Source organism: Electrona antarctica (genome assembly GCF_951216825.1).
Source record: "Electrona antarctica genome assembly, chromosome: 20".
NCBI lineage: Eukaryota > Metazoa > Chordata > Actinopteri > Myctophiformes > Myctophidae > Electrona > Electrona antarctica.
In genome coordinates, this window is record NC_136801.1 from 19,451,763 (window position 1) to 19,523,851 (window position 72,089).

The 72,089-nt window shown below is 44.7% G+C and overlaps 1 protein-coding gene across 1 annotated transcript; it reads right to left on the minus strand.

Moving 5' to 3' along the window:
* Positions 1 to 1,720: 1,720 nt before the first annotated feature.
* On the minus strand, positions 1,721 to 35,341 carry LOC306912891 (cadherin-6-like; the record flags this gene model as incomplete). The annotated part of the gene is made up of 11 exons (XM_079489345.1): positions 1,721 to 2,268; positions 3,080 to 3,331; positions 4,144 to 4,261; positions 4,428 to 4,549; positions 6,782 to 6,918; positions 9,265 to 9,518; positions 11,755 to 11,942; positions 17,241 to 17,408; positions 22,923 to 23,042; positions 27,333 to 27,627; positions 35,033 to 35,341. The coding sequence occupies 11 exons, from the start codon at positions 35,339 to 35,341 to the stop codon at positions 1,721 to 1,723; spliced, it is 2,511 nt and encodes an 836-aa protein (XP_079345471.1).
* Between the last annotated feature and the right edge of the window lie 36,748 nt (positions 35,342 to 72,089).

Genomic DNA, 72,089 nt, shown 5'->3' on the forward strand with positions numbered 1-72,089 from the left:
ATCTACTCTAACAGAGGGAATGAGGAATGATGAGATTGGTTTCGCAAAATAATTAAAATGTGGTTCTGATAACATCCTTTCTTTCAGAAACAACATGGTGGTGTTAGGTTACCCCACATGGTAAACACAAGAAGCCATCTGGAGTCAAAAATAAATGAATAAATAACAGAAAATGCATGTGTTTTAACATCAAACCCCATAGCAATTTAGTATATGCGGTCACTCCCTTGCCTAACAGCTTGCTCGAGGATACCTCACAGGGCTCAAGTCCGCTTCTTAGTGCCTTGTTTTAATAGTTTTTTTTATTTTTTTTGTTTGTTTATCAGTCGGGGGTGAGAACATTACCTCTCACGTTCCAGCGTGGGCGGGACAGCTGGACCGAGTATGACTTGAGAGTGAGAATGTTGGTTTTACTGCATGGTTGGTAGCTGAAGTAATTCTGGCTCTATCCCCAAGAAGCATTGTTTGGAAGTGTAGTCCTCTTTCAAGCTGTCACGCTTATTAACAAAACTACTCTCTGGCAGTTTGTCAATTTGGAGCCACTAAAACAAAATTAGATTAAACTGTAAATCTGTTGTAAAATAATTGTGCCATATTAACGTAGAATGTATGGTGATGGGCATCTGCAACGGATGGTTCTGTATTCATGGCAACTGTTAAATGCATACATACACACACATCACCGTCTATTGTGACTCCCCGTTGTTCCCCAAAAGCCTGAAAAACGTAATGGCAGTAAAAGCATGGGCCTGGTACCGGCATTAGAGGTAAGCAACTCATCCTGGTGTTCACAGGTTTGAACTTTGAGCCCAGTAGTGGATGCGACTCACAAATGAGACAGCAAAGAGAGCTTGTTTGGACAGATAGAAATTCCTCTAGAAAAACACATTAAACGTATTGCCATACATACACAAGCTAAGATTGAACTCACAATATGCAGCATGTTACGGCTGTACAGTGTGTCGTATCATAGTGCCATACATACACAAGCTAAGATTGAACTCACAATATGCAGCATGTTTGTTTGTTTTCTTTTTGTTTAGTTTTAGTCCCAGAAACACTGACAAGTATACATAACCATATCTGTTGGTTTATAAAACTGTGCAATGGACAAGTTCATCACAGGTAGCGTACAAAGAAAAACATATATAATAATGCAGGTTGGCATAGATATAGTTTGGCCTAACACACACCAAATTGCACACAAGGTAGAGACACAAAGTATTTGTACAGTATTTAGTTGTGTGTGTGTGTGTGTGTGTGTGTGTGTGTGTGTGTGTGTGTGTGTGTGTGTGTGTGTGTGTGTGTGTGTGTGTGTGTGTGTGTGTGTGTGTGTGTGTGTGTGTGTGTGTGTGTGTGTGTGTGTGTGTGTGTGTGTGTGTGTGTGTGTGTGTGTGTGTGTGTGTGTGTGTTAGTTTTTCAATGTATAGTCCACTGTGTTATCGAAGCAGCACCGGACCCATGAAGCCAAACCTCTGTCCCACTAGAGGAACATGACATTACTGCACTGGTGGTAAAAAGAGCACTTGGACAAACCAACACATGGCGTTCTTTGCATCGGACAGCAAAAGCATGTACCAGAAACGTCTGCATAACCTGTTGGCTTGTGCAGTGTGTGTGTGTATGTGTTGGTGATGAATCGCTTCACCAAAGCCACACACCGCAAATAAAAACATTCTCTCTCCGCACTGTTCTGCGTTTTTCGCCCCCCGGCCTCTCGTTAAGAATCGCCCTCGTTGCCGTACATGTCTGCCAGTTTCCTGAAGCGAGGTCCCCACTCACTCAGGTAGTTGTAGTCCTGGTCGCCTTCGGTAGTGGCCGACTCCAGCGAGCTGAGCGACTCGGCCACGGAGCCGGTGCCCTCGTACGCGTACGTGGCCAGCGAGTCGTAGGGGGGCGCCGTGGGGTCGGCGTCGTTGTCCTGCAGTCTCTGTTTGATGAAACACCTCATGTCCCCGTTAGTGTTGCCGCCGCTGCCGCTGCTGCCACCGTCTGTATGGGGTTGCAGGGGCAGGATCGGCGGGTAGAAGGAAGCCTCGGGGACGATGTCCCGCCTCTGCTTGCTCTCCTCGATGTCCCACCTCTGCTTGCTCTCCTCGATGGCCTCCGGGTTGCGCAGCGTGCTGATGTCGAACGCCTGCGTGTCCTTCTCGCCGCCGCCCTCGTCGTTGTAGTTGACCACGTTGTCCCGCACGTCCTCCTTGAGGAAGAGTTTCAGCGGGTCTTCCTTCCTCTGCCTCCGTAGGGCGGTGAACAGCACCACGATCACTGTGGGGGGAGGGGAGAGGAGAGAGGAAAGAACCTTTATTCACTGTGCATGAGTTATACTTGTTAAAGTTTGCATTTTTCAATTGAGTGCTATAGCGCCACCCTTTGGCGTCGTTTTTCATGACCCTATAGGCCTATACCATACTGCCAAATTTCGTTAAAAAAAAGCAACTGCACGGTTTGGCCAGAACTGCAAAAAAAGGAAGAAGAAGAAGATTAAAACCATCATAATACACTGCACTACATGCTTGGCCCCCTAATAATAATGATGATGATCTATGTTGTTGTGCCTTTGATCTGGGTAATACATTGCTGAAACTATTATAGCATAAGCTACATTTTAAGAGCTTCAGGGCATTTGGGACCCTTCAGTTAATTGAGACAAAGTGGCAAAGTATTCCAAAAATGGCTCTGAGAACTTTTTTTCTTTTTTAAACACCTTTCTTCCTATTAACTCTTTGCTGCTATCAGTACTTCTAGGATTTAGTGTCAATTTGAACTAGATTAGGAACATCCACTATTAAACCCCCTGGAGGTCCCATGGACTAAATCCTACAAAACAGAGCAGGTGTCCTGTTGACAAATATATGTAGACTAGGTTTTGTTTCGTATCCGTGTCACATCCTAGCACATTTGTGCTTTACCCAGTTGTATACTTCTTTATACAACAAAGATCGCTATTTTCAGCATCCAACCAAATGTAAAATCAGGCATTACGACGCAATCAAGGCCCGCCAAAATACTTTTCCCTGACACCCTCAGAAGGCTATAGTGGTGAACCAGCGATGACCGGCTATCTATCTTGACTCACTGAGTAGAATGATGGCACAGAGCAAGATGGCCACCAGGGCTCCCGTACTGAGGCCCGCCCGGCCTGCGAGCGCCTCGGCGTTGCACAGCTTCATGTTGCCCTCGTGGTCGCACGTGCACACGCGCACGGTCAGCGTGTTGGTGCTGCTCTGCATGGGATACTCCCCGTCGGAGATCACCACCGGCACCAGGAAGACGCTCTTCTGCAGGGTGTGGTAGCTGTTCCTCCGCGTCAGGATCCCTGCCGTGTTGTCTGGTGTTACAGAGAGATAAACCATGTAGCTTATAGCTATGCATATGATCCCTTAAGGCTTTAATGCTGAGTTCACACAGGCAGATGCAAAGATACAGTCTACCATTCATTTTCAATGGAAACCAGCGACATGAAGATACAAAGATGCATCTGACGTTTGTAGCTGCTGCTGAAGCTACAAAAAAGTTGTGCTGGTTTCAACTTCAGATATACAAAGCTACAAATACGCTGTGTAGCATTGCATATTTTGCATCTGCCCATGTGAGCGCAGCATTAAGCTACCTTTTCCCCCATGACTGAAAATAATGACAGTAATTAAATAAATAGTTAAATGCATTAAATAAATAGAAAATAAAGAAGATGTGGTTGCGGAGAGTGACTTTAGTTTTGAAGACGAGATGGAGACAAGGGAGAGACATGCATACTTTGCAGAAGTGGGGGGGTGGGGGTATCCAGAAGGTACAGGCAGAATTAGGCCTCACTCACACCTAAGACACACGCAAGACACACCTGTGTCCTGTGTCTTCTGTGTGTCATGGCCGCCTCAATGCATTTCCAATGGGAGTCACATGGTTTGAAGACACAACCTTGTTGCATGGGGGGGAGGGCAGAAGACAGCCATGCAACAGGGTTGTGTCATTAAACCATGTGACTCCCTTTGGAAATGCATTGAGGCGGCCATGACACACAGAAGACACAGGACACAAGTGTGTCGTAGGTGTGAGTGAGGCCTTAGCGTGGTAAAGCTTGTGGGGTAAAACATGTAAACAGGACTTCTGGGAATATAATAATAATAAATAAAATGAGTGGACCTTTGTTATCGCGCACAGAGAAGTTAGCCTTCCCAGAGGCCTCCTGTGCTAGGCTGAAGGAAAAGCTGTGCCCCTCTACGGGCTCATCAGGATCTGAGGCACTCACTGTCTGTATTATCTGAAAGGAAGAACACACAATGTTATGCAAATGGGAGATGGAAGTGGCCATTTGGACAATCAAGAGAACAATCCGTTCATTTTTCCATCAATAGTATCACTGGTAACCATGATGGCTACTGCTGCCTCATGCCTCCTCTCCTCTCCTCTCGTGGCATCACACCAACCTGGTTAGCCTTGGCGTTCTCACAGACGAACGTCTCGTAATTGGTGGCAAATGTTGGAGCGTTGTCGTTGACATCCAGCACTCTGATGTACACTGGCACTCTGCTCGTCAGCCGTGGGTTGTCTGGTGGAGACACGGAGATAAGATATTTGTACACCGAGGCGTGTACTCATTTACAGTAATTACCATCACTGAAAAAGATGCACTTCATGTGGGAGTGAGAATCAAAGCAAACTAGCTGTGCCTGCCTAAAAATTAAGACTTGGACATGGATGTCCCTGTACTCACTAAACACAGAGCAATGATGCAAAGATTGCCAAATATTGGTAATGTATCCAATCAAATCTTCTCTTTGTGTTCAACTCTGCTAATGTTGCCACTCTTTTTTATGCATTAAGGAAAATGGGACATCACAGAGTGAAACAAGTCTTGTGAATTAGGTCAGGGATTCCCAACCACCAGCATGCAGATCGGTGCCGGTTCGCGGGACATGTACCAGAAGGCGGTCGGGAATTCAGTTTCCCAGACGTGAATATATAACCTTGCAGAGTTTCCAAACGGCGAGAAAAGTTGATTCCGTCGCATGAAGATACCAATACCAAGGATTCGTCAGAGATGTCATGTCACTGTGGTTTATAAACAGCTTCGAGTCCATGCTACTTCTGTGTTGCATAACAGTGACATCACTGTCAAATCTTATTATCTTATCGTTGCCTTAGTTTCAGCGTTTGTTCACTGTTCATGATCAGATGTGTGACAACTACTGTAGCTGTTTTGTTTTGTCACGGTCATGCTAATGCAGTGGTTTTCAACCAGTGGTCCAGGGATCACCAGTGGGCCATGCTGGGGTTCCAGGTGGTCCCCGTGCAGCTAAATGATGGAGTTGGTAACCAAATGGACCCTTATAGATCTTTAACATTTTACGATCTCATGAGTTAAATTATTGTTAAAAATCTGCATTACTTAATTTACAAGAAGTCTACACATTTAGGGCTCCATTTTCGTCACCGCTAAACCCCTTATGCCTAAACTTCTTTGCCTTTTTTTAAATGGAATAGTTAAAATGGCCAGTCTACAAGCTCACAACGTGTCAATGTAGATTGGCTAGTTGAACTATTCAAAAATGTTTTTCAATATAGTAAAAAAAGGCAATGGAAAATTGAGCCCTTAGAGAGAATGTAGAAGAATTGTTATTTTGATCAACGTTTGCCTGTTATCTAGTTTATGGTATCAACATCAATACAGCATGGAATTGTGGACAAAATCTTATTCAACGATAACAAAATATTCTTTAGTTTTGGGTCTGAGTCCGAGAGGCTAAATATCATCAAATGGTGGTCCGTGGCTCAAATGCTGAATAAATAATGGGCCTTGATATGTAAAGGGTTGAAAACCACTGCGCTAATGGAACACTACATGGGATTATTATTTCATGTCAACATTCAAGTACAACTATCAGAAGATGTAACGCAGGTTAAGTAATGCATCACTTTGCAAGTTTAACGAAAGTTTTCGCCCTTTCCAAAGTCATGCATTTCTGATACAGATATAACCTTTTTTAGCAACCAGTCATTGACTGCCTGTCAACATCTGCGTTTTGGTATGATTCAAAATACCCCCCTTTTCCTCCTTACGCCTTTGAAACTGTTAAAACACGCTAATGTCCCATGGTTAGACTTAAACAGGTCACACATTTGATTTACTCAATATGGAGTCTCTCTGCAATGCCATCTGGCATGTGAGTGACGTGAAAGTGACATCCAGCTGTACATTTGCATGTATACTGATTAAGTAGAGTGTACACGCATTGTGAATCGGCGCCGGCAGTGTATCTTACTATCATTGTAGCAGGAAAATACTGTGCCGGGACCTAAATCAGATTTCTTTTGTTGGTCAATGGCACAAATGCTTTCTGCTGTCTCAAGATAGCAATGCACCAACAATGCACCTGTCCACGCCTCATTTTAAGACAAACTGAATGTGGGGACACAAATGAGCACAAGTACATTTGCTACCAACACAACATGGACACTACGCATGACAACTGGTCAGAAATGGGCAATGACACTTGCGGTGCGCTTTGCGCAGGGTGTACGATAGGACCCTGAGAGTGTAAAAATAGATCTAAATGGACCCGTAACCAGGTTGGTGTGATGCCATGAGAGAGGAGGAGGACTGAGGCAACAGTTAGCCAACTTGGATTCATTGAGAACACAAGAATTTGCTTCCCTTTCTTTGTTTCAGAATGCTGTTACCAGACATGGGATCTGGCCCCTGTAATGGTCCAACTGAGTCCATTTCTTACACTCTCAGAGTTAAATTAACACTGAGGATTGACGGTATGTATTTTGTTACTGATTTCGGTGGCAATGATGGAGATGTTGTGCCAGGCATTCTCCTCCCTGTCCAGGTCCTTGAGGAGGAACACTGACCCATTTCCTGAATGGACGTTGAACAGCCGGTCCATGTCTGTGTTCCGATCAATGGAGTACCTGCAGAACACACACGCACGCACGCATGAGCAAACACACACACACACACACACACAGACGCGCGGGTTGCACTGTGCCATTTTGACGAGACAAAGACACAAGCAGACTGGATACAACAGGTGCAACAGGGCTGTTGACATATATCACGTGCCGTCACATGTTCATTCATTCACACACACACACACACACACACACACACACACACACACACACACACACACACACACACACACACACACTACACAAGCCAACAGCTTATCCAGCGGTGTTGTTTTGCCCTGCTAGCCGGACTAGCGCGATACATCACTGTGATAAATGGAGTATACAGATATGAGGAGGGGCAGCATGAGAGGAAGTAGACCCCCGAGGGGGAACGCGTGAACCAGGGCTCTCTGTCTGGAAGGCACCGCGCACCACCGCACTCCTCGTCTCCTCTTTTTGTCTCCTTCCTCATCTTCCCCACATCTCCTCTCCTAATTCTCTCCCTATCGCTTTGGCTGTGCAATACCTTTTAGTCCTTTAGTACTGTTATCTAAACCAGTGGTTTTCAACTTTTTCATATCAAGTCCCATTATGTATTCAACATTTGAGCCACAGACCACCATTTCACGAGGTTTAGCCTCTCAGACCCAAAATGTAGAATATCTTGTTGTCGTTGGATACGATTTTGTCCACAATTCCATGCTGCACTGATGTCGGTAGAAAGAAATAGAGTCCGAAACACTGCTAAGGGAAAGCTCTTCTTCAGGAATGAAGAAGATCCCAGTGATCGAAACGTTGAATTAATAAACCAGTGGAGCTGAGTTTTCCCATAACAGTGTTGTGGACTCTATTTCTTTCTCCCGTACTGCCATTTGTCCAGCACCTGGGCTAGAGTGGATGTGCATGCATGCCCTATTACCTTTGCATTGATGTCGGTACCATAGGACAGATAACAGGCAGACGATCAAAATACCAAATGGATCCATAAAGGGTCCATTTGGTTTCATGTTACACTCTCAATAGTTAAAGCTCTATAACCCTAAGGGTCCATTTGGTTACCAACTCGATCATTTAGCTGGGGACCACCTGGAACCCCCTCAAGGACCACTGGTGGTCCCCGGACCACTGGTTGAAAACCACGGATCTAAACACACAACATGCCTGGTCCTGCGCCTCACCTCACCCTGACACCTCGCCATGCTTCCTCTCTGGCGGTGATTTCAAACTCATTACAATTAACAGTCGCCACAGTGCTCCCTAATTGCTTTCCTAATAATATAATAGTAATTTAGCCAGCTGGACTAACACCTCTCATCTCCCCACCCCGTCCTCTCCTCTCCTGTTCCCATGCCTCGTCTCATCACCTCTCGATTAGTGGCAGCATGATGCACAAGGCAGGGGGGGGGGGGGGGGGGGGGGGCAAGTTAGCACCACACTGCTGCTCTCAGCAGGGAGGCTTGTTGTGAGGACACCGGTAGGAGGTCCTTTCAGGGGGTTTAGGGGCAAAAGGTCGGTAATCAATGGGTGGTACCGCAGGCGCTATACCTAACCGGCAGGGACATATTGTCCTAGAGAGGGTGTGTGTGTGTGTGTGTGTGTGTGTGTGCACGTGTGTTGTGCGTGCGTGCGTGTGTGCATGCATGTGTGCGCGTGCGTGCGTGTTTGCCTGGATGAAAGGATGCAGGACTGCAGAGTCAGACCCCATTGCCTGAAAACCCACTATCCCTACTGTCTGTGTAACTGTCTGGCTCTGTACTCCCACAACTTTGACTCTGTAGAATCTGCGCACGCACATGCACACAACCAGAGCCACACAACCAGAGCCTCTGTCATGACATATTGTCTTATCTACTCTTGTTTAGATCTCGCTGTGGTGACAACTACTAGTGACTGTGGCAAACATTGAAGGGAAACCAGGGGCCTTTCTCATTTCTCACTTTGTACATCCTCAATAGGCTCTGGTCTCCTGGAGGTGGCATACCCGTTTGTGGTTCAGTTTCCCATGGTTTCGCTTGATTGGTGCAGCCAAGCGAAACTATGGGAAAGTGAACCGGGAACCTGACTGAATGCTTCTCTGTGCCTCTCTCTCTCTCTCTCTCTCTCTCTCTCTCTCTCTCTCTCTCTCTCTGTCTCTCTCTCACTCTCTTTCTCTCTCTCACTCTTCTTTTTTTTGAGGGGCACTAGCCCCTCCCACTTCTGGGTTTCAGAAATTACGTCATGTGGCAGCCAAGTCTATGGAAAAAACAGAAGCCCCCCGAAAAACAAAGACATTTGCAGCTATGTGCTGTGTGGGTTTTGCAGAGTGCTTGAATTAGATGCTGGATGAACACTTTTCCCTACATTGGGGTTGTTTCCCACGCCTACCTGACGGGGCTGCGGTTGCTGTCCGGGTCGGAGGCGCCGACCGACCCGATGGGTGTGTTGGGCGCGGCGTCCTCCTTGACCTCCATGACGTAGCTGCTGCGCTGGAAGGCGGGCGGTTCGTCCACGTCCTCCACCAGCACCTTGACGCTGGCCTCGTCCCTGAAGAGACCCACGGAGAAGAAGCGAGGGTCCAGGTGAAGGTTCTCCACCTGGACACGCACCATGTACTGCTTCTTCTTCTCAAAGTCCAGAGGCTGCAGGAGCACACGCGCACAGTGTTGATTTTGTCGACTAAACACTATGACGAAAACAGTTCGACTAACTTTTTTCACTGATGAAAAACTAGACTAAAATGTTAGGGAGGGACTGGTGGAGAAGAGATCCAGTAGAACTAAAAGACAATTGATTAATTTTATGCTTGGTTGCACTTTAAAAATAGCTGATCTACAAGCTCATATTGTGAGTACAGCGTAAAATCTGGCATTAGGACATACATTTGAAAACTTGTGAATCGGGGCATTCTGCATGCGTACTTTTGTACTTTTACTCAAGTACATTTTGAATTCCAGATTTTTATACTTTACACTTTTATACTTTTTTTTAATATTTTTTTATACCCTGTTATATACTTATAACAGGGACTTTCTACATCGTGGAATTGATACTTTTACTTAAGAAGTAAAAACAAATGTGGGTATACTTTTTGCACCACTGCACATACCACAGTAGATACTAGATGCGGATGAGGATGTGTGTGTAAATGTTTGCACAGTGAGCAGTACAGAACCAGACCTCCAACCCCGTAGGGTCGTAGGGTTCTAGTACCACAAGTGAATTTCTAACAAGGACCATCGGGTGATGTTGTGTAGCTAACCTCACGCTTTGGGTAGCAGAAACAGAATTAGGCTGCAGACCAGTGTTGGGCAAGTTACTCAGGAGGAGTAATATCTTATTACAGATACTGCAGTTACTTATTTATTATTCATTTGAAAAGTAATAATATTGGAAGTTTATTGAAGGTCAGGGCGTCTTACTGGTATTATATAACTCCTATCTTTTTAACATTTCTTCTCAGTTGATCACAGTAAGCATTTTTCACTGGAGGCACACAGTGGGAGAGACAGATGCAGGGTTGACCACTGACAGGATGCCATCAATAACAACTTACTATGAACCATCGATTTGTTTGCCTGTCTTGTGTTAATGCCGACAGACTGCATGATGTCTAAAGTGGAATAATGTTGCTTAGAAAGTGTCAGGATGGGGTCTGTGCGTGACAAGCCCATTTATGTAGAAAGTCCAAAACAGAGGCATGCTCACTACCCCCACACTCTTCTCAGCCCCGCTCCCTCCACTCGCCACAGAACCTACCGCAGCTACAAGAGGCAATTACTTCTACTCAGTGAAGGCTTGATGGGTGGCGATCGATTGAGAGCTGTGGCGTGAGCGCTTGATGAAGCAACTGTCAGATACTGTTGAATACATCAAAAGCGCGCCACAGTGCACACTGCTGGGTGGATGCTGAAATCCATACCGGCCATCAGTACCTCTGTGGGTCTATGTGGGCGTGAGGAAGAATGAGGGAAGAACTGCCTGCGGCTTTACAACTGTCAACGTTGGCCTGCATTTGAATGTTTTCCCAGAGGGTCAAAACTAAAGTTACATTCAGGTGATGTGTGTCATTCATTTCACAGTCCAATGCAGTTCGGTGCTTAGCATTCACTCTTTCCACTGGATTGCTGCCTATATGGAAGGCTTACATGCAGTGGTGGTTGGTCAGTATATTTACTGTATACACCGTAGTTCTTGTACAATCTCACAACAATCTATTACTTAATAATATTATTGACAAATAATGACATGCCCAAAATCAGGATTCCTGGTTGAAAGTGGTTAAAAGCAAGTTTTGATGTTGTTGGAATAGGCCTACTGTACCTCCAAAGTAAATAGACAAGACATGTTGTGCCTCACCAAGGCAACTTCCACATTTTATTACCCCAGACTGTATCACCAGTGCTGGAAAGTAACTAAGTGCATTTACGTTAGTACTGTACTTGAGTACAATTTGGTGGGATTTGTACTTTACTTGAGTATTTCCAATGCTCTTACTTCTACTCCACTACATCTCAGACCCAAATATTGCACTTTTACTCCATTATGTTGATTTGAAAATGTTAGTTACTTTGTAGATTTTGATTAATATTACAAAACATACATTAACCAATTCAGCCCATACATTTCAGCCATTTGAAAAATAGCAGATCTACTGGCTATTTTCAAGAGTTTTATACATTTGAAATGTTGAAATGGGACATTCTGCATAATACTATGCAGAATGTACTTTTGGTACTTAAAGTGCATTTTGATGCCAATACTTTTGTACTTTTACTATAATGCAGTATTGATACTACTTTTTCCACCACTGTGTATCACCCCAGGTTGGTTGCTTATGGTGGCCCCAGCCTTCCCCAACCCAGCTAGCGCTCTGACCTTCCTCAGCCTGATGACACCCTCCTGGGTGCTCTTATTGGTGTGAATGTCCAACACTGCGGGGCCCTCGCTGCCCAGGATCTTGTACTCCATCTCTGCATTCTCGCCAATGTCCGCATCCACGGCTCGGATCACTCCCACCACGGAGCCCACCTCTGCTGACTCCGGGATTCTGAACTCATGCATGCCTGGAATATGAGAGAGAGAGTCAGAGAGAGAGAGAGTAGCAAAAGCGTAAAACCTCAATATATTTGACCTCTGATAGCAGAGCCAGGAAAAACGATGAGAACAGCAAATGGTATGCGATAATTCCTTACATTTTTTTTCATTTGGTTTGATAGGTTTCATTAATTTGAACAATGCCCGTCTCCAGGCTGTCAGAAGGTGTGTACTTCACAGAAAGGGTGACAACGGTCCGTTTGGCGGAAACGTAGAGAAAATGAACAGGCATAGATGGTATGTGTATAGATCTAATTTCATATTTAGAAAATGTTTCAGATGAAAAACAAAACAGAGATGATACAAAAATATGTGGCATGAATTCTCAGGCAATTTCTTCTTCTTCTTCTTCTTCTTCTTCTTCGATTTAATATTTTTTATACTAGATGATTTCCAGTTTTTTCCCGCAGTGAGATAAATGGATGGCTGCCTGTCTGGGCTGGAGCGTCCTCTCCTGTATCTTGCATGCTTACATAAATAGCCTCTTGGTGTGGAGGAGCGGCGATGATACACACACAGCCCGTGGAGACAAACACTGACACGCTAACAAAACACGCTGACAGTGTTTTGGCAAAGCTTGAGTCGGCAGTTCTTGGTAACAGGTGCACGCACACGCGCAGAGACTGCATAACATAGATACACAAAGCACTCTTGTGTGCGCGAGTGAGTGTGCACATAATACTAACACACCATAGCTTTCCTCAATCCAGAAAGTATTGGCTGGAGAGAGGAGACGGGAGGCATCACTCCGGCAGACAATGATATCTCTCTCTGACACCCCGCCTCCTCTGGGTGTGCCCTTAAAATACCCGTGCACTCTCTCTCTCACTTCCCCCTTGTCTCCTATCTACACCCTTCTGTCACCCCCCACCCCGTATCTTTATAAATACCCACTCACTCTCCCTCTGTCCCCTGTCTTCAAGCTACACCCCTCTGTCACACATCCCCTATCCCATTTATTTCGCTCTCCATCTCCGTCACAGGCAGCCTTCTGCCACACGCTTGCCTCCTGTATCTATCTTTTCTTCCCATGCATGAACCAGTCACTCCCCCCCCTCCCACCGTCACTGCCTCTCCCCCCGTCCATCCACCATGTCACTGTTGTATACCTTTCTTCTCCCCCTTTATCTGCATTCTCTCTCTCTCTCTCTCTCTGTCCTTGTCCATGGGTGGTGGAAGGCTGGAATAACAGTGTTTGTGTCCCTGCTGTGGGGAGAGATTAATGGGGAACAGTGTTTGGTCGTGTGTTCTTTTTTTGCAACAGATTTTTTGTTTTGTTTTGTTTTGTTGTCCATTTCCCTACACACTACCACACATGCACGCAAACACATATTATATACATGTTTACATAGTACAGCACACATGTGCATATGCATGCAGTGAGTTGCACATGCGAGTGGCCGGCCTAGTGGTTAACTAGTAATTTAAAAATGTTCAAATAATTGTAGTGGAGGAAAAGTACAATATTTGCCTCTAAGATGTGGTGTGTAAGTAAGTGAAAGTAAAAGTATTGGAAATTGGAAATACTCAATTCAAGTATTAATACTTCAAAATTGTACTTAAGTACATAGTACTTGAGTAAATGCAGCCTACTTACTCCACCACTGATTAGACGTGCTATGGAACATGGCGGCACGACCGACATTGGCGACGGCCTCCACTGACACCAGCGATCGTTTTTCACTGCTACAATTAGATTCAGTGCCAGTTTCGTCCTCACTTTGCAAAGCAGATGGGCGAAGGTTTGTTCACTTTGACTTTCTGATAGAGATCGGTGAACGCTGCGGGGACAGAGAGGAATGGGACTGCTACGCCAGGAGTTGCGCGATGGCTATCCCGGGATCAGTTGGAGGCTTGGAGCCCCGGTGGGGAGGTACCACAGGACAGTGACAGGACACGAAAGCGTGGGAAGAGAGCGGTTGTTATGGTGAGACTGAGAGCTAATCCCAGCAAACGGGCAATTCCCACGGCCCTGTTAGCAAACGTGGGAATGCCATCCATCTTTGGAGATCGCTGCAGCGTGGAGTAAGGGACTGTTAACGGATCAAATATTGGACTCTGGGGTCGGGCTAACACTAGACATTGACATTGACAGTCATCATCGGGTAGACTCAACGGATGAAAGGAGACTTGGCTGTTTATACAAAAAAATCATTATGTGTGGACGGATGATTTCCAAATCCTGTTGAATCACCCTGAAGGGGAGGAATCCTTTGGTTAGACATAGCATTGGTTAGAGATAGCATTGGTCCGACCGGATTAAGGTTGGTGAGGGGTGCGTTAAAACGACCGGATTAAGGTTGGTGAGGGGTGCGTTAAAACGACCGGATTAAGGTTGGTGAGGGGTGCGTTAAAACGACCGGATTACGGTTGGTGAGGAGTGCGTTAAAACGACCGGATTAAGGTTGGTGAGGAGTGCGTTAAGGCGACCGGATTAAGGTTGGTGAGGGGTGCGTTAACCGACCGGATTAAGGTTGGTGAGGGGTGCGTTAACCGACCGGATTAAGGTTGGTGAGGGGTGCGTTAAGACGACCGGATTGAGTTTGGTGAGGGGTGTGTTAAGGGTTGGGAGAGGTTTAAGGTTAGGTTTAGGTGTGCTGCCCCGTGGGAGGTTAGGGTTAGGGTGAGGGTTTAAGATATCGGACCAATGGTATGTCTAACCAAAAGCATGCACCCGTAGAAGTAGTAGGTTGTCCAATGCGACCTTTCTACTTTCCACATTACTGCGGTGTATGCTCCCCCAGAGGCAGATATTAAACTGGCAATGTGATACATCTACAACAGACAGCCCACCCTGATGCTTTTTATTATTGCTCTGGACTACCATCAGCATGTTAAATGTCCTACAAGAGGGGAAAATACACTGAACTGTCTTTATACAGGCACCAACAAATGCTTACACTGCAGCTCCCCTATACCCCCTTTTGGCAGCTCTGACCACTTAGCTATCTTGTTGAAGCCTGCATAGTACTGAAGGATACAGAGTGTCCTTCAGTACTGTAGCAGCCTACATTATACGATGACCATTGTAATTAGTTTGTAGGCCTTTATCGGCGCTGCGCCACACACACACACACACGTGCAGTCTGGTCCTGTGTGCTCCGATGATGTACTGCTGGGCTCGCTCTGGCTCTTGCGGCCGCGTCTGTGCTGCCGATGTCCCGCCTCACTCCCGTGCAGCTCCGGGTTATGGTCGGTCACCCAAACGGCAACTTGCAGACTGTCTGCCGTATGATCCACTCCACACCAATAGCACCCCAAACACACACGCCCTGTATGTGCGTGTCCACTGTCTTCCCGACCCCCGCTGGTTCGACTTGCTTTCCAACAGTCGTTGAACCGAGGACATTTTTAGACCTGTACTGTAGCCTTTAAACAGATTTGAGGTCCGTGAGCGAATAGACATTCTGTTGATGGCTGTGCGTCTGCCAGGATCCCACTGTGCGATGGACTTTGATGAAAGCTTCGAGCTACTGGTAGCTCGCGAACCCCTGGTTGGTTACCCCAGTTGTACTGTAGATGCTCCACTCAGTGCATTCAAAGCAGCCTTGTAGAGCAGTCGCCTCCTGTATCCACTCTGTATCCTTCAGTAATATGCAGGCTTCAACAAGGTAGCTAAGTGGTCAGAGCTGCCAAATCCATCTACCGTGAAATATTACAAATAATGTAATCATGAGCATTTTGCCTGAGCTACAATTTACAATGTAGGCATTTAGCAGACACTCTTAATCCAGAGCGATTTACATTAAGCAAGAACAAAAACAAGAATTCATACATTATGAATTGATAACCAGCTGCTATGAAATGTAAATATCTGTGGATGTGTCCAGGTGACTCTAGTGTAGCCTACTACAAATGGAACCAAAGGACCCTTTTATAACAATAAACTCTGAGACTGTACAAATGGACTGTTATGGGTCCATTTGGTTGTACCCTCGCCGAACTCCACGGGGACCCCCCTTATCCGCGGACCCCCACACAGAATACAGCGGATCGATAGTGGGGGTCCACGGATAAGAGGGGTCCGCGGTGGTCGGCGCGGGGGTCTGCGGTAGTCTGCGATGCGTGTCGTCATGCAGTTGACGTTGATGCGTGTGGTTGCATGTTTGCATGACAGAATTCCGTGGTGGCCTATAGCAAAGCAATGTAACCAGAGTGGGCACTTGTTGTCTCATACAACAACAAAAAAAAGACAAGACAAGAAAACAACTCAATTCTATCCCAAAGACCCCCGCAGAGGTCGGTGCGGGGGTCCCCGCGGAGGACCGCGGAGCTCGGCGCGGGGGTCCGCAATAGTCTGCGTGGGGGTCTGCGGATAAGGGGGGTCCCCGCGGAAGTCGGCGCGGGGGTCCACTGTAGTATGCGATGCGTGTTGTCATGCCATTCACTTTGATGCGTGTGGTTTATTTTCCACATGCCTGGTTGCTGGCGTCAATTTCCACATGGCTAGTATTATGTTGTGACTCTTCTTCATGGCGTGCAGACTATGGGATGTTATACTGTAGGTTGATGCTGGACACAAGGCAGCCAATCAGCAATCAAAAGTACTCGTCAGTATGTTTGCCAGTGTTGGCAACTGTCGTGACAGAAATAAGCTAACCAACCTCCAAAAACCAGCCAAGCAACTGTGAGGAGAAAAACAATTCAAGTTTGGCAACCCACTACTACCCACAGACTACTGGTGTCGGTCTGGTCGTGCAAGTTTCATAGCCATCAGCTTTGCAGCTGGTAAAAAGCATGGCAATACATCATATACATACAAAGATAGTTCATCTTACGTATGATTCATCATGAATCATACGTAAGCTAAAAACGTAACAGTGGAATATCTAAACTATGCATATACAGTACTATATAGTGCTATGTTTACATAACATGCTATAAGTCTACATTAACTGCTATCTAAATCTACATAAAATGCTATCTAAGATACATAAATTGAGCCTTTGCATACGCCTGTGGGAGGTCGAGGCTAGGGCAAGTACTATGGCAAGTGCTATGGGCAATGGAGTCTGAAGAGGTGTATTTTCAGACTGCGGCGGAAGATTGGGAGTGAATCTGTAGTTCTGATTGCAATAGTTTTGGAGTATACAGTATGTACGTATATGTGATACTGGGTGTGAAACGGACTATAACTCACACTGAGACAAGTGAAACAAGGTGATTGTGTTCTGTATTCTTTCTTTTTGCACTCTATTCAATCAGCGTGTGTACGACCTGTGCACAGCCAGTGTTCGTGATAAGATTTTCCAAGAAGCTATACTCACTCTTGGCGAAGCGTGGCGGGCTGTCGTTGACGTCTGACAGAGTGATGCTGACCGTGGTGGTCCCTGAGAGCCCCCCCATCTGTCCAGCCATGTCTTTAGCCTGGATCACAACCTGGTAGTTCTCCTTCACCTCCCTGTCCATGCCGGGCAGGGCCGTCTTGATCAAACCTGTGGAGAGCAGCACACCATTTCAGAACAGATTTACATTCAACACTGTAAGCATTTAGCTCAGGCTCTCATCGTGGAGTGATACGTACACCTAGAGCTGAAGAATAAGCTTCAGTACTTTTACTTTACTTTTAAAACTTATAGGTACTAGTTACTTGATTATTATTACGAAACATACATTAAGTCAGCCCTATTTACATTTTGGCCATTTGAAAATAGCTTTTCTACTTTTACTCAAGTGCATTTTGAACTTCAGACTTTTGCTTGTAACAAAGTATTTCTACATTGCGTTTGCAGTATTGATACTTTTACTTAAGTAAGACATGAGTGTACTTTTTCCACCACTGAATAGATGCAGTAAATAGTAGGAAATTAAAGGTCAGTACGATAATGCTCAGGCAAGGTTCCTCTCATGCTAGAGGTTTGTATAAAGACACAACTCTTGTTCTATGTCTGTCTCTTGACTGTGACCTTGCAGAGTGTGAAGTCATGTGTGAGTTTGACCAAATTCAAACACACATGACTTCAAAAACCAGTGAAAACTTTAAATAAAAGCCAGTAACGGCAAAAAATATGTCTGTGTTTATGTATGGTACCGTGCCGATTAACGGGTGAATGTATTGACACGTTATGATTCTTTAAACCACTCTGCACCTTATTTCATTAAAAGCATCACAGCAAAGCAAAAAATATCCTTGTGCCTTTTGAGACATGTTTTCCAGGAGCGTTGATAATCTCTGGATGCATTTTAACATTCAGTGTGCTCTTTTAAGAGCCGAGGCTCAGGCAGGTGGAAGGAGAACTGTTCTGGCATGCTGGATCTCCGGAGACGGGACAGAAGAATGAGTGAAGTGATAATTGGCTGCATATTCAAAAGGTATGCATCACCTGTCATTGTCTGCCTCCTGTTGAACCATTCACGGATTTGAGTGTTGAAGTATATAAAAGGGAGGCCGGGGGAAAAAAAGCTGCTAGAAAATCACCTACTAATAAATTGACAACACCACTTGATGTGGGGGGTGAATATAAAAAAGAAAAAAAAAGACCTGCTCTTTTTTCACCAATACTGCAGTGAGGCAGGTAGAAGATATGGGTAGATTTCACTGTTTTTCTTTCTCTTAATGTGCAATTTCAGTGAAGGAAGACAAACCCTTAAGAGAGCAAAATGGTTGTTGTTACACTGTCACTGAGAGACACTAAGCCACAGCATCCATCTCTCCTCTCTCACTTTCTCTGCCTGTGCTCTATCTGCGGGTACAGGCTTTAGTTCTGACATACTATTGGTCCAACTGTCATTAGACCAACAACCTACCTCAAACTCTAACATAACCATAACCGCAAGCACGGGAGCAGCGCATGTTCGACCGCATGTCCGACCGTTGTTCCTCATGTCGGACCTTTGGTGTGTCGGATCTGCGTGTGCGTCTCCTATCTGCCTGTGTATGTGCTTTTCCATCAACCCTCTATCTACCCATTTTACTCTCACTCTACATGTTTGTTATTGTTGCTTATTTGTGCATGCACGCACGCACGCGCATGCGCGCACGCACGCACGCACCTACGCACACACAGACACACACAGAGTCACACACAGTCACATACACACAGTCTCACACACGCGCAGACGCGCGCGCGCGCACACACACACACACACACACACACACACACACACACACACACATCCCTTTGTGTGAGATGGATTTCAACTTATAAACTGCATCAGGGATGTTTTTATTTTTACTGGCTTTTACTTACGCAAGTTGAATAGTTTGCCACTGAAGCGGAGCTGGATGTAAACACCTCTTTCACAGTCTGTGAAAGCATCCAGCAGCATTGTGGAGAACACGATGGAGAAGAGTTTAGAGCCAGAACGCATCATTGCTTCAGTTCATTCCTGACTGCATGGGAACGGCTCGGATGCATCACCATTCTCTTGGACCCTGGCTTGCATTCCGTCATGAATGGAAGCGATGAGAGAGATCAATTTCTCTAAACAGCCAAACTTCCCATAGAAGTGATTTTTTCCCCCCCTTTCAGAGCAGGTGTTTTCAACTGACGGTCCATGGACCAATGGCGGACCGTGGAGATTTTGCATGTGGTCCCTGACAATGCATACAGTAATGTAAACTTAAGGTCCACCTTCCCCTCATTTTATTTTATTTTGAGGACCTACAGTATTGGTACAGTATCTGTTTGATATAAGGACAGTGGAGTTAAACCCATTATAATTATAATTTTCAGAGGACATTTGAGGAGGCTTGTGCTTCAGTTCCAAAAGTAGACCCTAGAGCGCACAGGACCTCCACTCACTGACCTCCACTCACAGCCTTCCCAGACTCAGGTCTCCTGTTCTGAGTGGCCATACGCCTTCATGTGTCACGACTTCCGCAACAACGACCTCTACTGCCTCATGAGGAATGGACAGGTCATCTTGATGGCCTGTCAGCCAATAACAACATCTATAAACAGCCAGAAACAAGGACTGACAGATGAACCAGGATCCTACAACCATAAACTACTGTATTTACCAAGACTTTAACTCAAAGAGAAGTAAATAATGACACAGAGCGGAAACCTCACACCTGCAGTGTGATAAGAGTTTCAGTGTTAATAGTAGTCTGGAAACACACCAGTGTATCCATACTGGAGAAAAAACCTTTCCACTGTAAACTGTGCAACAAGAATTTCAGTCAGAAAGGTAATCTGACGAGACACCAGCGTCTCCACACTGGGGAAAAACCTTTCCGCTGTAATCACTGTGACAAGAGTTTCAATCAGTCTGGTGGTCTGCAGACCCACCAGCGTCGCCACACTGGTGAAAAACCATTCCATTGTACGCAGTGTGACACAAGTTTCACCACTTCTGAATGAACTGCAGAGACATCAGCGTATCCACACTGGGGAAAAAAGCATACCACTGTGAACAGTGCGACATGTGTTTCAGTGAGTGAGTAATGACACTGGACAAAAGCCCTTCCGTTGTACGCAGTGTGACAGGAGTTCCAATATTTATCTGAACTTCAGATACATTTGCATATCCACACTGGGGAAAAATCTTACCACTGCAAACAGTGTGACAAGTACGTGCCACAGTGGAGAACAACATTCCACAGTTAGTAGACAATAAGCGTTTTAAGGTGCTAGCTAGGGAATCTTTAGATACACAAGTGTCTCCATACTGCAGCAAACCAGGAGCTCTAAAGGTAGAGTGGCCGCTTGGACAATGGAAGGCTCCTAGATCGATCCCTGGAGCCTCGGTCTGGTAGATATTTTGAAGAGACTTTGTCTTTTGTCTGCCAGATGGTCCTAAAACCATGCAGCACCAGCAGCTTTGGCTGGATGTGGAATTCCTTCACACCTCATGATCGAGCTGGTTCATAATTCCCTCTTGTGTCGATAACAATTCACAATTTTTATGCATTTAGCAGGCACTCCAGAGTGACTAAACTCCACAACAAGAAGACTTGTCCAGACTAGTCAAAGACTGCTTAAAATTGCAACAGACTGGCATTTTCTTATCAGCACAAAAAAGTCTGCCGACAAAACATTATTTTCCCCGGTGCAAATTGCAGAAAGCAGCCACCAGCACTGGTTTGCACTGTTGCCAGTTCTGCTTATTATAAGCGACTTTGGGCTGGTTTTCCTGTAACATAGCTTAATATTCATAGTTGCCTGTTGCTTTATAGTTTGGGCTTATTTCTGAAGAGTAATTGCTTATTTTGGCTTGCTTTCATGATTCTTTTTAAAAATAGCTGATGTAATAGGGCTTAAGTAGTGAAACTAGTTGCTTCTTTTTTATCTGTTTTCATAGACCTGGTCAGTGAGACTGCAGTTCTGTTTGCAATGGGAAGTTCATTCCAGATAACCATTCAGCTGGACGTAGTACAGCACACAAGCTCTCAGGATGTTGTAGGGCTGTCAGGACATCTACCACTATGTGTGCACTGCAGTAGAGACTGTCAGGACATCTACCATACTGGGGCGGCGGTGGCTCAGGGGTAGAGTGGCCGGGTGGTAACCGCAAGGTTGCCAGTTCGCACCCGGGCTCCCCCATAGTTAGTGTCGAAGTGTCCTTGAGCAAGACACTGAACCCCTAATTGCTCCTGATGTGCTGGTTGGTGCCTTGCATGGTTTCCGCCACCATCGGTGTATGAATGCGTGTGAATGGGTGAATGCACAATCTATGTAAAGTGCCTTGGATAAAGGCGCTATATAAATGCACCATTTATCATTATTATGTGCACTGCCGGTATAGACAGAGGAATTACATTAGGGATAAGATGGAGACTAGTTATCGATAATGACTGGACACAGCTGAATTGCCTTGAGTTGAGGTAGTGAGAGCCGTTGAAGATAGTTGATTCCAACTATTTCCCGTGCTTACGTTGATTGATGATAACCATCCTATGAAGGGAACACCAATGGGCCAGAAATGTAGCTTTGGGTGGATGTGTAATTCCTTAGCAGAGAGGGTTTTTTTTGCTTATTTTGAGATACCCAGCTTTGTGTGTTTGTGTGTACCCCATATCGACGGAATGTGATGATGTATGATGATAAGAGTGCCTCACTTCACACGAGTGTGATCTTTATTATTCAATGTGTTATATTGGATGGACAATATTAAACATTCAATGGTGTGTAATTTAAATTATGAGAATGCATCTCTCAGCTATGTAAACGGAGTGAGAGTACACACAGTCGACTGATTTCAGTAAATACAAATGGACTATGGCCACTAGTTTGAGGGTGGTAAATGTTAATTGGCAGCTAAATTGATGGGTTCATTAGTTCGACAGCCTAATCGGTACCGCTGTCTAAACATTTGGGCTTACTGCCAAGGAACAAACCACCACAAGCACACTGACTTTAACTGCTTTTAATCTTTAGGCTATGACCTTTTATTTATGGTCCGTGCATCCTACCCAGTCTATGTGGTTCTCTAAATAAAAGGGAGGAGGGATGTGATGTTTGTTGTTGTTGTTGTTTTACATTTCTAGGTACTGTGCAGGAGGATGCTAAACGCACACCAGTCTTAGTAGTGGTGCCAGCTCACGGCAGAAACATCTAAAGAGTTAAGTCTTAAAAAGACAAAAGAGTGGCTGCACACACTGATAGCCAAAGAGCCGATTATTTATTAGGATGCAGAGTAAAAACCAACGTTTCGGCAGTACAACTGCCATACCCTGACGTTGGTTTTTACTCTGCATCCTAATAAATAATCGGCTCTTTGGCTATCAGTGTGTGCAGCCACTCTTTTGTCTTTTTAAGACTTAACTCTTTAAATTTCTATGTAGACATGGCTGCCATTGTTTTTTAAAAGTGTACCCCTGGTATAAAATGTATGTATCCTGGTTCTAAATGTACCCTGGTATAAAATGCCTTGACCCTCCATTGGACCCAAAGTAAAATTAGATGACCTTCCCTTGGACTGAGATTAGAAAGGCATAACCCTCCCCTATTTTTCTCCAGGGGTACACTTTTTTTCCCCTCCAAATCGACAAATTGGACACTGACCCGTCTCGGGATCCACAGAGAAGTACGGCTGGCCCTCCAAGATGCTGTAGACCACCCTGGCACTGTTCCCGTACGTGGAGTCATCTGCGTCTGTGGCCGTCACTTGAATAACAGAGGTGCCTGGCAGAGAGTGGCAGGAAGGAGAGAGAAGAGAGGACAAAATAGTGGCAGATTAGATCAGTTGTGGATTGTTGTTCAAGTTGATGCACCTTCTGATGAGGTGTCAGATCATCTTGTATTCAAGCAAAACAAATGATTAGGATCAAATTAAATAGCATTTCATAGAATTTAAATATCACATCACATTTGAAGGAATTTACTGACCCAATGACCTTGTGCAATTTGCGCTTCGACCGCCTATGCTGTACTTCAAATCCGTTACTACTTGAGTCCAAGTTGACAGGCCTTTATCCCTAATGTCATATAATGATTCACCCAAGGTTTTCCTGGCCTTTAAATTTGACCACCTACTCCTAATAATTCATCCTTGTGGACATTTGAGGCAAATGTCAGGAATAACCTGAAAATGTAAAGCCTCCGGCCACGGCTGTCCACCGGCGCAGGCATGAAACAGGTGATCGATCATTTCTTATCCTATCACGTTAGCTAAGGAGATATCTGCCAGGCAGCCTCAGGGCACTTATAGCCTCATGGCGGATTGATTTTTGCAGGTAACTGATGAGTCCTGATGTGTTAGTACTACTTCACCCTCCTCTCACTACGCAGTGGAGCTGGCACTGATATGCACTGATATGCTTCTGTTACTTTGCAAATGCCAAGAAAGCTATTAGTGCATTTGGAGATCTTGAGGACCTAGCAAGGCTAATATCTGATTGCGGGTGAATGGCTGTGATCCATTTTCTCATCCCAGAGGAATGGCTGAGGCATCTATCTCAGTAGAGCACAAAAAAAGAAGGAAAAATGCAAAGTACTACCTCCCAAATGGTGCCTTACAGGGAAAAGCGCCTCATTACATTCGTAAGAAAATTAATTGACTAGAAATATTTAATGGCAGACTGGAATAAATGTACAGTATGCTGTAATTTTGCAATACAATGAGGACAATGACCCAAAGCACTTATGCTAATTTAATATCAAGGACTAAACATTTGAGTTTGTTACACCCCATAAATGTAATTCGTAAGGATGAGAAGTTGTGTGTTGTAGACACTAAGAGAGAGAGAGAGAGAGAGAGAGAGAGAGCGAGAGAGCGAGAGAGCGAGAGCGAGAGAGCGAGTGAGCGAGTGAGCGACTGACTGACTGACTGACTGACTGACTGACTGACTGACTGACTGACTGACTGACTGACGATCCATGTTATACAATGGATCCACAGAATGTCCAGTATGAGATTATACACCTATACCATATTGAAAACATGTATCGATGCCAGTGGTGATGCCAGTGGTGAGCGCACCTCATGACGTCCCTACTTCAATAGGATTAATGATTGAAACAGATTTGGTTACGTCACCATCAACAGCCAATAAGGGAGGCCATACATAGCCTACTTGTGAGCAAGGAGCAAGTTGGCACCTCGACAGAGTACATTTCTAGTTCTAGCTGTGATGATAGTCAAAGTAATCTCTGAATGCGTGTGTCACATTTAAAGGGGCAGTGTCTGGACATAGTAACTCAGGAACATGTCATGCTCTGCCAAGCGGTGTCATCACAGCTCGGCTGTTGCCATGGACACCTGCGCTGCTTCCAGTGGCATCCTCTCTCGCACGCACGCACGCACGCACGCACACACACACGCACACACATTTGTGACAGTTACAGTAGTTGGCATTAAAGACCAGTGGCCCTCAGAACAGCAGCAGCAGTACCCAAGCATCAGCAGCCTGTATTTGTGCAAGTATTGATTAGGATCTCTTTGTATTTACCATTTTAGTCTACTTGCCACCCCATAGAGCCCCATTGTGAACCCGGACATGTTGAGTACACCAAGGTTAGAAGTTTTGAGTATGGGACGTCCCCAGCATGTATAAACTGCTGCTTCTCCATGCCTTTTAGTTTTGGGTCTAGCCTTAGGAACCTCTAAAAGACCAGTTCCCGCAAGTTAGCATCCGGCAGTTTCTACATGCTGGGGACCCATACTCAACATTTCTAACGTAAAACATTGGTGTACTCAACATGCCTGGGTTCACATTCTGGCAAGTGGACTATTTATCTATGCTCCAGAGCACAGTCTGCACTTGCTAGAGCTAGAATGCACAGTAATTGAAATTTAATTTAGCGCAGAGTGACAAGAACAAACGGTAATGCAAAATCAACAGCGGTAATGTCTGAGAAATTGTGGAGGGCGAGTAGAACGTTTATTCAAACCAGTGACGGAGTTGACAGTTGTACGCTGCGTGAATAAGATAGGCCTACTCTATTTAAAAAGATTATATCTGCTCCCGTACAGCTGTAACCGTCACAGCGATGGGTTTACTTTGTTTATGTTTCCTAATGATTCTCATTTAATTAGTCGAGCCATCCTATCATTCGGTCGGCTCCATTATTATGATTGATAAACTCCCATTGATCCGGTAAGACTGCATGGGATTTTGCAATGTCTCTATCCTGTTTGAACATTAAGCCTGATCACCACGCACGGCACGGCACGCACGCACGCACGCACACACGCACACACGCACACGCACAGACACACACACATGCACGCACGCACACACAGTCCCGCATTAGTTGCATATTTGATCACTGCCAGTTGTATAAGAACATTACATTACAGTATAACAGTATGTACGTGTCAAAGATTACTGGGATGTAGTTATTTTGACCCTTGGGTCATGTGTATTTGTGCTGTGTGCCGTTTTGGTCTGCCTGTCCTTCCCCTCATAGTGATAGAATGTTGATGAGTGACTGATTGACTTCCAGCTGGTGTGAATGGTGCATAGAGTTATATAGAGACGTCATCCACTTGCATTGAGTTGCTCACCCAGCGCATGAGGCGTTCTTCCGGGTTTGAACCAGTCAGTGGTGGGCCGTCAGGGCCAGCAAGGCCTTCTCTGCTGGCCCTGCACTTGCCTGATGCAGAAATGTATATTTTATAATACGTTTTTCTTTTTAACAAATATTATATATTGTATTTATTTCGCTGCCACTGCACTGTTTCTCATTTAGACAGGCTGGATGCTCTGCTTCCATTCTGTGCAGGTACAACAGCGCTTGTTTTTTTTTTAACCAATGAGATTAATCGAGAAGGAAGGACTTCAAGAAAAGCTTGCCATTGTAACGAAGGGTCGGCATGATATGATCAGCCATGGTAAGGATATTACATGCGATGCAGCTTATTGATCATTGATCGTTTTATGGCCGGAGCTCTCTCTCTCTCTCTCTCTCTCTCTCTCTCTCTCTCTCTCTCTCTCTCTCTCTCTCGGTGTGCGTGTTTAGTCCCCCGGTGACAGGTTGACACTTGACAGGCTACAGCTTATTATTATTGTTTGTGCTTTCGTTGTTCCAGACTTCCAGTATAATAACGTTGATGTGCATTGTTACGCCGTTGTGTGTGTGTGTGTGTGTGTGGGGGGGGGTTGGTTCGTGTGTGTGTGTGGGGGGGGGGGTTGGTTCGTGCATGCGCACGGCCGTTCCGCGACCGCCCCGGACGGTCTCTAGCCCAGTTCATTTCAGTACGGACCGCCACATTCTGGGATTGCTTATCGCGTTGGGCCGTATGGAGCATGGCGTTCACGTATGGACCATGGCGTTCACGTATGGAGCATGGCATTCACGTATGGACCATGGCGTTCACGTATGGAGCATGGCGTTCACGTATGGACCATGGCGTTCACGTATGGAGCATGGCGTTCACGTATAGACCATGGCGTTCACGTATGGACCATGGCGTTCACGTATGGAGCATGGCGTTCACGTATGGACCATGGCGTTCACGTATGGAGCATGACACGTGAACGCTCGCAATGCATAGTGCTTGGCCCATATAGTGCAATACCACTTTCGGCCACCATGTATTTTGCGCTTCAGTGTTTCCTCTCTGTGACGTCTCTACTATAAATATACTCTAAGGAATGGTGTCCGACTGTGACCGGACTGACTGTGTTAATGGACCTCACTATAAAACCTGCCCGTCTCCAGTTCATCAGACGTCTTCCTTCTGACCTTTTTAAGATATTTTAAGAGGTTTATGGGCCCACCATGAGGTAATGGGTTTTTATCTTCAGTATAAAATGCAACTTTGACTTTGTGGATTTTAACTGGCTGTGTTTGGGGACTGGGAAGGAGGGAGACCATTCTTTTTTTGCACCTTAAATTGTGACTCCTAGGCTGGGTCGTAACGGTAGCAAAGCATCACCATAATGCATTAAATATAGATGTAGCCTACATTCCTACAGACTGTACAGGGTTGGTATGTAGTAGACACACAACAGAGCACAGGGCACGCACCAATGTCGGACATCTCGGGGACCCGGGCCAGGTAGGGGTTGCTGGTAAACCTGGGCTCGTTGTCGTTGATGTCGTGGATCTTGACGACGAACTCGGAGTCGCCCTCCAGCACCTCGTTGGTGAAGCGGTTTATCACCTTGGCGTGGAGGATGTACATGTCCTTCTCCTCACGGTCCAGCCTCTTGGTGGCGTGGAGGTCGCCCGACTTCTCGTCTATCTTGAACAGAGTCCCGGCGCCCTCGCCGCTGAGAACGTACCTCACGCTGCCGTCACCCGGGTCCGAGTCTGAATGAACCTGTGGGGAGAAGAAACAAATTATGTAATGGCATGATTGCGGGTGTCTACATTTTCAATTTGTCTCCTAATTTGTTTTGAGTCTACAAAGTCTATGCTTTGGCAAATATATTTTGATGGCTAAATGTGATTGGTTCTGATGTTTGTGATTTGCGACCAGTTTACTATGAAAACCTGCATGTCATGTCAGCATGTCAGTCAGTCCTAGTTTTTAAATGTACAAATATTTATTTCCAAAAAAATCATTTTACATAATAGGTAGTTAAACAACTAGTCGACTAGTAAACTAGGCAACTAGTCTATAGTAAAAATGACAAAGTGAATGCCCTAGTCCATACTGTATATGGGCATTCCCAGAGCTGTTGTTTCAGCCCTAAAGGTCGCTTCTCGCCCTCAGGGCATCTTATACTGGTCCTAAAGGAATCTGTCAGTAAAATAAGGATACTGAGCTCTTGAGCTTGTATCTATACCATCATTTAGAAGGTCCACATAGAAGGTGCTGCATTGGACAGGGTCAGTGAGTTCAGATTACGGAGTGTACATCCCTGAGAAAGCCCTGTCCAGTTTACCAGACTGAAAGTGAGGGTAGCTGTACCACGGTACCACCTAGTCCTTGAGAAGACCTGAAGTCTGGGCTAATTACTTAGAGAGCAGAGTGTAGTGGAGATGCCCATGAAGCCAAATCAAAGAGCTGGAATGTTGTGGCCTTCAATCTCCGTTAGTCCCTCATGTCGTTCAGACCCTCCAAAAATGAATCATGAAAAAAAATCTAATATTGTTTCTACTATTATACGAGCCTATATGCTTGTATGGGAGCACCGGTTATGCATGCAGTGTGTGTGTGTGTGTGTGTGTGTGTGTGTGTGTGTGTGTGTGTGTGTGTGTGTGTGTGTGTGTGTGTGTGTGTGTGTGTGTGTGTGTGTGTGTGTGTGTGTGTGTGTGTGTGTGTGTGTGTGTGTGTGTGTGTGTGTGTGTGTGTGTGTGTGTGTGTTTACGAGTAAAATTATGAATACATGCGGGACCCGTGGGTCATAAAAAAAAACCTGACCCGCACAATGTATGCGTGCGTGTTTCTAGTGTGGCGGTGTAGGAGCTCTTGAATGGTTCCTTCCTATGTCTGAATTATTTTAACGCTAGACACTTGACGGCTCTCATCAGCAACACAGTTCAACCCACCAGTACCTGCTATACAGTATGTGTGTCACTGCTCGTCACATTTTTATTTTATATAGAGTAGTCAGTTTTATTTAATAGATTTTTTTTACCCAGGTTGTCTCCCAATTTAGTTGTTATCATCATCATCATCATCATCATCATCATACTATAATTCAGTCAATGTCTGTCATACTATAATTCAGTCAATGTCTGTCTGAATGAATGAATGTGTGTCAGAAACACCGTCGTATCTCCTCACCACCTGCACCAATCGCTCCCACTTTTCACACAGGCATTGACCATAATAATATGGAGGTCTTAACGAAGCCCTTTTTTTGATTTTACACATTAATGATTAATAATTAATGTATTAGTGAATTAAAAACGCACCCAGGGCGCAGTACCCCCGGCGGCCACAAGGGGGGGAGGGGGCAATATCTCACAACGGGTAAGGGCTAGTATCCTATAATTATGAGAACGGCAGAAAACAAAACAAAAAAAACTGTTGTTTCCATTTGAATTTGCCTCTGCGGGCACTGCCCAATGGAATGTGGATAACAGGATGTTGGCCCATTCGGTCCGCCCTCAGCCCACCTCTTCCGGTGGGTGCATGGTGCATGTTTTCATTCCGCTAATCCCCAATGTCCACACGTTCTGAGTGCCCCTGCTGACAGATTCAGCAGCGGAGCTCGGAATCTGTTCTCGAGAGATTATATGCTTCTTAACCCTCCCCACACATTTCTGTGTAGCCACATGCTCTTGTATGCTACTGACTCACCTGCCAGCGGTGGCCCGGTACTTTACCCCTTTACCACCCGAGCAGCCCTTTCGCTTTAAAAGGCTCTTCATGGCAGGTGTGTGGGAGCTTTACTAATCCATGCTGTTGTAACAGGGTGAACATGCACATGGGAAATGAGCGGCTTTGTGGATTAAAGTCTAAAGTGCTATTCACCGTAGCACTTGAATATTTCTGGAGGGACACAGCAACAATGGCTGTCATTGTTTTCGCTCTATCAGCCTGAAGTAAAGATTGCAGCATCTTGGAATTAGCATATCAATATTTATTTGTCTGGTTTAATACTTTTATTTTTCTCATTCATTCAACCAAGAAAGGAGTGAATTCAACAGACTGTGAACAACTTTTCTATAATGCTATCCACACTTTTGCCAATACTTTTGCCAATACTTGACAAAAAGTAACTTTTTGTCAAAACAGAGAGAGAGAAAAAGGCAGAACATAAAGTAGAGTTGTAACACTTTTGTATAGATTTAACAGCCAATGATCTCTCACTGTTCTATATAGGGAAGCAGTTGTGTTTTTCCTTTGCTGTTGTGTCTCTGGCTGTCCGAATCAGGAGAGTGCTGTGCAGGATTTGTATTGTTTACAATTCTGCTTTACAGTGCTTCCAAGAGAGACTATTATTATTACTTATTATCTTCCTCCCACTGCCTCAGCAGCAATGTCCCCCTCCATGACTGTCTATCTGACTGCCATCTCTGCTAGCACGACAAAACAATTAAGTTAAAAACACCACCTTGCTGTTGATAGACAGGGTGACATGCTGTGTCGACTCATCGCTATGGAAACAGAGTGATCTTGACCCCATCTCTCTCTCTCTCTCTCTCTCTCTCTCTCTCTCTCTCTCTCTCTCTCTCTCTCTCTCCATCTCCCTTGTGGCACTTTCCCTGATGCATGCTACAGAACTGCTTAGAAGTATTAAACCCCTGAAGCTTGACCATGATAGGGGGATTGTGACCTCCATTCACTCCCATTTGTTCACCCCACCTTGCTGGTGACGAGAATTTAGTGCAGGGCCTTGGCTGCTCATATTTGATTAAGAGAAAGAGAGAGAGAGAGAAACTTCAATCCAGGAGCCCTACATGCATTCACAATGACTCCACCTGATCAATTTACATCAGCGTGTACTCCGCGGCTGATGCCGCTGCCGGAAAATGCACTCGCTCTCCCTCATCACAGTTGCTAATCCGAGGTCTCAGGTTGGTTATATACTATGGATCTTATTTATCAAGCTTGCTCAGACCTACCCGTATAAAAAAACATTTGTGGATGGTGAGTGATAGCCAGAGGGGTGTTGTTGAGGAGATGGGTTTGGATTGTGATACAAGTGCCGAGACGATATTGGTTTATCTTACTCAGACATCTCCCACTTGCCCCTGCGATGTTGTCGGACAGCTGTTTGCCACCCATGCTATCTTGTGACATCATCAACGCCCCCATCCGCTAGCTCAATGCCAGCGAGCAGAAGAACATAATTGAAGTTGTCCCTCTAGCCACCCTCCGTCACATGAGTGTGGGGAGAGGGGGGAGGTCTCTTCCTGCAAATGGACACGTGCGTGCCAACATGTGCTCCAGGGTGGCTGCCTGAGACTGCTACCTGCATTGACCTCTAGCATATTCTATGGGAACACAGTGGAAAGCAGTAGTGGTTGAACCATAGAATTCGGAGTTGTTACTATTCTTCTTATCGGCCATCTTGTTGACCATATTTTCAAACAAAACAGATCTTGACCTTTAAATGAACTGCATGTTTATACACTGATTACGCACGTACAGTATACACACACCATATATGAGGGACAATCTGTATTATCGCATCTTTATTTCAGACAGAAGTCCATAGCGCGGCCTGGGCCGTGGCTCAGCGGCCCAGGCACCTTGGCCGGCAGTGTTGGGTATATTACTTTATATTTGGAATATATTTCTTATTACTTATTACCTTAATTTTAAAGTAATATATTGTATTGAGCAAGTGTAATATATTATATATGCGTAGACCAGTGGCGTATGTACAATAAGGCGAGGCCAAACGGCCGCCTAGCCAAATTCCATGGGGTGCATACTTAGTTTAGACTAGTCATTGGTTAGACATGGGTTAAGGTTAGGTTTAGGTGTGCTGCCCCGTGGGAGGTTAGGTTTAGGGTGAGGGTTTGAGATAGGTTGTAGTTGTAGGACTAATGACTGGTCTAACCAATGACTAAGTCTAAACCAAAAACTGTCTAAACTAAGTACTGCACCCTTCAAGGAATACATTTAGCTCCTGTGTTAACTGTCCATAGCTGAGTAGGATGGGGTAGGTCTACGCCAGTAGCGTTTTCAGGAATTACATTTTGGGCAGGCAAGATGCGGCCAATCCGGTGCCCACTAATAGTTCTCAAGTCTGGTGCTTGTCCTCTCTTTTTTGTCGTTTTTTCAAATGGATTTGGGTGCAGCACTTAGTTTAGAAATGTATTCCTTGAATTCATGGAAGCCAATAAATAATTTGATGACAAATAGTAAAGTAATTCTTTAACTTCTGCAGTTTTTTCCTGTCAGCCTACTGTCTGTCCCTCTATAAAAAAATGTATTAAAATAAAATAAAGGCAAAAGCCACAAAAAAACATTAAAAAAGCTTCAGTATGTGCATGCATGCATGCATGCGTGCGTGTGCGTGTGTGTTAAGGCTGTCCCCGAACTTTCGAGGGTTCGAACGTTCGCTCATTAGGGTTGGCACTCTAATGTTAATTAATGAGCTTGAACCATTCGTTTTTTGTTTTTTTTGTTGTTGTTTTTTAACTCGAAAATATATCTCAGCGAGAATGCGATATGCATAATAAGAGTACTAATAAAAGCGCCATTATTAATCCTTCCCGGGGACACGTTGTGAACGTAACCCTTATTTCACTGATGTCGCAACCTATAGGATCTATTTATGAATTGCAGCCTGGTTAAAAGCACCCAGAGGTTCGGAGATCAAAGTTATTTTTTAAATTAATTAGAAACGAATTGTTCGGATGTTCGCTCTGGAAATTCTTGCCGAAGTTCGAGTCCTAAAAACAGGGCTAGGGTACTGTGTGTGTGTGTGTGTGTGTGTGTGTGTGTGTGTGTGTGTGTGTGTGTGTGTGTGTGTGTGTGTGTGTGTGTGTGTGTGTGTGTGTGTGTGTGTGTGTGTGTGTGTGTACAACTGTACTATACTTGTGCATGAACCAACACTGCCTGCCTGCATTGGACTGCACCGAGGTGCCTGTGCCCACCAGGCCTATAGGACCACCAGTGGGGCCGATCAGTGGCTGTAAATACTTTATGAGAAAACATAGTAGCACAAACATTCCTCACCCACAGGCCATTAACCAGCTCCCCCCCTGTGGAGATGTGCCCTTTGGCAACGCAAGAAGTTATTAAATAAACAAACCGCCCCACCCCCCCTCCATGTAGCAGCCAGGGCTTCTCAAAGGCCCACATGCAGCTCGCCTGCTAATGAGCACCGATAGCACAGAGAGGTACACAGAGGTACATTGCGTTATATTTCTAATATATTGTTCCACGTCTGCATGCTCTTGTTTGTCGTCCCTGTGTCACTTACAATGACAAATAAAGGCTTTTCTCTTTTGGGATTCTTTGAGACACACGTCGTACGGGTAATTCGGGGCGTGCCCGAATCCACCATTGCTCCATGGGCTGAAAACAACACAGCTTACCATTGGAATTACTTCAGAGGGCGTACACAGTTTTTATTTTCATTTATGTATAATATACAAGTATCGTAGCGTAGGTGCAGTGAAAAATGAAAGCGGGGCTACCAAATATTGTAAACATTCTGACAATAATCATTATTCTTTGAGACAGACATCCGAGTTTTTTTTATTTAACTCAGACTAATTCTGTATCCACCTGAGGACACAGATTGCAGATGGCTGCCCATCATGTGCTCCAAAAGCTAATTCATTCCCCTTCAGGGCTCCAATCATCACTTTCACTTTATCACAAAATTAACTCAGGGCTCCAATCATTGCGTGCACTTTATCACAAAATTAACAAACAGTAATGGCACTCAGATAAGACCTACACACTGGAAATCCTGTGTGACAACTGACTAGTGGAGAGAGCTGGCCTCCACGTGGAGGGGAAAAGGATCCCAGCTGTGTTCTGCACTCGGGGTGGGGGAGTGGGGCTCGGTCGCTCACAGAGTCATGATTAAGTGTGGTGCTCAATGTTTTAGCCGCTGCTTTAATGGTGTCTTCTGGAGAAAGGCCTCTATGGGCATCACTTCCCAGCTCAAAACGGGGTCACTCTCAGTTAAGTGCATACCACCGCAGTAATCAATTTTTCTCTCACTATTAGTCCTTGTACGAGTTCAAGAAGGACGAGCCGCAACATCAATCACTGCTCCCACTGAAGACCAAGTGGTTTGATTAGAGCTTTTTTTTTTGCCTTATATTAGTTTTGCCCATTTTTTTTTGTTCTTGTTGTATTTTCTCTCTCCGCGACCACACGGAGGTTGTAATCCTTTTATGGGCGGGAGGATGAAGGTGGGCTAGAGTGCAGGAACAGGGGGAGGGGCTGAAGGTCGAGCCTCGCTCGGGAGGATGTACTGCGTGTATACTATAAATGTTGCCGGGAGGGCAATCCCAATTGGTCGATTGACTCTCCCACGGATATACACACTGCGAATACACGCCGCAGCAATGCAAAGCAGTCCCCGCCCCACCCACGCATTATACAATCCTCTTCCGCCGCCCTGACCTTGCCAGGATGCCTTCACTGTCTCCTCAATTACAGTACAGAGCACGGAGAGGAGAACTATGAATTGACCTCCGCTCTGCGGAAACATTGCACATTGTGTTGGCCCTCCCTGCCTCGCTGCCGTATACCCGCCCCAGCCAGCGTTAATCTGGGTCGACATTGTGTTTTTCATTTTGTCTAACAAAATAATAGCTAGCTCTGCAGATTGGGGGTGGGGGGGAGGCATGATGTAAGTGGAATTGACGCGATCCAAACAACACAGGTAGAGGTATGAAATGCACAGGACTGCAACTGTGCAGCTTACAAGGCACAGACATGGCATAGATTCCCCAAACATATCTAGTTATGGCCATGGTGGTTATAAGACTGTCATTTTTATTTGCGTATTTGTTTTATTGTGTCATCTAAATATGAAAATGTGTCTGGAGGAATATGATTTATTTTCACCATAGAACTATTTCCTTTTGATTTTGTGGTTTTGAAGACACAGTTTTTATTTTATTTTATCAAGAGCAACCTTTGAAAAGTTTGCAGGAAAGAAAAAAACATTATTGTACTGTTCCCTTCACTGAGGAGAGAGAAAAAACTAGACACAAGAATAATAATGTAGAACAGCTAGTGACAAAGAGAGAGAAAGTGTGTGTGTGTGCGTGCGTGTGTGTGTGTGTGTGGAGGAGGGGGAGGGGGGAGAGAGACACTGACTACCACTGAATGCTGCACAGACTCGTACCTTTCCGATATACTGCATTTGTGTCCCAGTGAACTCCTCCAGCAGGTAGAACTGATTCCACATCCAGCCTCGCTTGGATCGCCTGAGCGGCACGCCATCTCTGGCCTGGGCCGCCAGCCCCATCCAGGGCCCCCGCTCCCCCCCTATAGTCCTTCGCGGGGCCCTCAGGTCCACCCAGGGCCCCCGCTCCCCCTCTATAGTCCTTCGTGGGGCCCGTAGCCCCTCACCCGAGGAGCTGAGCTGGGTCCACATCCACAGCGCCAGCAACAGGCATGCCGTTCCTCTAGCTGTAGTGACCGTACGTCCCATGAACCCCTATTGTTTTGTCCTCCTCTGTGGCGGTCAGAGTCCACTACTGGTGGGGGTTATTTTGTCTCAGAGTCCACTACTGGTGGTGGTTCTTTTGTCTCAGAGTCCACTACTGGTGGTGGTTCTTTTGTCTCAGAGTCCACTACTGGTGGTGGTTCTTTTGTCTCAGGGTCCACTACTGGTGGTGGTTCTTTTGTCTCAGAGTCCACTACTGGTGGTGGTTCTTTTGTCTCAGAGTCCACTACTGGTGGTGGTTCTTTTGTCTCAGGGTCCACTACTGGTGGTGGTTCTTTTGTCTCAGAGTCCACTACTGGTGGGGGTTCTTTTGTCTCAGAGTCCACTACTGGTGGCGGTGATGGTACTTTGGTCAACCTTCATGATCCATTCTGCGGTTGTGGTTAAAGTAACGAGAGGGATCGTCAGTCTTCCCTTGAGCCGAGCCAACCGCATCTGAAACACATGACACACACGCACACACACAGAGGCAAGATGCGGTCAATGCTGGGGAAGTGAGGCAGGGCTTTGTTAATACACATACGTGCCTGTTTCATGACTGTATTCGCGCACGAACAATCTCTGGCTTGTTTGGCTGTGTGCAACATCACTCTGGGCAATGAATATTAAAGGACAATTCCGGGGTAGTCGTTTTCTTAACGTAATATGACGATAATATATCCATTGACCAGTGGTAGGCAAAAATTCAATTAAAATCTCCATGCCGAGCGCTCCTCAGCTCTGACCGTGCACGGCGGGTCGCTCGCCAATTATTCTGTTTAGCGCTCACAGTTTTGTCAAGAATGGGGGGGCGCGCACGCACACACACACACACGCACACACACACACACACACACACACACACAGTGCTTACTTATTTCTTTGCCTGCTTTACACAGGTGCAGAACTGATATGCGCTATTGCTGGAGCTTTTCTTGCCCTGAAATCCGGTCACTTTGCATGTGTCCTCTGCCTGGGCTCAGCATGCTGAGGGAGGCAAAAATAAAGACGGAAAAGAGAAAAGGACTGGCGGGTCATTCACTGCTGAAAGTGAGATGGACTTGTCAGCCTTGCTTTAATAAAGCCCATTGACAAATGTGGCCAAATGACTGAGGTACTGCCATTGGATTTTTTCACATCATATGAAAGCAATTTGAAAGCTTCAAATGGACATATTGGTTGTTCAGTTTGACCGACCAGTTTTGGAGATATGGCAAGTAATGTCTTGCAGAAAACAGTGAATTGCGAAAACAGGCTTGAAAGGTTCACTTCTGTGGGCTCTAACATTACACCTAGCTACATGTTTAAGCATTTATTTCATATTTACATGTCGATTTCAGCTCTGACATGTATTTCAGATAAGCCTCTAGTATGTGAAGAGTTTGCCTGTGCTATTAACTCATTTTGGATCAAATATAAATAAATTCAGTTTTTCTCCTAAAAAAAAGCTGGATGCTGCACAATGGCAGGCCCTCAGTCAAATCTGGTCACAAATCATCTGGCCGTTTTTTGGTGGCTGGACCTACAAAGCCTTAGTCAGTTACTGATTGGTTGTGCAGCTGAGCACTGAACTAGCCTATCACAGCGTAGGCCTATTTGTCCCTCCAGCCTGTGGGATGTAGTGTATCCCTGGTTGGCCGAACAATAAACCGACTAATCAGAGAGCAAACACACCTACAGGCTATGGAATGTAGTTTATCCTTGGTTGGCCTAACAATGAACATGCAATTTCATGCTTGTCTGCAACTGATCACTATACCTACAGTACGGTATATTGTACTAGTACAATATGACACCATAATTATATTCTTCCAGTTAAGCTGGAGTTTTTACTCTCACTCGTGTCACAGATTGTCTGGAGAGTGTGTGTGTGTGTGTGTGTGTGTGTGTGTGTGTGTGTGTGTGTGTGTGTGTGTGTGTGTGTGTGTGTGTGTGTGTGTGTGTGTGTGTGTGTGTGTGTGTGTGTGTGTGTGTGTGTGTGTGTGTGCACGTGCACGTGCACGTCTGTGCGTGCGTGCGTGCGTGCGTGTAATAAGCATGTAGATTGAGCCATTAATGTATTTGTGCTATTGAACATGGGGTGACGCGGAAAGTCACGCAAATGTGTTCGTCGATACATATTAGATCAAAATTCACAAGCTAATGGGGTTTTCAGTAAATGCATGCTGCACACAACAGGCCTATAGGACATGGTGTTTTGGTCAAGCTGCTGACCCCCACAACTCTTTCTCCCCCTGTGTCCTCTTCTTTCCCTACCGTTATGTCCTTCATGCTCGTGATTCGAGCAACACATCAAAGCAACCCTATCGCACCTGGCCGAGCCAGAGAGTTCAACAGCAACCCCCAGAAAGAGCCCCAGGGGGCAATTAAAAGTGAGAGAGCAAAATGTTACCTGGGGTTGAGCGGAAGGAAGAAGAACATGAGAAGAGAGCGAGGGAAGGGGTATACGGTTGGTCGAGGAGGAGTTGCTTGCTACACGTACAGAATCCACAGAGGAGACCCTTAAATGCTGCTAATGTGTGAAGGTGTCAGCACCCCGGCTGTTCCTCCGCTCTCTTTCTTGCTCGCCGCCCTCGGCCTCCTCCCCGAGTATGAGTTTGATAGGAGGACACAGCACTGAGAATGGCGAGACTCCCTATCCATGCTACGCCTGCTCGCAAAGCTAAATTTACGACCAAATCCCCTCGTGTGAATTGGAAATAGTGCAGCCGACCCAAATACCAAAGTGGATTGTTCCTGTTAGGGTATTAACCAAAACGTCATTATCACAATGGCGACGCCCACTGGGAGAAGTTGCCGAGTCACATGTTCATTTTTATCCCACGATTTTGTAACCCATTTTCACCCCTGTGTCAATTATCTAATGTGATCCTGGGCTCTACACACCCTCCGCCAACCTGGGGAGAGCAACGGACTTGAACTCATGCTTCCTTTATGCGTGAGTGTCCAAGTTTCTCTGGAAGGAACACATTATTCCAACCAGTTCCTTTCCCCTCCATCAGACGCCCTTGCTGGCCAGGGGGAGGTAGTTTAGAGACCAGGATTATTGCATGTTTTTTGTGAGGGTACCTACCCTAGGGGACACGGGTAGAACATGCAAACGCCACACAGAAAGGCCCTTTCGCCAACCCTGCCTCGGGTATGGGCACTGATGACGCAGAGAGGACACGCCGCCAGCGCCCACAGCGTCCCGAGCGGGAATCGAACCCAGGACCTTCTAGCTGTGCGGCGACAGCACTACAGTTTTAGCTTTTGAATGATTTGTGCTTTGCTGCATGGCGGTGATGCATATAAACAATAACAGACATACTAGCTCACAACACGTTGGTCGATACATATTATAGATCAGTCGGCCAGGGTGGCCAGTGATTTTTTAAATTCACGACCAATTAAACATTTCATCGGTCAATTGCTGGTATATACCGGCTAATGGAACCTTAGGGCTGTGATAGACTATGTGGCACTTCAATTGATCCAAACAAATGATCTTATACCATGCATCCCCGATTCCCCATCATAGGAAAGGGGCGTGTCTGCTGGCATTCTTCCCGGTTACACCATTTTCCTTCCCTCACTGCCCAAATGCATGCCAAATAACTCATATAAATCACAAAATCTGGGCCAAGTCAATGAGGCCCCCCTCCACAGCCACACACCCAATTTTCCTTGTTTCAGGTTATTTCCACCGTGCCATCATTCAGCGAGGCTCCCATCACTCAGGGCCAAGCAGGGCGAGCTCCTCTCTCTCTCTCTCTCTCTCTCTCTCTATCTCTATCTCTCTGTCTCGCCGCTCTCAAACACGCCGTGGCCCACTTTATAAACCCACAGAGGAGCCTCTGAAGTAACCCTTTCTTTATTTAGCTGGGAGGGAATTCATGAAAATCGTGCACTTGGTGCAAGTTTTAGATTTTTGGTATGGTGTTAGGTATGGGCAGAAGGTTTTCAAAAAACATCACAAATAAATTGGGCTCAACGCATAGTGGTCCGTTTGCAATGAATCCAATAGAGGGTATGCGCGTGACATCATAAATCAAACCAGAAAGTTATGCGGGAACGCCTACTGAGTGCCCAAAAACTACTTTCTGGCCTTGACAGCCCATACATCCACACAGAAAAGTCCAATGTGATTGCATTAAACGACGTTAAACGACGATAAACTCACTTTGCCACTCGATTTGCCACTCGATTTGCCATTCACTTTATGCATGCGCATACCCTCTATATAACTCGGTACATAGTTGAAAGCCCAAATAATTCATAGAAGATATGTTTCAATGGATTCTGTTACTATTGGGTATGCTAAATGACATACTAATAATTTTGCAAAAAAATACTTTAACTTCTGGAAAGGCATCATTGTCAAGATGGCGTCCATGATGGCTGCCGGGAGCTTAAAATAAAATGGGATTTAATATGTAAAAAATCATAACAATCATGCACTTGGTGACAACTACTGCAAGATTTAAATCTTTGGCATGGTGTTAGGTAGGGGCATAAGGTTTTCAATAACCATCGCAAAACATAAACATCACGAAATGCATAATGTTTTATGATTTTTCTTTTTACATATTTAATCCCAGTTTATAGGAATTTTAAGATCCTGGCAGCCATCATGGACGCCATCTTGAAAACTCGTTTGCGATTGTTTTCGAAAGCCTTATGCCCATACCTAATACCATACCAAATATCTAAAACTTGTCACCAAGTGTACAATCTTAATGATTTCGGATGAATTCCTTCCCAGCTAACTACACACCCTCCGCCAACCTGGGGAGAGCAACGGACTTGAACTCATGCTTCCTTTATGCGTGAGTGTCCAAGTTTCTCTGGAAGGAACACATTATTCCAACCAGTTCCTTTCCCCTCCATCAGACGCCCTTGCTGGCCAGGGGGAGGTAGTTTAGAGACCAGGATTATTGCATGTTTTTTGTGAGGGTACCTACCCTAGGGGACACGGGTAGAACATGCAAACGCCCCACAGAAAGGCCCTTTCGCCAACCCTGCCTCGGGTATGGGCACTGATGACGCAGAGAGGACTTGGGTAGCGTACTTGATTTCCAGCCCTGAGTTTAATACATATGGAGGTGGGTCTGATTGAAAATGGTAAATTAACAGTTCTACTGCGTAATCCGTGTTCCCCGCTATTTAATCCATGTGTCAGTGCTGCGTAATATGCTGTTTAATGTGTTTAATTTGCCGTTTTTTAATAATTAAAAAGAAAGAGCGGATTTGTCGCAGACCTGGTGACGAGGCCGTCGCGTTATGATGGCGAAACCGGAAATCAAGCCATGCTCTGGGCTGCTAGGGCTTCTGGGAAAATGAGTTCAATGCAAGTGAACAGGTGGTTTGTTTGGACTACAACATGCTGTGGAGGCTGTGTTCATCTCGCATTGTAATGGCGGCATGTTTTTCTCTTCAACAACAAACCATGGGACTATTTTCCACCGGATTTTCGCCGATCAAAGCTGCAAATACGGTGTATGCTCCAAATGTAATAGATCAATCCTGGCAGCCTAGATAGGATGGATAGATTCATCTAAGGCCCCGAAATGTCCTTTTCATCTTCATCAACACTCACACAATACAAGAAACATCCTCGATTGTGTTGCCTAAGCTTAGTTCACATGATAAAGATGCACCTGAGTTGCCGCTTGCAATAACATTTCGGCCATTATAAAATACCTGATCTACAAGCATGTGTTTCGATGCAATACATTGCAAGCTTGTAGATCTGCTATTTTCGAAAGATTTGTATACATTTGATAACTTGAAATGGGACATGCCGCACAAAATATGGGTACTTTTATTTTTGGTACTTTAAGTACATTTTGATGCCAATACTTTTGTACTTTTGCTCAAGTACCTTTTGAATTCCAGACTTTTACTTGTAACAGAGTATTTCTGCATTGCAGTATTGATACTGCAATGCAGTATCATTCGAATGCTTTTTCCACTACTGCCTCATTACAGCATTGTGTCTATCGCACCCAGATGTCTTCTAAAGAGAATCACAAAGCCAAGGTCAAGGGTTGGGTAGGGGAGGGCGAAGAGGAGAGGAGGGGGGGCGGTTTCCATGGTGTGGGGGCTTGTCAACTTATTCATCTCCTGTTTGTCCCAGCACGCGGCTTCTGTGACAGGGCACCGAGGGTTATGGTCCCAGGGTTGTTTGTCCCAGCACGCGGCTTCTGTGACAGGGCACCGAGGGTTATGGTATAGCCGCTGTCCATATGCAAATACATGTGTTTGTGTGGCAGCTCATACATGTCCATTATGTTCCCTGTGCATCCAAGCATGGCATGCACTATTATGCACAATGGGACCATACATACACACCAGGTCTGCACCAAAGGCCTTAAAGTTCACATTGATGTATAGAAATCACATGTTATGCATGAAAATAAAAAGGATGAAATCACCTGCCCAATGCTAATGCCCTGTTTTGATGGTAGATTACACCACAATCATTCTCTTTTAAAAGCACCGGCACTGAAAGCAGGGACATTGATTGGCTACATAAAGGCCAAACGTGCTGTGAATTGAAAATCAGCCAAGGCAAGTGCTTATATGTGTTCCCACATTTGTTTCCTGCATGCTCGATCTCCCCGGGACCTGATGGGAAAACATCTATTTGTCTTTTATACGTATGTATTCGGGTCAGCCACAAGACAACACTAAACTCAATTGCCACTTGCTGTAACACTAAATAATATATTGAGCTAAACCAAAGACATTACCCATCTAAAATATGGCCCTACTGTATAATGGCTCTGATCTGTGAAAATGTGTCCCAACCTCTAGAAATTCCCACTCTCTATAAATTCGTAAAAATAACACAGTGACAGTTAGGAGCATGTGTTTTTATGTTACCCGCAACCCATAGCCGGCATTTAAAAAAAGAAAAAGGCAAATCACCGAAAGCACAGATGCATTCAAGTGTTGTGTAAGCAATTTGTCATATAGGCAGGCAGGGATTTTGTCTGAGTATACAGAGCAGGCCTTGATGCCCATTTATCTAGACCATTCAAAACTAGGCCACACATTGATTTCAGCATCTAGATTCATATTTGATAAAAGTAAACATTCCTCGAAAGGAAAGGACCCTCAGCATTTAGAAGATGAAACTCTACATCTGAACACAACATTTTAAGTCACTTGGTAAAATGGTAAATGTCGCATTTATATAGTGCCTTTATCCAAGGCGCTTTACATAGATTGTGCATTACATTAACCCATTTACATGCACATTCATACACCGATGGCGGCAGAAACCATGCAAGGCACCGCCAGCACATCAGGAGCAACTAGAAAAAGTGCCCTTCTGGGCACAGGTCTCCACCAAGAGGATAGGAGTGTGTGTGATGTTTGGCAAAATGTTTAGGAGTAATATAAACATGTTTTTTTGTTTGTTTGTTTCTTGCAACAATTTTCTTCATTTTGTTGAGAAAATGCAGAGCCAGATCACTCATAGCATCTCTGAGGATAGAATTCTGGATGAGCAGCACATGTGCAGCATTTTGTACAAAACGGGCTACTCCTGAAAACTTTGGAAGGCAATCTTAGCTAATCAGTGTAGAATCTGAGAAATCCAACAGGCTCGTCTTGATCACATGACTACAGAGATCATGTCTACCGATTTGCGTGAGATTTGGATGAAATCTGTGCGACTAACATAAACAATGTGTTTTGCAGAAAACGGCCTCATGGTGGTGCTATAACCGGAAGATGTGGAGGGATGCAGGGAAAATGTTTTTCCATGGCCTCTAGGGAGTGCGCATACATACGTTGTCGATGCAGTTATAGGTAAAAACAGGAATTGGCCTGTTATAGCACCACCGTGAGGCTGATTTGGGAAAAAAATAGTTGCATGTCGTCCTCGGCCTAGTGGAAATGTGCGTGTATAATTTCATGGAAATTGGACACTGTGTTTGTGATTTGTGGCATTTTGTTCGAAACGGACCAATCATGTGAGCTTTGGAAGCCAATCTTAGCCAATCAGGATGGAAGATGGGAAATTGTGCAAATCTGTGTTGATCACATGACTATGGAGATAGTGTATACCGAATTGTGTGATGTATGGATAAAATGTGTACGAGTTATCTACAGAAATGTGTTTTGCCTACATCGGCCTCATGGTGGCGCTATAACAGGCCGTTGAGGAATATTTTGGGCAGAGGTTTGTTGTTGGCATCCAGGGAGTGTGTGTGCACAATTTGGCATGGATCGGGCCAACGGTGCCGGAGATTAGCTGATAACGGACGGACGGAAGGACGGAAGGACACACACACGGACGGAGTGCAAAACATACTCTCTCCCCATGCCTTCGGCCTGGTGGAGACAATTAGGGGTTCAGTGTCTTGCTCAAGGACACTTCGACACTAACTCTGGCCGAGCCCGGGTTCGAACCGGCAACCTTGCGGTTCCCATCCAGCCACTCTACCCCTGAACACCGCCTGAGCCACCGCCAGGTTCGGTGTCTTACTCAAAGACACATTACTTGCTGGAATTGGTTGGCAGGCATCTGCCTTAGGCTTAGGGTGAGAAGTTTAGTCACTGTCACTACCTAGGGAGGTCCTCGCTGCACGTCCCACTGGGAGGAGACCCCGTGGCAGACCAAGGACCAGATGGGGGGATTACATCTCCCCACTGGACTGGGAATGCCTCGGGATCCCCCAGTACAAAGTGGCCAATGCTGTTTAAGTAATTAAATATAGAAATTGAATCCATTCTGGACCACACAATGCAATGATATTTTTATTCAAGTCTGTCATTTTTGTCTGTCAAGTTTGATAAGTTTGAGGGCTGCACGCGGGTTAAAGAGAGGTGGAGGAGGAGCGAGGCAGGTTTGGTCGAAAGGGCAACGTCAGCACAATGCAAAGGTTGTACCAGAACATCCAGGGTAGAGAGAGGAGTGAGAGCAGAGCTAGAAGCAAGTTAAGGATGCAAGGAATTATTTGGATACACACGGAGCAGGAGACACAGGTATCCTTATCGAGCGGTGAACACCTTGTACCTCCCACCCCGATATACTGTGTTCTCTCTCTTCCTCTCTCTCTCTCTCTCTCTCTCTCTCACACGCACGCACGCACGCACGCACACACACACACACACACACACACACACACGCACACACACAAATAAACACAGAAGTTAGTTTCTATTTCCCATTTCACAGCTGGGCTATTGCCTGATAGGATAGGGTGCGTGGCTGCCGGGGGGGAGCTCATTTCTACGCTCTCACCCCGAGATTCACAATCAACCTGGCGGGCGGTCAAAAGACAGAAAGGGAGCTATAGTGTGTTATCTATAAACCACCTTGCGACGACCAGTGCATGCCCCCATATATACAACCCCCCAGACCCCCAGCTAATCCTGCACCCCACACACACACACACACACACACACACACACACACACACACACACACACACACACACACACACTCCGCCAACCATGCCCGTCTCTGTCCCCCTGACAGAACATGTCGTTGTCACAGCCAACACAACACAATTTATTAGAGATAAACAATCAATACTGCATTAACATGCAGGTCGGGTCTGGCGCGTGGGGGGGGGGGGGGGGGGGTGTATGGGCTATATAGCAACTGGGTAATGTCACAGATGGTCTCGCCAAGGTGACCAATCTCGTTTTCAAGACGGCCGCAGAGGCAGCGATAAATGTGTCTAAAATGTAGGCCACTTTCTCTCATTATTTGCAGCCACAGTTTCTTTGTCACCACTCACCAGATATGTTCTCTGTACTCCCTCCGTCCAGAAAGAAAGCCCCTTGTGGGTATTTCTTTTTTTTTAGTAATACCCTAGTTTATAGCAAAGGTTACGACGGATATGGGACCCATGCGATCGATTTGGAGCGAGGAATGGACATTTTTAGTTTTACATTACCCCAAATGGAAGAATTTGAAACTCTGGAGTAACAGCATCACGCACACACACGCGCGCGCACACACACACACACACACACACACACACACACACGCACACGCACACACAGTCACTCTTCTGATAATTTATTCCACTCCCCGCAACTTTAACAGCTCCAGTTACACCCACTGGCTCTTGTGGTGACCAGTGACCACAAGTGACCTACCAAACATCTGGGAGCTGGAGAGACAGGGACACCTATTACTGAACAAACACCTTAGCAATGATTACTACTGAACTACTGAAAATACAGACATTTCACTTTGCACGCACGCACACGTGCGCGCGCCTGCGTGTGTGTGTGTGTGCGCGTGCGTTCGTTCGTTCGTTCATCACGCGTGTGTGTGTGTGTGTGTGTGACTGTGTGTGTGTGTGTGTGTGTGTGCATGTGTGCGTGCGCGTGTGCAAAAATCAAAATAGTAGACAATACGAACAGAGGGGAGTAAAAAAAGAAAAGTAAATCCAGCAGCTAGTCTGATTTACACCTTCATTACTCTGCCCTAACTCAGCTTATTGCAAATCATGATGCTGCTTTATGAGCCGAGTCCTCCATTACGACAGGACAGGGGGAGACGCCACTCTATAGTCCATAAAGCACCCGTACAGTAACTGCCTTCATACAGTACCTTTGTTTCTACCACTCCTGAGAGAGACAGACAAGGCCTTTGCATGTGCAATTGGATAGATATTCTGATAGGATGGATATGCTGGCGATTCAGGGGTCTTGTGACACCGTCGAAGGCAGGGTTTTCTCGGTTGAAAATCTAACCGGCCCAACGGGTTGGTCAATCCAACCCAATCCAGTATGGATTGTGTCTCCAAAGAGTCCCACTTTGGCTACTCCCTCCTCTCAGAAAACGGCTGCACTGAAAGGGCTTTCAGGATGAATAATGGCGTGAAACTAAATGAAAATTCAGGCTGGGTGTCAGGCTAATGTATCTGTGTGAGTTTGGGACAGACATTATAGGAGTAGTAGCAAATCGTGTGTTTAAAATGCCCGGAAAAGTCTTTGGTGGAAATGGGCCTATACGGTAGGCCTACTGTATATAGATCCAAAAATATTACCAGAGTTATAGGCTAAAGCGTGAAGATGCCATAGCAATGGTTTCCAAACTGGGGATCGGGGGTTCCCCAAACTATTTTGGAGGGTCCCGTGCAACATTGTTTCTCATTCAACAATAAACAATGTATGTATACGGTAAGTGTATACATGTTATTTGCACATTTCATAAGTTACAATTTAATGACTTTCAAAACCTTTTTAATACCAAATTGGCCAAATTGTCAAATATGACTTAAGAAAAAGGCAAACATTGTGAAAATAGCCGATCTACAAGCTCACAGCGCCTTGCAGTTGTAGTTAGGCTATTTTAATTTAATTCCAAATGCTTGTCAGGGTGGGGGTTTCCCAGTTCAAATATGATTGTTTTGGTGGATCGCGGCCTGATATGTTTGGGAACCCGCCTTGTCCTATTAGCTCCAACATGACTTGAAAGGTTTGGGGTGGAAGTTCTTCCTTGGCCTACTTGGAGTGTCACTCCGAACAGTCTAGCTGTGCCTAGCCGAGACGGGAGGGTAGGCAAAAGGGCCAGGTGTAAAGGAGTATGCCATGTGGGTGCAGGACATGGGACAGAGCATGTTAGGTGAGACAGGGTGTCAGAATGTCACCAGTGCACAAGTCACTGTTTGTTCTGTGTACAATATGTAAGATGTCGCTCTGGCCCCACCGGTCTGCCTCCCATCTGGAATGAAGGTTCAGAGAAAAAAAAACACTGGAGAGAAAACATGTGCTATGGGATCTAATCAACTGCAAGCACTCGCGCTGCATAATAGAGGGACATGTGCATCGCCGTTCAGTAATGACTAAAACTACTCCACTAGTCTCTATGAGCCTAACCCTTAACCTTTTCTAAGTCCACCCAGACAGAAGAACCTTCGGCATCACCTTGTGCAAAAAGGGTTACCACTCCCCTGTTGCTTCTCTCTCTTAAAACCCACGCAGTGGCTTACAACCAGCAGACCCTTCGGCGTCACAACAGGCACAGGGGTACCGGCCTCCTCTCTCTTAAAACCCACTAAGAGACTTACGGGTGGAAGGCAAGACCGAGTGATTGAATTCGGGACGTAATTGAATGTAGAGGGTGAGGAGCTTGAGTGACTGACGTCTCGTAGGACCAGAGGTCTAGACTGTTTGTTTAACGATCCCATCTCGCTCAGTGTCAGGTCTAGTTTCTCGCTCAGCCGCTCAGTGACGGCTGGTGTCACAATCACGAGCGCTTGAAGTGCCGCCCGTGGTACCACGATACCACATGGCGAAACCTCTTGCTCACTTCCCTCATTCTCAGACGGCGAGAGCGCCGATGTTAATAAGGAGCACGATATAATGAATCCAAATGGAATGTTTAATGCAATTTTTCCATTTCAAAGAAACCTCCTCCTAGCATCTTCTGCACCCGACGCGGCTCTCCAGCGTTCTCCTCGGGGTGAATAATAACCCGGCTTTGGCGTCGCCTTCATTAGATCAAACTCAATTAATGTGGAGTAGCCCGCAGCTGCCTGCTGTGGAACACTTTGGACTGTCTTTCTTAATTTTGATCTTTTCCCACAGATCACAGAAAAGAAAAGAAAAATACATTCTAGATGTCTTCATATGTCTCTTTCTTTTACTTTAATTGGACACTGGAAAGCAAATTAATTGTGTGTGTGTGTGTGTGTGTGTGTGTGTGTGTGTGTGTGTGTGTGTGTGTGTGTGTGTGTGTGTGTGTGTGTGTGTGTGTGTGTGTGTGTGTGTGTGTGTGTGTGTGTGTGTGTGTGTGTGTGTGTGTGTGTGTGTGTGTGCACCACCACAACACGGTGAACTTTCACCTGCTGACCGCTGACAGCAACCCTGAACAGCTCTTGCCTTTGACAGACAGTATGTTATGGTAATTGGGGGCCTTCGGAACCCAGCACACGCCCCTGCTGTCAGTTACTGTTGTCAGAGAGCGCACTGTTCACCTGTCACAGAGGAGGCATAGCGGGGTCTAAGTGACAGACCTTGGGCCAGTATGGCGGTTTTATACGCGTCCTTCCCCCACACAGTGTTTAGTGTTCCACAGTCCACTTACAGCAGCCAAGTTAAAGCATCTGGGCTTTGAACACAGTCCACTCACAGCAGCCAAGTTAAAGCATCTGGGCTTTGAACAGACATGTTGGATTCCAACTAGACCAGTATGGTAGGAAGAAAGGGGGAGAGGTTTTTTTTAGACTCCAAAGCATGGCTTTTGAAGATTAAGTCATATGGCAGCCAAGTCTATGCATGGTTTAGACTAGAGCACTTATGATGTAAAGCGTTTGTCAGCCAAGTCTATGGACTTTAATGTTTGTTTAGGGCACTAATTGACGACGTACAGTAAGAAGTAAAAATGTTTTGTGTGTGTGCAAGGCAGAACCCACATGCATGGTATGTTGGCTGCACTCACTCACTGCCACCTATAGGCTTTACTGAAAGCTGAACAGCCTCCGGAGATGTTTGTTTTAATTTATTTTGTATTTTTTTGACAACCAGACTACTAGTATATAGAGCGTTGAAGTCCTAATGTCACTCGCTCATCCCCTGGTTCCAAGGGGTTTGCGGAAGTTTTTCTCTACAGGGGTGTCCCTGTATCGTTTACGACAGTCACAGTCAGTCACATTTGATGATGTTGATGAAAATAATGTGTTTATTTTTCAAACACAGTTCTTATATGAGGCGATCTAAGATCTCCCTATAGCCTGTGGAGATTACAAGTAAGACGCGCAAACGCGGGAAGCGAACGCAGCTCGTAAATTGCAATAACAACAATTAGAATAAATTACGTACTTTTTAAGGTTTTTTTTAAGTTAAGTTTTTTGTGTGTGCGTTTTTCCTTTTTACGTTTTTTTTTTAAGTTAAGTTTTTTTTTAAGTTACGTTTTTTTTTAAGTTACGTTTTTTGTGTGTGTGCGTTTTTCCTTTTTAAGTTTTTTTTTTAAGTTAAGTTTTTTTTAAGTTAAGTTTTTTTTTAAGGTAAGTTTTTTTTGTGTGCGTTTTTCCTTTTTAAGTTCCTTTTTTTTAAGTTAAGTTTTTTTAAGTTAAGTTTTGTGTGTGTGTGTGTGTGTGTGTGCGTGCGTGCGTGCGTGCGTGCGTGCGTGCGTGTGCATGTGTGTTTTTGTGTGTGATACAGCTGCGCCCTCTGGTGGTGGGTGGGTGGTGTTACAGCGTGACAGACAGACACACACACAGACGTGATCTGCTGGGTCTCATAGTAAATGCTCACTGCGTTCGCAATCACTGCGTTCGCAATAATACAAATAAATAAATAAATAAATACACACACCTGTGGACTTAGCGCCCTCTGGCAATATTGACATGAGACTTAGATATTGGAAATATCAATGAAATGATGATGAGACTTGAATTAGGTACCGTGTCGTACCAGAACTTGATCTGCACAAAAAACGCTAGAGTTGGGGCCTCTCTCTCTGTTGCTCACACAGTGTGAAATCTGTGACTGTTTCATTTGCTGGGACTGGGTGTATGCACTTATCTAATGTCCCCCATCTCATGTGGTGCTGAAGTTTTATATAAAAAAAGACTAAACCACCGACCAAACCACAGTTGCACTCAGACATTGTGAGGCCGTGCCCAGGTCTTTGTTGTAAATTACTTTCACCCACTGTCAGACGGAAGTCTGCAGCACAGTTCCTCCTGGCTGGGTGACTCATATCTGGTTAAATTGCGCGAGAATTACAAAAGCTGCCGAGCTACTGTTCAAGAGTACTTCAGAGAGAGAGAGAGAGAGAGAGAGATGCAATATTCAACATTGGTAGCAATGTACTCCTTCTCCAGCCCCAATCTAACTGATTTCACAGTCCCTGGCAAGCCATATGAGGCTGCTCCTCCCCTTACACTCTTTGTGCCAAATGCTATACTATCAACTGTACAATATTGTACAGCTGTATTGTGAAAAACAGATTAACTATGTATTGATTAGTAATTAGTTGTCTTACAAAGGGTATCGAGATTGCGAAGGAAAGTTTAAATACGCTAATGACACGGTGCTTTTAACAAGCATGCACACAACAGGATCTGAAGGTTCGGAGCTACTGTGGAGTCAGTACTGCTGTATGGGGCCGAGACATGGACCCTTCCAATACAACAGGAAAACACCCTGGATGGAGTCTACACAAGAATGCTACGAATGGCACTAGGTGTCACATGGATGGACCGCATCAGAAATGTGGACCTCTATGGGGACCTACCACGGGTCACGGACAAAGTCAGAGAGAGAAGGATGAGGCTGGCAGGGCACTGCGTCAGGCACCCAGAACTTGAGGCAAGTAAATTGACCCTATGGGAGCCAACCCAGGGCAAAGCCAGGAGGGGAAAGAAGCGTACCACCTATGTAGACGTGCTGCGGCGCGGCAGCTTGGCTGACAACACTGAAGAGCTCAAGAACCTGATGTTGGATAGGAAATTGTGGAGGGCAGCGATCCAGGAATCCCGAGTTGGTGTTGGCTAGACCTCACTCTCGCAGCAACAACTAACGTGTGTGTGTGTGTGTGTGTGTGTGTGTGTGTGTGTGTGTGTGTGTGTGTGTGTGTGTGTGTGTGTGTGTGTGTGTGTGTGTGTGTGTGTGTGTGTGTGTGTGTGTGTGTGTGTGTGTGTGTGTGTGTGTGTGTGTGTGTGTGTGTGTGTGTGTGTGTGTGTGTGTGTGTGTGTGTGGCCTGACAGAACAGGCTCTATAGACCAGATATGATCACTGACAGTACTGTCAATGTAAGCGTAGAAAGCTATAAATTATCTCTCGTAAGCAGCAGAAAAGGACGTTTCTGGCTCTAGCTGAGAAGAAAAGACAGCAGTTGGGGGAATCGAGGTGCCACGTACTGTAGTGAGAAAACCTGACTATCGAAATCCAGCTGCAGGGAGCGGCAGGGAGACGTCCCTGACCGCTGCCCCACCATCCTGAGATGTTCTGGTGATTAAAGGGGTGAAACAGTGAAGGATGGCTCCCAGCTGATGACCCTGCAGCTGGTATTTAGGCACTGGCTGAAGGAAGTGGCCCGAGATGGTTCCAACACCAACCTACGCTTTTCAACCATCAAGTGCAAGCCTGGCTCAAGGAGGAGGAGGACGCCCCTGCCATGCAGAGTCTCTAGGGTCACTACCCAGTTTAGCAAGGGGCAAGGATGTTTCCCAGGCAGCTGAGGAGACCCTACTTTTGTGTTAGTTATACCATGCTTAAAACAACCTCACTATTCAAAAGGAGTCATAATGTGATAAATAAAACAAAAAACAAACTAAAACAACCAATTAATTGATTCTCAAAATAATTGTTTGTTGCAGCCCTATACTGGAAACTTCATTTTCACATCTGTGTCTGTCGGACGGTGCAAAACACGTCAAAGCTATTTTGGTTCCCTCTCCAATTACCATACTGACTGCATGCTGTAAATTAGGCAGCTCTGAAGGGAATGTGTCTCATTATTAGCAAGAACCATTTCATGAAGTTGACAGACACTAATGGAATGATGTCATGGAAACTTTCCAAAAACACACTGCAATTTCATGCCATGATACAAATATATTAATTTATAGTCAGTCATGCTTAAGCCCACAGTGTGATTTGAAAGGAAGGCAGAGTAGATCATTATTGTGTGAATGGAGTTTTTTTTTAAATATATATTAATTATACAATATTTTCATTTTAATGTACGGAGCCCTGTCTACGGGCCTGTGACATCAACACTGGTTGGCTGGCTACTAGTACATTGCAACTGGAGCCTATCATAAACAACCTCATCCATGAAGCTGACACGGACAACCTACAGTACATGATGACGTTTTCAGGGAGCAAGGATAGTGTCACACGCATGCACGCACACACGCACGCGCAGTCACACGCGCACGCACGCACACACGCAGTGCATGCACGCGCAATCATGCACACACACACACACACACACACACACACACACACACACACACACACGTAAACACCAGCGATTAAAACAGGGTGCATTTTGCATCACAAAACGCAGTTTATAGTTAAGGGACGCAATAAAACAACGACCTCATCCACGGGATGCACTACTGTACTACTGTAGAAAAGAGTCATCCTAGTGAGCAGCAACAACCCTCCCCCTGGCCTATTCCATGGGTTGGACCCACCCACCTCACGTGCTGTCACTCCCTCTCAATCAGTAATCTCACCTGCTCTCACCTTTCCATGCAGTCATTGTTTGTCAGCAGCAACAACTCTACCTGAGAGCCCGCTGTCCTGGAGCCTCAGGCCTAAGGCCTTGGTTATGCGTCACTGAAGTGAGTTCAGTTTGTTCATGATGATTTGTAATTTTGTATGTTGCATTTTATTGGTTATTTGTGATAAATGTAATCCTAATCTGTTTTCCTGAAACTGTAGAGAATGTGTGTAATGCGCAGTGCACATAGTCACTTTAGTATTCTTTGAAATACAGTAATTAGTAACTTATATTAGATGATATTGAATGTTTGTATTTCCCATGTTTGTGTGCTCCTAATATGTAGTGGTAGGCCTTAAATCTTTGCTTAAAACACATCTTTTCTCCCTGGCATTCAATGTTGTTTGACCTAGAACTTACCCTGTCTAAATACTTGTGTTGCTTCAATGTTGTTTTACTATATTGTTTGTGTTGATTGTATGCTTGTTATATGTTCATGTACAGCACTTTGGTTGACCTTCTGGTCTTTGTAAATGTGCTCTAAAGTTTGATTTGATTTGATTTACATCACTGAAACGCTGCATGCAGACACATAAACAAACTTTCTGTAACCTTGCATACACATACTGTACACATGCATGCATGCTAATGATGCAATACTTAGCCAAAATAGGTACACAAATGCATGCATATATTCATAAGTACACGACACACTCTTTCACACAATTTCCATTGCAAAGGTGTTAAATATTCAGTACCTCAACCCTGCCGCTTTCATCTCTCAACTTCGTTCAAACCACTGTTGATTACAGCAGGCCTGCTTACGTAACAACCCAGACTATGAAACCTATACCCAACGACCACACACCCAACGACCCTCTGTCAGATGCAGCAACATGCATCAACAACGTCATTTCGTCTCACCACAACAACATTAGGCATCTCATTATGAACAAGTAAAACGGCAAGTGATTTTGTTGGAGAATGAAAGGATGTCAGCATCACTTCATTGCTTACAGCAAGGCAATGTTTAATCTTCTTGGATCGGCAAGCCCCTGTTTGCAATTTACGTACGTACGTGCGTGTGTAACATAATTACAAAAGTCTTGTTTGAGCCATATAAGGATGCAGACACTTTTCTCAAGATTTGTAGCCTATTTCATTCCACCATTTCAGTACAGCCTACTAGGCCTATTTACGATGTTGTGAGTGTAAAATCCTAGTGTTATAATTGAACTCTTAAGAGTCAGTGTAGGCCTATTAATGGAAACAAATGGACTTGCACAGTCTCAGTTAAACTAACATTGAGGAATTTACTGTGTGGATTGTACTCTCTCTTTTACACACACGCACGCACACATGCACACACAGACTTTCTCTCTAAATCTGTTTTTATTGGATTTGTATCAATACTGCAATGCAGAAATACTCTGTTACCAGTAAAAGATTACTTGAGTAAAAGTACAAAAGTATTGTTACCAAAAGTACTCATTGTGCAGAATTAAGGTCCCATTTCACAAAATCTTAAAAAAGAATTGCAGATCTACAATCTCACAATGTTTTGCGGTGTGATGCATTGTGAGCTTGTAGATCCGCTATTTTCAAATTGCCAAAATGTAGGCCTATATAGGGCTGAATGTATGTTTTGTAATAATAATCTATAATAATAAACTACAAACTATAGTATCTATAGTAATCTATAGTAATCAAAGTTTTCAAATTATTTTAGTGGAGTAAAAGTAGGCTACTTGCCTCTATGTAGTGGAATAGAAAAAGTACTGAAAATTGGAAATACTCCAATAAAGTAAAATATCTCAAAACAGGCCTACAGTACTTGAGTAAATGTACTTAGTTACACCATTGTGCACTGTCTGTCTGATCTCTCCCTCACTTCTCGTGCGCGTCTATATGGTTTATAGGTCAACTCTATATGGACAAACATTATTCCAGCCTACTGTGGTAAATGTTGGATGCAGTGATTAAAAGCCGCGGATATAAACGGCGCCACATTATTAGGCATCATCAGACTCAATTCAAAAGTTGACGAAACACGGAAACTGTCACCATTTCAATCCGCGCACAGTAGGGCAGGCTGCAGTGTAAATAACTTCCAAGTCAAATTTAGCCAACAGCACGTTTACGTTTGCAAAGGTATAGACAATCGTTTTAAGATAGCTAGATAGAGTATAGGCTACTCAGGACGTGATCGTGATCTAGAGTCAGTCGTTCACTTTAATACGGCTGATGCGCAGCGCTATCTGCGGCCAGTAGAGTAGCCTATGACGATAACCTGGACACAGCAGGTCCGACTGCAGTCTGCAGATACGGTCTCACTCACAACTCCTCTCTATATTGGATGCTCCCGCTAATAATAAACGCGTCTATCTCGGTAGGCGGGTACTGTAAGTTGCAGGTATTGTATATCTCACTCACCTGAAGTCCAAAATTCGGTCGGCTATTAAATGTTCGCGATCAGATTGGGAAGGAAGACGCGCACTCCGGCCGGCCGCGGGTAAAGGCAGGCTATCCATTCACTGCAGCACGCACGGCACGCAGCTCCAAAGACGCGTCCTCCTCCTCCTCCCTGTGGATGTCACGGAGGCTGAGGGGACTCAACCCTCCCCATTGGCTGCCATGCACATGTCCCCGATGCAGGTGGGGGGGGGGGGGGGGGGGAGAGACAGAGAGAGAGAGAGAATAATATATAGGTGGAACGAGGGTTTTTGAATAGGCTAAATAATTTGGTGTGTGTGTGTGTGTGTGTGTGTGTGTGTGTGTGTGTGTGTGTGTGTGTGTGTGTGTGTGTGTGTGTGTGTGTGTGTGTGTGTGTGTGTGTGTGTGTGTGTGTGTGTGTGTGTGTGTGTGTGTGTGTGTGTGTGTGTGTGGTACGTCTGTAATCCACGTAATTTGAGAACCGTTCGCCCCACCGACTTCAAATTTGACACACGTGTTCCACACCAGTGCAGGGGGTGCAGTGCCTGGTGTCGAGTCGGTCGGACCGATACGTCATTGTATGACAATAGCTCCCAATTTGCTGACAATTGGAATGACTCTTCCTCAGACTTGCCCACTGTTAGAGGCTGCTTCCACATAAAGCATTCTTTGAGTGGGGGCCCAGCATGGGGGAAATGCTTTGAAGCATGAAGCATGTCTAAAGTTCTTCTTTCTGCACACTACAGTCAGAATGAGCTTTATTGTCACATCACATGCAGAACAAACAAAAAAAGGAAAACCTGTATATAGGAGGGGCCCTCACAAATAAGTGACGTTGATTGAGGTGGCCAGGGCACACAACTGTTGGAGCATGCAGAGTGCTCCGGGGGAAAAAAGGGAAAAAAATGCTGGACGCAGAGATTGCTGAAATACGATACTCAGCACTGGGAAGTCTTTACCAACACGTCTTTACCATAGAATAGAAATGCATGGCAGTCGGCAGAAAGGTCATAGCAACAAATGCTTTCTGTTGACACAGCCCCGAAATCTGGTTAATAATATCATATGTTTTTGTGTCGTTATGCCCCCATTGGCCCCCCATGTAATGATGGCCACTGGCTGCTGTTGGGTTCAGGATTACATCTGTGGAAGTCCTCCAAGCATCCACTTTAGTGCTGTCCTGTCCTCTAAAAACAAATACTTGCTTAATAGTGCAAAAATGAAGCGAGCCAGAGGGATTTGAGCATTTTGGCATCATGTTTTATCAGGAGATCAGCTTGAGGTGAATGACTGCTGCCCTTGACTCCATCACAGGCACTGAAGCCGTGGATTATCACAGCCCCCCGCCAATTTATAGTTCAATAATAGAGATTTGCACCACGGCGTGGTGGTGGTGGTGGTGGTGTGGGGAGAATGAAAGAGTCCATATTGATCACGGAGTACTACAGTGCATACAAAGTAAACTCACATGTACTACTCTGTGTTTTACTTTATCTTAGAGCTACACAACAAATATGCCCCTCTACCCCCTCCCTCCCTCTCTCTCCCTCCCTCTCTCTCTCTCTCTCTCTCTCTCTCTCTCTCTCCCAATTTTAGTCGTAGGAGGGGATGTAAACAAACACATGTCTGGCTCCACCAATACACATGGAGACGCTATGCAGTCACTCATTTTCAGGAGGAGGAGGAGAGGGTTCACCTGGAGTGCGTAACACGTGTAGAGGAACATGCCATGCCTCCGAGCAACTTGTTGGAGTTGGCAGTGCAGAGGCAGAGAACATCCTCCCCTGCCAGCTACTGTACCAACATGTTTACACTTTAGTATTTAACTATTACATACCTACGGTATGTGAACTGTTAAGGGAAGTTCACTTGTCCTCAATGTGTTTCTGAATATCATCTTGTCTGGCTAGTAGGCTATAGTAGTTTATTTCACAGACGATGTTCAATTGTTATAGTTCCTATTATATATATAGGTTTGGGAATTAGTGTTTTAGTCCTTCATGCCTTGCTTTACATGAGGATCAGCTGTCTCACAATGAGGGTGTCAGTTCAAATAAACTGGACTGTCTGCTGTGTAGACTAGGTGGCAGCATAATATTCACTCTGTCACGCTGGCATTCATAGCTTTATGTTTTAACCGCCTTGCTAATGTTTACAATTCCCAAGATCAAACCTGGAGTGAAGCAAATACAACTTTAAATGAATCATCTAAAACACTCTCGCTCAGGTTGTGTTTATTTAGTCATGTCAAAAGTAATTTGGTTTTGAAGTGCATTGCACTTAAAACCGCAGACTCGTTTTCCCTGCACTCACTATTGGATTGGGACCTTAATATGGGCTTTCTCACAGCCATATGATGGACATTTACTTTGACTGCTGCCCAAGTGGCTTTTTCTGAGACTGCAACCATGTTGCCCTCTGAGGCATACACATACTGTACACTGATGGAAATGCTATATTTAAACCCTATACAGTCAGACACAGAAGAAAAAGCTCAAATTCTGTACATCTTTGTGCTTGATCCCGAGTCATAAGTCTTGTTTAATCCATAATTCAATACCATGTATGAATATACCATATGTCTGAAGAAACCGCTCCCAGCTGTGCCAATCAGCACCGAGCAGAACTCGGGACCAGAGCTGAATGTCAGTTTGATCGTCTCTAAGAGACGTGGTCTACATGCTCTACTTACCATTGAACATGTGACATCAGCCTATTAAATGTACAGGAAATTGCTGTGGAGCTGTCTTGTCATTAAGTCTTTGCAGTGAGAAAATGAACTTTGAAGCCTTCTTAAAATAATAATGCTTCTGCTGAGCAGCTGAACTGGGAGAGGACACAGTCCAAAGCACTGTCTCTCTGCTAGGGGCCTAGGACCCAGAGGGACAGTGCATGGCCTGCTGTGTGCATAAGACCTGTCATCACACTGTAGAGATGATAATGTTGACCAAATGTTCCAAACCAGACAGCTACTTAGTTGTCATAGTGTAATGTGTTATTGACGGAAGTAGGAGCAGTAGGAGGTTAGTGGCTACTACTGTTCCGTTAGGTTTGTTATATCATTACGTAGTCTTCATTTGCTTTTGCTGTTCAAAGTTGTTTCCTAGCATTGAAGAGACAGTTGCAGTAACTTTTGATGAGTTGGTGATGGGCATACTTTTTGATAGCATATACAGTAACAAGCTTTGCTGTGAAATATCCAGCACCATACACTGTACACCTCAAATTCTACATATGTTAATTTTCATGCACAGCACTTTTCAAATCAGTTTAGGTAGCCACATAATTGTAATTCCAACTCATATCCCAGTTACAGTGGCTTATTTACAGATTATATTCAGGTCTTTACGATTAAATACTGTTATAAAGGGTAATGGGAGCCGCTGTTGTTGTAGCAAAATGTTCTCAGGGAAGGTGAGGTGGTTATGAGTCAACAGTCTCCAGAGATTGTCTCCAGTGCCTGCTGGCCTGAGTTCAAGTCCCTCCAGAGCCTTTGTCCTCTGCCACTGTCTATGTTAATGTGTAATTGTGTGTGTGTGTGTGTGTGTGTGTGTGTGTGTGTGTGTGTGTGTGTGTGTGTGTGTGTGTGTGTGTGTGTGTGTGTGTGTGTGTGTGTGTGTGTGTGTGTGTGTGTGTGTGTGTGTGTGTGTGTGTGTGTGTGTGTGTTTTTTACATTAGTTCTTGAAATGCTTAACGCATTTAGACCTGACGCCGATTCTACAAAATTCTAAATCCTAAAAGTTACCTGAAAAATGTATGTTGCTACAGGTATACAGTATCGGCATGGTTCTCAAACTCTTTTTTGTCAAGGACCCCCAAATTATATGTATTTGGCCACAGACCCTCATCTTCATTCAAACATTTGCACAATATTTCACGATTTTTCAAAAATAGCAAATCTACGAGCTTGCAGTGTGGCACGAAGTGATGCACTGTGAGCTTGTATATCTGCTATTGTGTAAAAGTGTAAAAAATGGCACAGATGCTTTCCCAGTTTTAATGGGTTAAGAATATTTTTTTTTATATTTCATTAAAATATACAGAATAATGGGACTCATAATTAATTCTGAATTATTCTAACAGCTCCTCATGGACAGGTTTTAATTTACGATGCTCTATTCAGAATCTTCCAAAGGTCCTTATGGTGTCAAAGGAAGAGTTTAGTGTGTCTTTATCTAGCAATGCTACAATACGCTGCACACATTTAAATTGCTGAGTAGGTTTTAATAGGGTGTGTTTATGCCAAAGGTGCCTCAGCTTTCTGCATGGGTCAATTAGGCTGTGGATCTGCATGCTAGCAATGAGACAATTTCAATGCCGTTCCTTCTTTGCAGACTGTGGGCGGCTAATTTGACAAACTGATAAGGTCTTTGCACTCGTGTAGTATTCCTCTGTACACAGCGAACATGGGGATATGACTATAGTGGTAATTTGCCTTCATTAATATGGCCTTTCCCCGCCATTTTCGAGAACACCCTTGTGGTCTTTTTCTAGGAATAGGCCTATCTCACAGCCCGTTTTTCACGCCCACTTCCGGTAAATAGTGGTGACTTTAACATGGGCATTTACACGTTTTTTTCTCTGGAGAATCTAAGTACATTTTCTAATGTAAAAATATGACAGACCAATATTATTATGAAGCAAACAAGATGGTAAATCAGGTCGAGCAGATAGAACAAACCTTACCTTGAGAAAACAAAAGTTGTAGACTTCTTAAATAACCTCTGTTAACATGTAGCGTCTATGGAGTGACGTCACGCTATCACCACTAACCCCGAAAGGGGGCGTATTTAGGGGGGCGGGGAAATTCTGTGAGATAGGCTTATTGTTAGGTAATGGTACTATTGGTACTCTCATACATTGGGCCTACTGTAAGGAAACATACAGGATGGATTATAATGTATAACTCATGATCATTTATCACATGCCATAACAGTGCACTAAATACTATAGCCTACTGGTCTTAGTGAGAGAAGACAGAAGCACCACAATAAGTAGTAAGGGATGATTCAACATACCTCTCTGCTGGCAAAATATCAGCCACACACCATGCTGATCAGCAGATTAACAGTAGGCCTATTTAATATTCTCAAAAGGCTAATGTTTCCCAGATCATGGGTTATGTATCGGCAAAGTGGGGCAAATGTTTCTAACGTGGACACACACAATGCAGCACTTTTCAACTTGTGTAACCTCAGTTCTCTGATAATTTATGAATGAAGTGTTTCACTATGTGGAATGTTACCTTGTTTGAAACTTTGAAATGAAACACTTTACTGAGGAATTTGTTTGGTGAAAGGTCCAGAGTCCAGAGATTCAGAGAAAAGTATGTGCTGATAGTTGATACTATTTTTATTATAACACCACCACCACCATAATGTCAGTTTGACAATCTGCTCTATTGGACCCAACTGTTTCTGTCTGGCTATGCTAACTATCAGCAGAGCCCTGGTAGCAGTGCTAGCCAGCAGCAGCCAGCACTTCAGATTTTCATACATATTTTCATTTCTGAAGATGGCTGTTAAAAGTCTGGCTGTTAAACTTCAAATTTGCCTACATCTTTTCAAATATTTATGATCAAAAGATTTTAGTGTGCATTTGATTTTGGCGATACTACAGTATGTGTCATCACTTTTTCAAGGTAAAGTTGCTGGTGCTCACACTTTAAAAACTCTTGCCTGTCTCCTCATTCTCCATCACTAGCACCACCTCAGCACCGCTCATATATAGTAGTTTCCATTCCATTCCATTCCATTCCACACCTCTCTCTCTCTCTCTCTCTCTCTCTCTCTCTCTCTCTCTCTCTCTCTCTCTCTCTCTCTCTCTCTCTCTCTCTCCCTCCCTCGCAGGGTAGAATGCATTCCAGCTTTTTAACTTGCGGGGCCAGGAGCCCCAGGCATTTGTTCAGTGAGCATAACTAATCAGTGAATCCATGCCATCTTCTATTGATGGACAGAAGCCCTCCGCCTCCTCTCGAGAAAGAGAGTCACTGCAGAGGATGACTGGCAGTGGCCTGTGACCCCACCAGCATGAGGTTGTATATGTGACGGTGCGGGGTGGGTTACATTGATTTGACACCCCTCTTAAGTTTTATGTAAAACTTAAGTATGAACTTAACTTATGAACTTTATGTAAGTTCATATATATCTTCTTCCCAAAAGGATTTTCAAACTAGGAAGGGTATGGCCTGGTCAGCCTGCAATGACATGCATAAGATCTGGTCATCCCAGCTTAGTAAGTATGTTAAAAGTAAAAAATATTTAGAACGACCGTTGAGCCGATTCTACTCTATGGCTCCGAGACATGGATACTTTCAAAGAAACTAGAGAAACGGATGGATGGCACTTACACCCGCCTTCTAATGAGAGCGCAAAATCTGTCTTGGAAGAGCCACCCATCGACTAATCTAATATACGGCAACCTTCCCTGTGTTTCTTCACTAGTCCGATCCAGAAGAACACAGTTTGCCGGCCACTGCTACAGAGCTGACAATGAGGTTATATCTTCCCTTCTTCTCTGGAGTCCTGCCTCAAAGCAGGCCAGAGGTAGAAAACTGTCGTTCCCTGATGTAATCGCTAGGGACACAGGCATCAGTAAGCAGGAACTGGGGATGGCAATGAAGGACCGGGAAGTCTGGCATGATATTGTGAAATACACGATCTCGACCGCGGTCGAAAAATGATGATGATGATGTTTTATGTTCACTCACTGAGTTTTATGTTTTATGTTCACTCACTGATATTCGCTGCTATTTATATCAGCTGCAAATGTCTCTCTACTTGCAAACTTATGATGTGACGTTAGACTTGAAGGTGAAGTTGAGTTTTGCTTAAAGGGGCATTCCACTCATTTTCAACATTTTACTATGTCATTAATATACCTTAGAGCTGTTGTGTGGACATAATAAAAAAGTCCCTTTTCTGTGTTTCCTAGAACTGGAGATATGAAAAAAATCATTAACATGGTGAAACACATCTTGATGATGTCATCAAGATGTGTTTCACTAGCCTGGATCCAGCCCAAAGACCCCGCCCACTCTCTGAGTGGACTGCATCTCTTGGTCTGGTGTTGCGCTGTGAACCTATAATTTCTTCGGTACAAAAATGTATTATCCAATGAGAATCGGTGGTGGGGGGGTGGGTCTAACGAACAACCAATCAGCGCCGAGTCCCGTTTTCAGCGTCATCACGCAGCGCAACACACAGAGGGTTGAGGGAAATTCTAATCCCCTCCCCCTTGAAATCGCTCAGACAGGAGACAATGTCAGACTGAAGCTTCAAGAAAGCTACAGTCTGATAATCAGGCTAGTGTTTCACCATGTTAATGATTTTTTTCATACTTACAGTTCTAGGAAACACAGAATGGGGGGACTTTTTTATTATGTCCACACAACAGCTCTAAGGTATATTAATGACATAGTAAAATGTTGAAAATGAGTGGAATGCCCCTTTAAGGGAGTATAGTTCACTCAAAAAATTCTTATTTTCTATCAATTACACACCCCATGAAGCCTTGAATTCAAGGAGTTTTTTTTGTTTTTGTTGCATTCCTGCGCCAATTGTAAAATACTTGTCAAGAAATTCCTTGCAGATGATTTCTTTTTCTAAGTGCTGGAGTTTGGATCATGTGCTCGTTGACTATCACTCAACAGCCCATGTGTACCACCTGTTTAGAATTTGCACATAATGCAGGAGACAGCAGGAGGTTGCTTCCAAACTCTGACACTTAGAAAAAGAATCATCTGCAAGGAATTCCTTGACAGGAAGTAGCTCATAACATGTCTACGGTGGATTTGTATGAAACAAACACTTTGCAGATAGTAAGAAGATAATTCAAGGTTTTCGTACAGCTGCAATCAATGTTGGTGAGTTTGACGTTATTTAATACTATTACATATAGGACTTTTCTGTTGAAGGTGAAGTTGAGTTTTGCTTAAAGGGGCATTCCACTCATTTTCAACATTTTACTATGTCATTAATATACCTTAGAGCTGTTGTGTGGACATAATAAAAAAGTCCCTTTTCTGTGTTTCCTAGAACTGGAGATATGAAAAAAATCATTAACATGGTGAAACACATCTTGATGATGTCATCAAGATGTGTTTCACCATGTTAATGATTTTTTTCATACTTACAGTTCTAGGAAACACAGAATGGGGGGACTTTTTTATTATGTCCAGTTGTCCACACAACAGCTCTAAGGTATATTAATGACATAGTAAAATGTTGAAAATGAGTGGAATGCCCCTTTAAGGGAGTATAGTTCACTCAAAAAAATCTTATTTTCTATCAATTACACACCCCATGAAGCCTTGAATTCAAGGAGTTTTTTTTGTTTTTGTTGCATTCCTGCGCCAATTGTAAAATACTTGTCAAGAAATTCCTTGCAGATGATTTCTTTTTCTAAGTGCTGGAGTTTGGATCATGTGCTCGTTGACTATCACTCAACAGCCCATGTGTACCACCTGTTTAGAATTTGCACATAATGCAGGAGACAGCAGGAGGTTGCTTCCAAACTCTGACACTTAGAAAAAGAATCATCTGCAAGGAATTCCTTGACAGGAAGTAGCTCATAACATGTCTACGGTGGATTTGTATGAAACAAACACTTTGCAGATAGTAAGAAGATAATTCAAGGTTTTCGTACAGCTGCAATCAATGTTGGTGAGTTTGACGTTATTTAATACTATTACATATAGGACTTTTCTGTTTGGATGAATGGGCTGTCTATGGGAAGTTGCACCTATAGGTAGCACCTAGCCCCTCTCGGGACCCTCCGTGAAGCTTTTCTGAAATTTTACGTAGGGTCCCCGTGCATTTCTTCCACGCGCTATGGTAGACAGATGTACATACCCTCCGTTCAGGCCGTGCTGCGGCCTGGTGGTGGTGGTGAGATGTTTCAAAAGATGCATAAAACTGCATGCTATAGGAGACAACGGAAACGTGAGAGAAATTTAATTTGGCGCAGATGCCGTTAAGTATTTTTACGGTCATTGTTTGACCGTTTTGGCTTCTCTCTTCCTCACTTCCTTGACTTCCTTATTGACTTCCCATTGTACCGCCTCCCGCACCGAGAGTGGCTAGCTGAGACAGAGCAGATCAGAGGCAGGAACGTAGGGACGCGCAGCTAGCCACTCTCGGTGCGGGAGGCGGTACAATGGGAAGACAATAAGGAAGTCAGGAAGGAAGGCAGAGAGAATTTCAGAGCAGCCAAAACGTTGTCGTTAGGAGCCGTTGTCTCCTATAGCAGTTTTATGCATCTTTTGAAACCTCTCACCACCACCACCAGGCCCCAGCACGGCCTGAACGGAGGGTATTTACATCTGCCTACCATAGCGCGTGGAAGAAATGCACAGGGACCCTACGTAAAGTGACATCCAAATTTCAGAAAAGCTTTACGGAGGGTCCCGAGAGGGGCTAGGTAGCACCTTGCTGGCATATCATCAATACCGGAGACTCCACACTGCGTGAAAAGAGGAGTTAACGGGCAATTATGGGCACTAGATTTGCCCGTAAACCTCAAGTTTAGCAGGCATATACAGTAATATACAGTAATATACAGGTGTGATGGTACAATTCGGGAGTTTACCGGAGTTTGTTGGAAAGTTTAACGGGAGTTTCCTGTAATATACACATCCGTATTCCATGCTTTTTGCGCAGTGCCACCGGTCATCAAATGACTGGCTTAGGAAAGTGATCTCTGAAGAAGTGTATATAGCAAAGAGCCGTATAGATTCATGCATATCATGTAGAATAGATATATGCAAATTCTGCAATGCTCCAGTTTAAGGTGGTGTGTGTGTGTGTGTGTGTGTGTGTGTGTGTGTGTGTGTGTGTGTGTGTGTGTGTGTGTGTGTGTGTGTGTGTGTGTGTGTGTGTGTGTGTGTGTGTGTGTGTGTGTGTGTGTGTGTGTGTGTGTGTGTGTGTGTGTGTGTGTGTGTTAGCTTTCTCTCTGACGACTGCAGCATCGACAGAGAGATTCAAAACCGGATCAAACAGGCATCATCCTCCTTTGGCAGACTCAGGAGAAGGGTGTTCCAGAACAAGGACCTTAAGCTCCATACTAAGGTAGCAGTTTACCTAGCTGTTGTTATGACAACCCTGCTCTACACCTGTGAAGCGTGGACCCTGTACAGCCGTCACCTCAGGAAGCTGGAGGCCTTCCACATCAGGTGCCTACAATGCATCCTGGGTATATCCTGAAAGGACCGAGTCCCCCACACTGAAATACCAACTGCAGCAGTGTGGAGGCTACAGTCACCCAGCACCAACTTCGCTGGCTAGGCCACGTCATAAGAATGCCAGAAGAACGCCTACCGCGTAAGGTGCTCTATGGCCAGCTCCATCTTGGTCGTCACTTGGCAGGAGGCCCGAAAAAGCGCTACAAAGACCACCTAAAGGCTTCCATGAAGAAATACGGCCTGAACCCGACTCAGCTGGAGGTCACTGCAGCTCAACGCACCACCTGGCGGCAGCTCCTCCAACAAGGAGTGCTCAAGCTTGAGGAGGACAGAGGTGATCGACGGACCAAGAAACGCCAAAGGATGTTCAAAGTTCCCCCTCTACAGATGGAGATACACACTGCTCGGCAGGTGTCTTTGGTAATGAAACATCTGAAGAGCTGCTGGGGCCTAGCGGGGAACAAATATATATAAGAAAATGCAGCATTAACAATTTAACATCGTACTTGAACCGCATGCCAATTGGAGATTGACTGACTAAAAACTATATATTTTTTAAGATCCCAAAGTACAGTCAGACACTGCTGGAAGATAAAGGCATAGAAGCAACAACAAGGAAACTGTTTTGACGGTATCCTAAATCACAGGGGCCTTGTGACAGGCAGCCCATTTGTATTATGTAGCAGTGTGTGTGTGCGTGCGTGTGTATGTGTGTGTTAGCCTTGAGTGGGTATAGGGACTGTTTCTGAGGCAGTGGATGTTATAGCTGACCCAAGTATCTCTGTGAGAGAAACTTGAGCCAAATTCCAATACCCCAAATCTCAGCCACTCGCTCACTCACACGGGCTCACTCGAGCAAGCATGGTGTTGTTACGGTGAAATTGGTGACCTGACGAAATATGTGACCATACTGCTAGGTTGAACTCTGCTATGAAACCACAATGATTTACTTTTGAACACTGATGTTATGTGATGTATACACGATTGTCACATATCTCAGCAGGTCACCGTAACACTGCCATGCTGGAGAGTGAGTGAGCGAGTGGCCGAGATTTGGGTTATTGGAATTCAGCCTTTGAAACTGTTGGAGGAACAGAACACTAACTTCCACTAAACAAATGCCCACGGTCACCTCTTGAGGTGACCTTGCAGATAGGCACAGCAGATCAGCGGATGTTTTCTGCAGCAGATCACTCTGTCTCCCTTGCAGTAAGAGATGAGAGCATTGCCATCTTCACCATGAATGCAATATTGACAGTGAGTTTGATGTATCTGGAAATCACAATTAACACTAAGATAGCTTAAACAACTGTTTAGTGTAGTGTGACATTACATTGTCTTCCAGCAGGGCAAACAAGTCAGGACACAGTGGCTAGGAATCTCAGAATAGCCAGTGGCTTGATGACCACTAACAAATGGTTGGGTGTCGCTTGGTAGGCTTGCATGTTAGGACACCTACTGTGCCTCCTAGCACTGGGCTTCCTGGTGACCATATATGGGGACAATTTGGGACGAAGGGGGTAGGGTAACCTGAGACCACCTTTGCATTCCCCTTTGTTGTCTGTCTTTCAGTTTTATAAAGTCTACTGCAAATGTTTGTAACTGTTAGTTCAGTGGCTCACACGCCGTGAGGCGGGTGGGCCGGGCCCATGGCTGTGAATGATGTCTTGTACTCTATGAAATAAAATGGAACTCCGGAACCTTCATCTGCTTGCCTGCTTCTTCATCCATCTATCTGTGCAGAACTTCTCCGTATTTTTGCCTGAGTATTTTCTAGTCTAAGTATTTAACGTCTGTTTATGCTCTATGGGGAGAGTAAAAGCACTCTCTCCTTTGTAGAACAGATTCTTCAAAGTGGTGCGATTACCCGGTCGCGATGATGCATTTTTTGCGTCAGGCGAGAGAACCAGTGGACAATTGACAATTCAGTCTAATAGATATTTCGGTCGGCAATTTTTTGAACGGAGGGGAACGGCGACGACGACGGCGCTATGCGCACTGCAGTCGAACCAGCGAGACGATGGCGACGGCCTGCCCGGCGCGGTGGGGGGGATTTCATTCATCACCACCACGACGGAGGCGGCCTGCACCGAGGAGCGGCGATGGGCAACGGCGTGATGCTCTCGGCGATCGTGACCAGAGGCGATGGACAGCGGCTGGACGGCGGGGAGAGGGGTGCTACGGAGCACAGCGTGCCCCGGCCCGAGGGCGTTCGTCGGCGGTCAGCGGTCCAAGGGAGGCGATCGCCGCGGTGGCCACTTCATTGACTCTTCACGGCGCGTCTCGACTCGACAGGCGCCGGCGGCGAGGCGTCGTGGCTTCGTTCCATTCGGCGGCTCGACAGAGCTGATCTACAAGCTCGCAACGCGGCGAATCGCAGGTTTCTGCCTCGCAGAGGCCTACGGCTCCTGTGATGACACTGATTCACTTTCTCGTTTTTTAGTCATGTTGTATTATCATGACTGAAAGGGAGGAGGTGATGAAAGTGAATTCGGATCAGAATGAAAGTTTTCGGACAAAGGGCAACTCTACAACAGAGCGGCCTACGCCATGCGGTGCATAAGTGTACTGCATCACAAACCTCGTTTGGCCCGTGTGCGCTGACTGATGGACACTGACGAAGGTGAGACAAAAGGAGAAGAAACGTTACAGAAGATTCTATTATATCAGATGGATATCGTTCCATTTGATTCCAAATGTATGTCTACGTTTGTCTAGTTCAACATATAATGGGCATATATGTTGATTTTATGTGTCAGGTATTTAATTAGAGAAGTTGGCTTAATGGGGATGCCTAAGGGAGATTTGGAGCTGAATAGAAATATTTACCGGAGTAAAATTAGTTAGATGTCTCTTTGTCAGGCGAAAGACAGCGCTCCTGTCGTACGCATAAGTATTAATCATCCTAATTGTGCATAACGTTCTTATTTTTGTTCGAATAAATTTGTGAATGGGAAAAGTCAACGAAGGTATTTCTGCTATGACATGTGGGGAAAACTCTAAAGTTATATAAATTACTCTAGGATTTTAACGTAAGTGAATAATAGTAGCATGCACGGGATCTGGAAAAACTTAGTTAGGGTTTATGGTCGTCGGTGGTAACAGTGCTGTTATTTGTACGAGCCTTGGGGAATCTAGAGTGTTGAAATAATTATAGATGATTTCTGCATGTCCTAAAAAGATGAGTTAACTAAACAAAAATGAATCATTTTATGAATGACTATGGTAAAATTTATCCTTAACATTAACTGATGCTAAGAGCATCAGATGTAAAGTTTGAAGAACTGTAACACACTTTGTATTCAATAATTGGGTGCTTTTGAGTGAAGCAAAAGGGGTTGGATTCAGCGACGGTGTGTGTTTAAATGTCAGATATATGTTTACGGGTTATCATTTATGCCAATGATCATGTTTTGAGTTATGTACAGGTTAAAAGTGTTGATTACAGTACAGAGAAGTTGTTAGTGTGTAAGAGAGATTCTTACTGTGGTTTTCGGGCTGGAATGTATTTTTTACTATTTACTTACTTACTTATTTTTATTCATTGTATTTCCTATGTAATGTTTTAGCCTGAAATTAAATTGAACACAGAAGGGAGTTCTATAAGCACACCGATGATAATACTGTAATGGAATGAGAACACTGGTAATGAGTTATGTGATTTGAATGCCTAGAAGTCTGCAAACCATTTTTGAATTCTACTGTAATTGTTGATCTCTTTGTGTCATATTTTTAATGTTCCAGTCAGTGCCAAAGGGAGGACGAGGGTCAATTGTGTTTCCATATTCGTTTTTATGAGGCATGGTTGCCTCAAAGGGAGGTCTGATGTATCTGGAAATCACAATTAACACTAAGATAGCTTAAACAACTGTTTAGTGTAGTGTGACATTACATTGTCTTCCAGCAGGGCAAACAAGTCAGGACACAGTGGCTAGGAATCTCAGAATAGCCAGTGGCTTGATGACCACTAACAAATGGTTGGGTGTCGCTTGGTAGGCTTGCATGTTAGGACACCTACTGTGCCTCCTAGCACTGGGCTTCCTGGTGACCATATATGGGGACAATTTGGGACGAAGGGGGTAGGGTAACCTGAGACCACCTTTGCATTCCCCTTTGTTGTCTGTCTTTCAGTTTTATAAAGTCTACTGCAAATGTTTGTAACTGTTAGTTCAGTGGCTCACACGCCGTGAGGCGGGTGGGCCGGGCCCATGGCTGTGAATGATGTCTTGTACTCTATGAAATAAAATGGAACTCCGGAACCTTCATCTGCTTGCCTGCTTCTTCATCCATCTATCTGTGCAGAACTTCTCCGTATTTTTGCCTGAGTATTTTCTAGTCTAAGTATTTAACGTCTGTTTATGCTCTATGGGGAGAGTAAAAGCACTCTCTCCTTTGTAGAACAGATTCTTCAGTTCTACCAACTTAAGCTTAATCTTTCCATCTGGCTTCCTGACAGTCATGCTCATCATTGGGAAAAAAAAACATTGTTCTAATCAGGTCGTTGAATCCATGTCTTGCATCATCATTGCATGTCTTACAATGGTGCTATCCATTCAGAGGGTGTGGTTGATATTCAGACATATGGACTGTAGCCTAACTGACTGTGGCATTTATCTGACTGCACTATCTATGTCCTTTTATATCTTATATTTAATAGATTAGTGTAATCTGCATGCGTGCGTGGGTCCGTCTGTCCGTGCGCGACACGTGCGTGTGCGCGCGCGTGTGTGTGTGTCTGTCTGTCTGTCTGTCTGTGTGCATGAGTGTGTGTTTGTTCATGGGAAGGACACATGGAAGGACAGAGCATCTTTAATCTTTAAGAGAAGAGATCTGAAACATCATCACTTCCCAAAACACTCAGTCTGGATGTGTGTGTGTGCTCTGCTTGCCTTCTGAGAGCACACATCTTGAATGCCCCCCATTCCTTGGAGCTCTGAGGCAGCTGTCAAATTTCTATAGTGTGTCACTGGGAGGGAGTCATTCAGTGCAGAAAGGAAAGGATTAAGGCAGTGCACCACTGCAGATGGACTGAGACTGCCCCCTATTACCAAAATCCTGCCTATGATGTTGCATTCAGCTGGAAATCTCTCTCTCTCTCTCTCTCTCTCTCTCTCTCTCTCTCATTTCACTTGCCAATGGTAGCTAGCAGGCAGCTACTATTGGACGTGAATGTGGTGGTGCACTAATCTGGCAATTAAAAAAAGTCACAGAGAGACAGAACGAGGGACAGAGGAAGAAAGGGGACTTATGAATTCAAAGGGGGGAGAGAGAGAGAGAGAGAGAGGATAAGAAAAATGGCTACCTTTCACACTGCAAAATGTGGTTAGGAACAACAGTCAAGTTTTAGTTTTTCCCCAGATAATAATTAATACACCTGGGTTTGTGGCTGTTTGACCCAGCTGCATTACATCTCCGTGGGGGGATTAGTGAATGACAACTTCAAATGAAATGAAAGATGAAAGGTAAGCAGTGTTTTAAATGCCACATAGAGCGGCGCTCAGGTGGTACAGTTGTAAAGTGCCTGCCCCCCAGTGGGTTCGAATTCTACCTATACCACTATATTCACCTTGCTCTGACCTGTGGTTTTAAAACCCTATGTTGTATTAATGGATGTTCTGAACATATTTTTCATCTCATGATGATTTATTGCATGGTACTTGTTTCAGCCATGTGTATTGGCACATTTTATTATGCTTTATTTTACTTGTTTGATACTTGCACTCAGAGACATACTGTATAAAGACATATAAAGGAACTTTAGGTTGTGTGACTTAAAGTTCAATTGAATCATTATTTTTGATTGATCAAGTTTAACTGAGATTTTCTTTTAAAAAGATCACACCTGTGTGAAGTGAGGGGCGCTCTTATCATCGTACATCATCATGACATAAAATTGTCTATTTGCTCAGAAACTATGATGTAAAATTCTCCATTCATTGTCAATGGGAATTTAATGTTTATGTATAGTATGTTTGTGCACACACACCAAAAGCTGGATAGCGCCCCTCAAAAATATTGCAATTTAACTTCAAAAGCAACAGTTTTGTGTTTTCCTTTTGGTCTGCAATACAGTTTGGTTATAGTAAAAATAATTATTGATGCAGTTACCTCTATTTCTTTTAGTTCTTTAATATAACTCAGACTTACAAGTGTATGGTTCTGACTGTTATTCGACAGCAGTGACAACAAATAGATGTGTGGGGAGGAATCAAATAAACAAATAAACACTACATTGGGAAGAAAAGGGGCTAAAAAATAATAAAGTAAAAGCCACAGCGCATCCTGACACTGGCAGGCTTTCTTGCACGCAGCACACTTGCCAACTGTTGTGGGATATAACCAATTAAACCAGTAAGACATCCTCAGGAACGTGCATGTGTGGGTGACGGCTATGTTACAGTCTGCCACGTGGGTGACGGCAGACTGCTGGACGAGCGCTGGTGCTTTAGCATGGGGGGGTCAGATCAACATATGGAATGAATTCTGTACTGGCCATATATGGAGCGTGTCTTGAGTGTACTGGGTTTGAGGAGGTCAGATCAGAATATGGAATGTCAGAACAGGAAGGACGGGTGGGGAGGGATCAACATATGGAATGTTAGAGGTCAGCTCCATATATGGAGATCTAAGAGTTTGAGGTCAGATGTAGAGTTGCTGGCCGGCTCCATATACGCAGATATGGAGATCTAAGGGTCTCCATGATGTCATGTGATGTATGACCATATAATGAAGGAGTGACCTTATGTGGAGACGTGATGTCATGAGGCGTGACCATAAATAGGGAGGCATGGGTGACTAACTAACGGACGGAGATGCAGGTTTTCATAGTAAATTCGACCTGCAGTCGCAACAACGAGCTAATGCCCTGTGGCTATGGTGAAATTATGCTAAATAAGAGATTGCATACTTTCGGAAGGTCAAAGTGAAAACGAAAATGTGTGAGCTTGTGTGCGTTTTTTTATCAACAGTGACCTGGATATGCAGCCGGTTCAAGACACATTGCC